Raw genomic sequence first — 60,948 nt, forward strand, 5'->3', positions numbered from 1 at the left:
TGATGAGTTATGTGATGAATTTAGAATTAGACATCAACTCTCGGCCAAGTACACTCCACAATTAAATGGCCTTGTTGAGAGGAAGAATAGAACACTCATTGATATGGCAAGGTCTATGCTTAGTGAGTACAATGTGAGTCAATCTTTTTGGGCCGAAGCTATCAACACAGCTTGCTATTGCAGCAACCGTCTCTATTGTCACCCATTGAAAGAGAAGACACCACATAAGCTCTTGAATGGTAGAAAGCCCAATATTGCATATTTTCGGGTCTTTGGTTGCAAATGTTATATCTTGAAAAAAGGCACTAGATTGGGCAAATTTGATAAGAAATATGATGAAGAATTCCTACTTGGATACTCAACTACTAGCAAAGCATATAGAGTTTGGAATTTGGATAGTGGTACTCTTGAGGAAGTTCATGATGTTGAATTTGATGAAACCAAGGGTTCCCAAGATGAGAATGAGAACTTGGAAGATGTTAGAGGCATTCAACTTTCAAATGCCATGAAGAACATGGATGTTGATGAATTGAGGCCTAGGCAAGTGAATGATGAAGAAGATGATCAAGTGCAAGTGCTATCTAACACAAATTTACAAGATGATACAAATCAAGCTCGTACAAATGGCTCTTATGACAATGAATAAAATCAAGTGGCTAGTACATCATCTCAACCCAGTGATCAAGCAAGTGCAAGCAATCAAGTTCCAATACTCCAACCAACCAATATTGCAAGGGATCATTCATTGGACACTATCATTGGTGATATTTCAAGAGGTGTGCAAACTAGATCAAGATTGGCTTCATTTTGTGAGCATTTCTCATTTGTGTCATCCATTGAACCAAAGAAGATAGATGAAGCATTGAAGGATGTTGATTGGGTGAATGATATGCATGAAGAATTGAATAACTTCACAAGAAATTAAGTATGTGAATTAGTAGAGAGACCAAAGGGACACAATGTGATTGGAACCAAATGGGTCTTTAGAAACAAGAAAGATCAAGGTGGGATAGTAGTAAGGAACAAAGCAAGATTGGTAGCACTAGGATATACATAAGTTGAAGGTCTTGACTTTGGAGAAACATATGCCCCGGTTGCTAGATTGTAAGCAATTAGAATCTTATTAGCCTATGCTTGTGCCCACAACATCAAGCTCTATCAAATAGATGTTAAGAGTGCATTTCTCAATGGTTACATCAATGAAGAAGTATATGTTGAGCAACCTCCTAGTTTTGAAGATGACAAGAAGCCCGACCATGTGTACAGGTTGAAGAAGGCATTGTATGGCTTGAAGCAAGCACTTAGAGCATGGTATGAGAGATTGAGGGACTTCCTACTCTCTAAAGGGTTCATGATGGGCAAGATTGACACCACTCTTTTCACCAAGAAGATTGGCAAAAACTTATTTGTGTTGCAAATCTATGTTGATGATATCATATTTGGATCAACCAATCAAGACTTTTGTGAAGAGTTTGAAAAGATGATGGCTAATGAGTTTGAAATGTCCATGATTGGAGAGCTAAGTTTCTTCCTTAGTCTTCAAATCAAACAATTGAAGAATGGTACATTTGTGAGTCAAGGCAAGTACATCAAAGACATGCTCAAGAAGTTTGGCATGAGTGATAGCAAAGCCATTAACACACCAATGAGGACAAATGGCAACTTGGATAGTGATGCAAGTGGCAATATGGTGGATTAAAAATTGTATTGGTCTATGATTGGAAGCCTACTCTATGTTACCGCATCAAGACTGGATGTCATGTTTAGTGTATGTATGTGTGCAAGATTTTAAGCCTTACCAAGAGAAAGTCATTTGAAAACTATAAAGAGAATATTGAGGTTCTTGAAGTATACACAAAATGTTGGTTTCTGGTGTCCCAAAAGAGCAAAGTTTGAGCTAGTTGGTTACTCTGACTCGGATTATGCGGGATGCAAGGTTGAAAGGAAGAGCACCTCAGGCACATGTCAATTGTTGGGAAGATCACTTATTTCATGGTCATCAAAGAAGCAAAATAGTGTTGCATTATCAATCGCTGAAGACGAATACATATCCACCAGTAGTTATTGTGCACAAATACTTTGGATGAAGGCCATCTTGAGTGACTTTGGAATCAAGTTCAAGAAAGTGCCATTGCTATGTGACAATGAGAGTGCAATCAAGTTAACCAACAATCTGGTTCAACATGCAAGAACAAAGCATATTGATATCCGCCACCATTTCATAAGAGATCATCAACAAAAAGAAGACATTTGCATTAAGAGTGTAGGCACCGAAGATCAACTTGCCGATATATTCACCAAGCCATTGGATGAGAAAAGGTTCTGCAAGCTAAGAAATGAGTTGAACATATTGGATTTCTCAAATATGTGTTGATGCACCCCCACTTATATGACATGCCTCTCCTTCAAGTAATCCAAGGTAAAAATTGATTGGCATGCATACATCCTTTGCTAAGGACATGTTTAGTGCATCTAGTCATTTTTCACATTAAATAGGCTCATTCATGAAAATCAAATGAATTTAATGATTGTATGGTACCATTATTGCTTCTATGCTTGACTTGATCTAGTGGTAGCATATGACATATTTGTGGGCTTGTAAACCTAGTGTTTGATCTAGAAAATGAGCTCTAAGTGTTTAACTCAACATGGTACAAGATAACTCTTATTTGGAGGTGTGAAGAAGCTTGTCCTTGGATCAAACCGAGTTAAATATCTTTGGCAAATGTTCTAGATTGAACCAAATTTGGGAAATGGTCCTCACCTCATTGATTGACATTGATAATCTTAACCTATCTAATACTTGAACCTTTGTGGTCATTGATGACAAAGGGGGAGAAATAGAGTGTACAAAGATAGGGAAAATTTGACATAGGGGGAGAGATATGACAAAGTAAGAAAATTTGACATAGGAGGAGAGATATGACAAAGTAAGGGGATCAGTTAAAATTTTGAGCACACAAGTAGAGGGAGCAAGCTCATGAACTTATATGGTGCATTTTAATGTGCATTTCATATATTTGCTTGTATGTCATAAGTTTTAAATTTCAATATCCATGCTTGTGTGGTGTATGCTAGTTGTAGGTTTCAATGATAAAATGAAAACTAGCATGCATAGGTTAAGTAACTAGACTCGTGCTCATATTATGAAAACTAGACTCTTACTTCTAATGTTGATCTCACGGGGTATTTTAGTTTTTTTGTGGATGTCTAGTTACTCATGGTGCTAAGGATGGTATATTGGTGCACTTTGATTGGTATCACGCTTCAAAGGTCCATCTCTTATACCTTAGCATCATTTGGTAGACATTGCCTCCTATATTTCCTATCTAAGCATATGTGCAAGCTATAATTCAAACTTTTAGCACATATGTAGGGGGAGCAATTGCTACCATTTGGGGTTCATGAAACTTGTTCATATCCTTTTATACATGGTAAATATGCTTGGGCAAGCAACATGGATTCAATTGAATTTCAATTTATATCTTTGTGAAAGGGTTGTCATCAATTACCAAAAAGGGTGAGATTGAAGGCCCTAGTTCGGTTTTGGTGAATTGATGAAACCCTATGTGCTAACCTAGTTTATCAAAGTGATTATGAGATAGGTGGCACATTCCAAGTGGTGAAGCAAATGAAGATCATGACATGATGATGGTGATGCCATGGTGATGATCAAGTGCTTGGACTTGGAAAAGAAGAAAGAGAAAAATAAAAAGCTCAAGGCAAAGGTGAAATTGATAGGAGCTTTTCGGTTTAGTGATCGAGACACTTAGCGAGTGTGATCACATTTAGGATCGATAGCCATACTATTAAGAGGGGTGAAACTCATATCGAAATGCGGTTATCAAAGTGCCACTAGATGCTCTAATGATCTAGTGGAAAGCTAACACCCTTGAAAATGTGTTGTGAAAATATGCTAACACACGTGCACAAGGTGATACACTTGGCGGTTGGCATATTTGAGCAAGGGTGAAGAAGTTGGTGAATTAAAGGAGGTGTTTTTCACTATCAAACAGTGACTGGACGCTGAGTTTGAAGTGACTAGACTCAGGGTTCCAGTGTCCAGTCAATTATAAAAGAAGGTGGTGCTCTCGGGTTCGATTTGCCCTGTGACCAGACTCGGAGAAGAAAAGTGACCAGACTCTGGCTAAAAATAGTTCAGCGTCTGGTCCTGCTAACATGGTGGCGCACAGAGAAGAGGAGGAGGAGTGGATGCACCGGTGTGTTCGGTCATGGTGGACCGGATGCATCTGGTCAAGAAAAACCGGCTCTAGTGCCTTACTGGAAACGACCGGACTCTAGTGGTGAAGCGACGGTCACTTTGAGCAGTGCGTCCGGTCACAATTTAACACGTGGCATGAAGCAGACTAGCTATTGAGATCGGGCGTTCGGCATTTGAAGCTAATAACATGTGGCAATCATCAGGCGACTGGATGCAGGGGTCCAGCGTCCGGTCAATCTGACCGGCGCGTCCGGTCAGCCTGAATTTTAGAAGACTGAGGAGCCAACGGGTCTATTTCGTTGGAGGCTCTATTGAAGGCATGTGGCCGGCTCTAGCTTACTCTTTTAGCCATTTGCATTGACATAGCAACCTTGTGAGCTTAGCCAAAGCCCTCCCACTCATCTCCAACATTGATTCTTCATCTTTATAAGATTGGGAGAGAATCCAAGTACATTGCTTGAGTGATTGCATCTAGAGGCACTTGGTGTTCGTATTTCGCTGTGGGATTCACTTGTTACTCTTGGTGGTTGCTGCCACCTAGACGGCTTGGAGCAGCGAGGATCGTCGAGGGAAGGTTGATGATTGTCTCCGGCTCCGATCGTGGTGATTGTGAGGAGTTCTTGACCTTTCCCCGGTGGAGAGCCAAAAGGTACTCTAGTGGATTGCTCGTGGCTTATGTGATCCTTATCTTGTGTTGGCTGTGTGGCACCCTATTGAGGGTTTGGCATGTGATGCCAATTAGCGCGTGAACCTTCAAGTGAGTGAATCGCCACAACGAGGACTAGCTTACCAGCAAGCAAGTGAACCTCGGTAAAAAATCATTGTGTCATCATTTGATTTCGAGGTGATTGGTCTTCATTGGTATTAATTCTTATGATTGATTGGTTCATTCCTTGACTCAGTGGAATAACCATCTTGCTCTCTCTCTCTCTCTCTTTACATTACCGCAAACTAGTTGTTAAGCTCTTTAGTGTAGCTAGTCGTGAGAGCTTATTAGTTTGGTTAGTGTGGCTCTTTAGTTAGCCTTTGAGAGCACACTAACTTAGTGTAGTGACATAGCCATTGTGTGGATAGAGACTATAGAAACTAGAATTGTGGTAGGTGGCTTGCATTTTTAGTAGGCTAGCGCAACACTCGCTTCGCCTCATATTTGTCTAACCAGTTTGCTAAGTGTTGTTGTAGAAATTTTTAATAGGCTATTCACCCCCCCTCTAGCCATTATGACCTTTCAGGGGTCACTCTACAGAACACGTGTATACCGGACGTGTCCGGTAGCACTACCGAACATGTCCGATATTTCCTGCAGCACCTGAGTTAACCGGACGTGTCTGGTAACTATATCAGACATGTCCGGTATTGGCCCCGGCACTATTTTTATCTATTCATTGAACTAATCTTTGTGTCATAGGTTTTAGGCTCCAAGATTCACTTGGTATCTTTTATATACTCGTTGGCTAACTTGTGAGGGGTTGCATTACTCTAAGTTGGAGTTTCCACTCGAAAACTCCCATTACTAATCGTTTATGCTTTTAAAGGTCTTTATTTTTAGAAACGCCTATTCACTCCCCCTCTAGGCGACATCCTAGGTCCTTTCATGTTCCAGCCAACTTCATAATTCTAGACAAGGGACCCAATGAAGAAATTCCTCTCATCCTTGGAAGACCATTTCTCAACACTACAAATGCTATCATTTATGTGAGATCGGGACAAATTCACTTCTAATTTCCAAGATGGAAGGTTTCAGTGGTTATCAAACTAACCAACAGGTAAAAAAGAATCATCCCAATAGATGACCTCGTTCTACACAACGCAAAAAGAAGAATCAGCCTAAGAAGGATGAACAGGTCAAGGAAATCAAACAAATCAAAGAGGACAAGGAGGAAGAACACGTTAAAAAGGATGAATCTATCAATATGAAATCAAATCCAAAACAAAAGCAAGTTTGCAGAAGAAGGTGGTACCATAATCTGAATCTTCATCTACACCACCGTCTGAATCTTCGTCAACACCACCAACTCAAGAACCAGCAGAGATAGAACAAGTACAAATGGTGTGGTGCAAGAAGGAAGAGCAACCATCTTAGTCCTCATCTCCAGGGCTGGATCATGCTCTTGAAAAGAATTAAATGTAAGGAGAAGTCCGGTTCAAAGGACTTTAAAACAACAAACCCTCGTCGAAAGGTAAATTGGTAGTTATCCATATTTAAATTTCTCAAATGCATCATCTTCTAATTTTAGCATACTCATTCTTGCATCTAAAAAATAAATAAATAAACATTAATAATCACTTTTCTGTAGAAGCATATAATAATTTAGATGCATAATTTGTTACTTTAGCATGTTTATTTTCTGCATTGCATTGAAAAACTTTTCTGCATATAAATAATAATATATAATAAATATCTTTCCTGCATAAGCATATATAAAAATATGAAAAGAAAATAAAAAGTTTGATTGTGCATAATAAATTTGTCTTAGCTTAATTCAAGTTTTGCATTAAATAAATCTTTAAGCCCCATATGAACAACCTTGTGGTATGTAACAACCCATACGCTTGTTCATTGTGGTGGCAATTTTTAAAAAAAAACTTGTAAAAACAAATATATCAAAAGCTAGCTTGGGGGAGACGCACCTCCATTATCCAGGTAAGTATCTCTCTACCTTATTTTACTTTCTAAAGCATTTCTGGCATATTAAAGGTATAATAGCTTGTTTCAATATACTTAGTATTAATAAAATAAAATTAAAAAGGATTTGTATGATAATTGCTTTAAGTTTTAAGAGTCATTAATAAATAAAAGGAGCTTTGATTTCTCTTCGATAACCTTTTGATGGACATGATGAATAGTTGCTTTGTTATAATTCCTTTCAAGTACCTAGTTTTCAGTTTAAAATTCTCCTGAGTTTTGGATAAATTTGATTTGATATAAGGACTTGCTCTGAACTTGAAACTTATGGGTATCATATGCTTGATCTAAAGTCTTAGGTAGTTGACGGATATGATATAAGATGGTCTGAGCTACTGTTTATCTTGTTCCAAAGTGAAACTAATTTTTGGAGTATTTATCTTTGAAAAAAATGAAAAATGATCATGATGAGTTTCTGTATGACAAAAGCTTAAATTCTTACCACAAGCCATATGTGTTGCTTGTATTTGCATTGAGTTTTGTCAAGCTTTGTGATCCTTATGAGGAAGTTATCATGCTTTTAAAATCAAGATCACATATACACCACCCAAATATGCACTACTCCTACAGTGGGGGTAGACACAGAAACATGCCTTCCATTCAGATCCACCCAAAAATATTCTACTCCTACACTAGGAGTAAACAAAAATATGCTCAATAGGTTTCCACTCAAAATAAATGCTCTAAGTTCTTGTTGTTATCTCTCTCAAAAGTTTTGTTGCAAAAAGAGATATGGGGCTATGCAAAAGTATGATAAACATGGACACAAAGAGGTCCTAAAGTATTGAAAAAGAGAAAAAGAGAAAGAAAGAAGTGAATAAAGATAGCCCATGTTCTCACAAAAATATTTCGAGTCCCAATAAAAGAGAGATATGTTTAAAGGAGCATAGTAGAATTAGGTTAGTCCACCTCAAATATCCACCAAATATCCACACACATGCACATCTTGATTTGATTGTATGACATTTTCCTCTTTGGATCCTGAGGTTTGACTTTACAATATATGCATTGCAAGTATGCTCATGCTTTTCTCCCTACCTATGAGCTCTACAAAAGCTTTAGTTACTAGTAAGAAAAAGAAAACAACAGACTATGCCTTGGTGATGATCCAAAAATACCATATAAAGAGAGACTTGAGAGTGTCATACAAAGGAATCTCTGAGTTTTATTCGAAAACATACAAAACCTCCGGAATAATGGATTGAGCAAAAGAACTAGAGACATAGTGCTTGACTTGATCATTCTATCTTTCAACTGCTCAAGGACCCAAGTGAAGGCTAAGAAGCCCTATGAAGTTGAAGGTAATATGGGTAAGTTTGAAAGTTATATCAAGTTTATTTAATCCGGAAGGAGAATTTTTTATTGAACGCTTGTGTATTTTTTAGGAGTGAGAGCATTGTAGCAACTCCTGATCTATTCTTTAAGTTTAACTTTGCTCAGAGAATGGCAAAGGGTAAGCATGGGGGTTCTTGTTGACTGTCGCTACAACAAAAATAAACCGTCAACTTTACCTGCTTTTGTTCTTAAAACCAAACATCAAGATAGGATTAGAGGCTTTTAAACTAACAAATTCCTACAAGACTTGGTTAATATTTACATGCAGGTGAATTTAGATATTCTATGGGCCAATTTGGGCCTTAATACGTCAAGTAATTTTGATGATCCGCGACGGAATCAACTCAAAAGGGCCTCAGGACCATAATTCAAGATATACCGCCAAAGATCAGGGCGAGGCGATGATAGGGGGTCGGCCGACCCCACCCCTAGGTTCGGCTGACCTATGGGTCCCACCTGCCTAGGTTCCCCTTCGACGTAGGAGTCTCCACCTGCCTTTAAGGATCAATCTCCACCGTGCTTCCATGTCGATTCGAATCAACGGACGAGGTGAAGTCATGACACAGATCGATGACATGGCACTGACTTGCCCTCTACTCCATCTCCCCTATAAAAGGACCCCAGACCCCCTCCGGGAAGGCATCCTCATTCATCCCAATTCATTCCACGGAGGATCCATTCAGAGAAGAGAAGAACTCCCACAAACCACTATAGAATTAGCATAGCTTAGTCAATTTAGATCAAAGCAGAGTCGGGCTCCTGCTCGAATTCTGGATTCACTCATCAGAGGCTCGGATATAGCCCTTGTATCCACAACATTCATCTTACATTATGACTCTGATCTTCATTTATATCATGTTCTTAGTTATTAAGTTTGTAGTTTACTTTGATTATATGCTTAGTATAGTTGGAGTTATTAATATGATTATGCATAGGATCACAGAGCGCTCAATTAAGTGTTTCAAACTGGTTGAGTAGCCGAACCTTGTGTAAGCGTGGTGCTTATACAATGTTTTGCCTGTGGATGCACCCTACATGCCAGAACAGTGTGGTTGATCAGCGAGGGTGACACCTCGTTGATCCTTTGTAATCCATCTCCCGTATGTAGGACTAGTAGGACCTGGTCATGACAGAGGAAGTATATTTAGCTATGTTCCTCTTTAGAGATGTCCCTTATGCGTGAAAGTAGAGATAATCTTTTGTTATTGCTAAGTATATAAAATGATGGTATGTTATGACTTGTAATTAAGAATAACTTATGAATTTAACTCACTTTGAACTAACATAGACTAGCTATTGCTATCTTTTGGAGTCTCTATCTGAATGTTATATTTATCATATATCTATCTATCTTTTGGTTTACCCCTGTTTAGAGTAAGTGGATGGTTACTTGATTCATCCCAAGTATAAGTTTATCAATCTCTTTAAATGCCATCGTTCCACTCTGTGGTAAAATATAAATAACGATACCTAAAATACTCCCAGTGAAATGCTACAATGGTAATCTGTGCGCTTGCAGAATCCTTAATATTATATTTGCACTCATAAACGCTAACAATCATGAGGGCCTAGAGCCGCATGTCAGCCGCTGCTATATAGCTCAAGGCTTTAGGGGAGAGAGTTTAGTGAAGCAACGACAAGGCTATTGATGTTTTTCTATTGTTTTTTTCTTTAGTTTTAATGTCAACAATCTTGCTCGGCCATTGAAATCTATCATGAGGATTTCCCATATTATGATTGTGTAGTCGTAAGGGGACAACTTGAGACACATATTCTTCATGTGAGGAGGCATATGCTACCTTTTCTACTTGCAAAGATACTGCAAGTTTGGCAAAAAATGGTTGAAACTAAAACATTAGGTTTTTCCATTGGTGTACAAGCTCATTGAATTGGCATTGTTAGCGCTGGTATCAACGACAATTGTTTAAAGAGCTTTCTCAGGTATGAAATTTATCAAGTATAAATCGTACAATAAGATTGCTGATGGTTGGTTCAGAACTATTCAATTTACTTGATGAAGCTACTATTCTTGGGTTTCAAAACTTGAAGTCACTGCTAGCATGGGGTATTGCTCTCTAAGATGGTAAGACCCCCTTTGACATGGTTTCAGCTCTAATTTCTTGCGGCTCGCAAGGAGCTCTAACAAATGACCATATACAAAACGCCTTCTTGTGAGAAGCTTGGAGGAGCCAGAGCCAAAAAAAGGTGTCTTCTCTCGACTCCTTCTCATAAATTTGACATAGATTATTATAAAACTTGCCACTGAAACTTCTTTTTGCCAAATATTTTCGTAAAATCGGTTTTAACTCCACTGAGAAGTCGGAGTCCTGCTAACTTTTACCTATAATTCATGACTACGCCACTGACCGTAAAGACCGTAACTACAACCGATGCACTGACGGTAAGGACCGTAACTACAACCGATATTGAGCGCATTAAATCACTGTGATATTAATCTCGCATAATGGTAGAGCATTTTTTGAGATAAATGGGTAGACCATCTGGAATTTATTCGATTTGTATGCGGCTGAAAAACCAGTGTGATAGCAGCCCATACGCGGACAGAGGGCCTAATAATGTACTAAGGCCCAAGACGCCCATCAAGAAAATTAGAATCCGTCTTGGTGGCCCACATAAAATCCTTCACCCTTGGTATATTCTCCACACGAGTTCCTCATCTTCTCCTCGCTTGCCCTAATTCCGCATCCCCGGTTGAGGCAGCGGCGGCGGCGGCGCCGGCTCACCAGCGGTAAGCCCCCTTCCTCTCCCCCCCGCGCTCTCTCTCCTCTCTTACAGTGCCACTCGCGCTTTTCGCAGTGAGAACGAACTCACGCACGCTTAGGAACAAGAACATAAAAAATCGCAACTTTAGCTAGGGTAGGGGCTCCCTGATTCGAATGCATCCGAACACCGTTCTTCATGTTAGCTTCCATTAATCCGTCCTAGTTCTCGAGCGGTCGCGTAGATCTATCCGTTTAGCATGACGAGCGCGGGGATTGGTTCGATTCCTGGTCAAAGGCGCGGGTCCTGTCTGTAAGGTGTAAGCTAATCCAAAGCCTAAAGTGTGCACGCGCGCTTCCATTCTTTGATTTCTTTGATCACACGGCGATGCGCACATGCGCGCCGTATTGGATTTGCTTGCCTGCCTCCACTAAGCACCGCAATGGACTCCCATGTGCAGGTACCGGGAGGAATGGGGAGGTACAGCCCCGCGTACAGCCCCCCGAGGAGAGGATACGGCGGCAGGGGAAGGAGCCCGCCTCCGAGGAGAGGCTACGGCGGTGGCCGTGGTGACCATGGCTCTGTCAGCCTCCTGGTCCGCAACATTCCATTGAGATGCAGGTATGCAAACTCTGACTTGGGCACCCTTCCCCATTGTTTCGCCGTGCTGGCGGTAAAATTGCTCACATTTACAACCAACTTTGCAGGCCTGAGGAACTCCGTGTCCCTTTTGAACGGTTCGGCCCTGTTCGGGATGTTTACCTGCCAAGAGACTATCAGACTGGGTAAGTGTTAATGTAGCAACTAGGCTAATAAATGCTTGTGTCCGTTGACATCCGTTTCTAGCCGTTATATTTGCATGGCATGATTGGATATATAAACATGTCCAACCATTGGTGGCTTTGGTTCAGACACGCTTGGTACTTAATTTCCGCTGCCTTTTAGGAGCAAAGCATGTGTCTGCATGAAACTGAGGACTTTGATTGGGTTGTAACGCTTCGCTGGAGTTTCCCTTTTGATATACCATTTCTAGCCGTTACATTTGCATTCCATGTTTTTTTTTACCTCACCATGGGGAGGGAACTCCCACCTGAATAAGGTGCAAGGCCAGGGATCGAACCCTGGCCGGCTGGCTCAACCACAGGGAGCACACGCCACTGCACTACAAGTGCGTTTGTGCATTCCATGTCTGGATATATATAAAAATGTCCAACCATTTGGGATTCTACAAAAATGCCTGGGTCCTTAGGAGCAAGCATTTTTGGATGTTATGTTTTGACCATGCTGTCGAAATTATGATTGCTAAATGTTTGCATGCGACTGAAAACTTTGCTTGGGCTCACGGTTCACACATATATACTACATGAGGCTCCATTCCAAAAATGCACTGATTGTCGTGGCTTAGCAAAAGTTGCATAAAAAGAACTCAACCATTCCCTTTCTCTTTCTTTTATGCACTTTCTGCATAATATAAAACATCATAGGATAACTTAAGGTGAAACATGTGGAACAAGACTAGTAATACAACCATCTGTTGAACTTCACTAATTAATTTCCTGTGTATAGGATATATATACATTATATGATGATGCTTTCTTCTGGTACGAATTACTCTCTTGAAATTATTCTCAGGACTGTATTTGTGGTTGAAGTAAATACAAGCCCTGAACAGTCCTAATTGTTCATTTGTTTGGTGAGATAGAGTATTGTGCGAATGAAGTTCTTTTATCAAGACAAGATTCGATTTGTTAATTTCCTGAAGAGAAGAGGGTTTTACCGTGTCTTCCATGGGAAGATATAATGAAGACAAGTTGGTCTCAAGCACTTTTCATGACTTTTCAAACTCGAAGAACTTGAAGCAAATCACTTTATGAAGGTGTATACAAGAAATTTTGGATCTAAGGGCTCCTAACCACTTTTTGAGGCTTGCTACCATTTGATGAACATGTTTGTAAGTTGTTAGCTGTGCTCTATGGAGAACTATAAATGATTCACCATAATATGAATCCCTGGTAGTAACTCGTGAGGCACATACTATTTATGATCGTTATGTGCCCTCTTCCTTGTTTACCAGTACCATACTTTGTGAATTTTACTTATGAAGGCTTTTGTGATCATTCAGGGAGCCAAGAGGGTTTGGATTCGTGGAGTTTGTTGATGCTTATGATGCTTCTGAGGCGCAGTACCACATGAACCGTCAGATGTTTGCTGGGCGTGAAATAACTGTTGTACTTGCTGCGGATACACGGAAAAGGCCTGAGGAAATGCGTAGACGACCTGGACCAAGGTATGCCAATAAGCATTGGTTTTCTGGAAGCGCTATCTGTGTTTCATTTGAAATGACTTAAGTTGTATCTCTGTAGAGGTTATTCTGGTCATGAAGGGCGTCGTCCTTATCGCCATGGTAATCTAAGTTTTTTGCTTTGTTTTGTCCTATTATTTGAGATGCATGGATGAATGCTTGTGTATGCATTGTAATTTCTTATAAAAAAATTACTCTGTTCATGTTCAACTGTTGCTGTTTGATTATCAGGAGGGGGCGGGGGGGGGGGGGGGGGGCGGGGGGGGATAAAAAAACTGATGTTTTGTTCATTTAAGTTTCGTGATTGGCATTCATGCGATTCTGTTGTATCACTGTCCTTGGATCTTTATTTGCCTGTTTGAAGGTTGCATCTGCTGGTAGCAAAATGTGGTGCTGAAAATTGATGGTTTCGGAAGTTGTTTGAGCACTGACAAGTTGCTATCTTTCCTTACGTGCAGGACGGTCTCGTTCTCGTTCATACTCGCGTTCCCGCTCACCACGCCCCCGTGGCCGTGGTAGATCACAGTATGTCTGCTGAGTCTTGAGTCTCTTTGAATAAGTAATGGACCAACCATGATGTACCAGAGCAGTAACCTTCATCGAAATGATGTTACCTTTATATACACTACAGGTCATACTCCCCTGCCCCGAAAAGGCATGATGACTACTCTGCTTCCCCACCCCGGGCAAAGGAAGAGCACCCGAGGTCATCAAAACAGCCTAAAGAAAATGACAGGGATAAGAAGAGGAGATCCTATACTCCCGATGATAGAAATGATCGCCGTGGTGCAGACAACGGTCATGATGAGTAAGTTTTGTTCCTTGACTGTTGGGTGCATGTCTATGGGTTAATCTAGTTATGTTCTGAAGTAGCAATGTTGTGCGTCCTATTGAGTGGTTATTTTGTTGAGCAATATTTTTCCCAATCTGTAACATGCAACATCATTAGGGTTATTACATTGAACATTTGTTTGAGCAAGAAATGAGAAGTGGTCCTTTGTGGAGGATATCAGGGAATGGGGCCTTCATTAAGTTTGTACTTCCTCTATTCCAAATTGTAATATGTTTTGGCTTTTCTAGATACATAGCTTTTACTATGCACTTACATATACACTATGTCTAATACATAGTAAAAGCAATGCATCTAGAAAAACTAAAATGTCTTATAATTTGGAACAGGGGGAGGTATATCTTTGAGCAATAGCGTCTTTATTTGTTTGAATGATTGTGTAAAGCTTACTTGACATGAAATGCCTTTCCTGAGCAATATTATGGTGGAAATCCCTTGTACACTTGCACATCTACATGTATATTCAGGCACATTCTTTGCATTGTCTTGAGAGTCAAACTGCATCATGGCAGGGAGAAGGCCCTCTTTGTTTCCCGGTTAGAATCTTAGGGGATACATAGAGTTGAAGCATAGTTTATCTCGAGTCACTTGCTGGCCCATACTGTATGGTTGCCGTTTGATACAAGTAGCTTCATCAGTATTCGATTCGGATGTTTCTTTTTATATGGTAATAGAATTCATTATACGTAGACAGCAGGAGTAGCTGCTTCAGATGGGTGTTTTTGTTGAATGGTAGTAACAGTGCTTGGTGTATGTTCATAACAGGAGGAAGAGGTCCCCAGCAGGCGAGGAGGACGAGGAGCCTCCGCGTGGTCGCCGCAGGTCGCCCCGGCCAGCATCCATGTCGCCTCCAGGGTCGCGGTCAAGGTCGGCGTCGCCTGCTATCAGCGGCTGATGAATGTGGCGATGGAACCGGTTCCCCCCTGTGGTGATTGGGGCAGTTTGCCAGACTCTTTGCTGCTAGGCTATGTTTTGTTGTTTCCTCCGTGGATTGTTTGTGTATGTGGGCTAAGTCCGGTGGTTGGTTGCTCGGAATGGATGGACGGATGGAAATGGATGGGCGTGTCGGTGGGTGGAGACGGTTTTGTATGGTTGTCTTTGTATGTGTCTGAGGGATTGAAGACTCTGGTTGTAAACCTGGTATGGTACTAGTGGTAATTGTTCTTGTTTTGTATGGTGTCTTTGTATGTGTCTGAGGGATTGAAGACTCTGGTTGTAAACCTGGTATGGTACCAGTGGTAACTGTTCTGGATGTACTGCTCCTGTTTTAGGTTAATGATGACTGGAATCGTTGGGTCATGTTATTAAGACTAAAGAGTTGAGAATGGATTTGATCTTTAAATGGATGGATATCTGTGTGTGGATGGGCTTGGCTGGGCCGAGCATAGCAGATGCCATTGATCTCCGTTCGGTCCATTGGCCGTTTGTCTCAGCACAGCAGAAACGCAGGATGATCAAATGGTCCGGTTCGGCGGTGCAAAGAGCAGTAAAATCCGGCTAAGCCCCACTCACTGACTCGACAATCCCTCTCTGATGTCACATGTTCTTTTTTACATGATTTTTATGTACACAAAAGGAAATGGTTCTTTTTTACATGATTTTTATGTACACAAAAGGAAACGGAGTAGTACATAGTAGTGCTACTACCATTGCTCCTCTCGAGGCGCATGCACAAAATTATTCAAGCTCGTACCAAACCAAACCCCAACAAAAGAGAGCAAATGTGCGCCAACAAGACGAATATGCTGCCACGCTGCCCTCGCAAACCTTTTCAGAGTAGTGAATCTTTTTCTTTTCTTTCCTTTCCTTCCCTTTCGGAAAGAAGAAAAAAAATACTCCTACATCAATTTGCACACAGGAATATAAGAGATCAAGATTAAAAAATAACACAACTTTGGTTAGTTATTACTTTGGGAGCTTTCGAATATTTATTTTTGCTCCCACGCCTGCACTAACTCAAGAAGACATGCAAACTTTCATGAAACCTTTTTCTTTTTTTTTGAATTTCCTAAACTTTTTGGCCCTCGCTCTCTATTTTCCTTTTTATTGGGCAGATATAGTTTGTGTAGTAAAAACTGAAACGTCCAAGGGCATGTTTGGATTTGCTTATCTAAGCTTTGGAGCTAAAATCTCCGAACAAATAGTCTAAAGTTAGTTCTAAACTTTAGCACACCTCACAGCTTTAAGGCGTCCTCAACGAGGAAATCTAAATCGTCTACCGAGTCGGAATAAAAATAATAAAAATGAAAAGAACATATGCGAGTGGGCCGTGGAGTTGAATTGAAATTTTCCACTTTCTCTCTCCTCCACCTCATCAAATAGCTAGCGCAAAGAGCCTTGCTAGGGACGTCCTTGGATCTCGAAACTGCGCTAAAGTACGGTAAAGTTTAGAGTATAGGCACTGTTCAGCTTATTTTTTTAGCCGGAGCAGTGTTTTTCTCTCACAACAAATCAGCCGGAACAGTATTTCGGTTTCTTTTTTCAGCGAAGCGAACGGGACCATAGATCCAGAGAGGCCCTAACGAGATATTATTACGAAGAATGAGACCACGAGTGATTTGTTAAGCACGCATTTCGTACCGTTTACAATGCTTTTATAATTAGTACTAGTATGGTACAGTACATACGTACTCCTACATCGCTGTAGCATTTTGTTTCCTCATTGGCCAGTGGTCGCCGCTTCAACGTGTCGGTAGCAGTAGCAGCCATAGATACATGAAGGAAAAAGACAAGAAAAGAAAGAGACGAGCAAAGAAAGAGACGGGTGGAATTATTATATTACTGCAGTGCTGTGACCGGGATTCACTGGATTTGTGAAGGAACTGCCGCTGGTCTCCGCCGGGCCTCCTGACTGGACTGCTTTGACGGGCTTGGCCGGGACGACGCGGCTGCCCTTTTTATTGCGAAAAAAAAAAGTCCGTGATAAAAAATTCAAAGTAAGCGGAAATACGAAATTGGGAACACGGCAGCTGGTCAGCTTTATTTTTTCTTTCAAAAGTCTCAACATACTGGTAGAATGTATTATTATTATGCCTACAATGTATGTATGGTAATATTTATTATACAACAAAAGGAAACACTCGCGGTAGCACAAAAAAATAAACAAAATCTAAAAAAAGAAACAAGAGGAAGCAAGAAGCGCACCAGGATTGGGCAGATCAGGACAGGAAAGGAAACTGCCGGGCTTTAGGCAAGCGTCATTAATTAATTAATTACTCCTATAAAAGAATGAGAATTAGCAGCAGCCTCGAGCCTGCGAGCGCAGGAGAGGTTTCAAAACCCACCCACAGGCCACAACGGGCATCACCGTCCATCCATTCCATCCCCTCTACACACGTCATTGCCCAGAGCAGAGCAGAGAGGCACCAGCAGCAGTGGCCACGCGCGCACGCCTCCCGATGCTCCCGCTCCTCCTCGCCTTCCTCCTCCATGGCGCGGGGCCAGCGGCGGCGCAGGGCGGCGGCCTCCCGTCGCTGCCAATCGGAGTCAACTACGGCGCGAACGCGGACAACCTCCCGCCTCCGGCCTCCGTAGCATCCTTCCTCGCCACCAAGACAACAATCGACCGCGTGAAGCTGTTCGACGCGAACCCGGCGTTCCTGGACGCGTTCGCCGCCAACGCGCCCTCCATCTCCCTCGCCGTCTCCATCCCCAACTCCGCGCTGCCCTCCTTCACCGACAGATCCACGGGGCTGGACGCGGCGCGCGGGTGGGTCCGCGACAACCTGTCCCCGCACGGCGCCAACGTCACGCTCCTGCTCGCCGGCAACGAGGTGCTCGGCCCCACCGTGGTCCCGGACCTCGTCGTGGCGCTCCTCCCAGCCATGCGCCGCCTCGCGCAAGCCCTCCAGCTCGAGAACCTCCCCGGCGTCCGCGTCACCACGCCGCACTACCTGGGGATCCTGGCGCCGTCCGACGGGATCCCGTCCAGCGCGCGGTTCCGCCCCGGGTTCGACACCAAGATCCTGGCCCCCATGCTCAGGTTCCACAACGACACGGGTTCCCCCTTCATGGTGAACGCGTACCGTACTTCAGCTACAACGCGGTGTTCCGGCCCAACGCCGGCGTGTACGACCTCGGGACGCGGCTCAACTACACGAGCATGTTCGACGCGCAGATGGACGCCGTCTACACGGCGATGAAGAAGCTCGGGTACGGCGATGGCGGCGTGCAGATCGCGGTCGGGAAGGCCGGGTGGCCCACCAAGGCGGATGCGGGGCAGGTGGGCGTTGGGCCGGAGGAGGCGAGGGATTTAACGCCGGGATGATCCGGGTGTGCACTGATTGCTGGGAGGAGGTTCGAGACGTACGTGTTCTCGCTGTTAGATGAGAACGAGAAGCCTGGCTCCGTTGCGGAGCGGAGTTTTGGCATCTTCAACACGGATTTCACGCCTAAGTACGACCTCAACTCCTCTAAGATGGCAACAGGATGTACCCGTCGGGTATCGTCGGAACATTATCTTCTCTACTACGAAGAATTCATCTCATCTCTATCCTCGTTAACTATCTCGAGTATAGATTATTGCACATCCCCGTACCCGTCGGATATCGGTCGGGTAACAGATACCCGACGGGTACTGCATACCCGATAAACAAGGACACTTGGGTCGTAGCTTTACAATCGGAGACGTTTCTTCTTCACCTGGGTATAAGTGTCGGAGTCTCGGAGATGTTGAGGAGAAAGAGCGAGGTTGCGAGGAGGACGAGCAAAGGTGGCAGAGAGACCAAATTGAAGAAGCGAGGGGCACGAGCGCTCGTGAGGCAGGCGTGCTTATGCTGCTGGCGGAGATGGTGAGGAAAAATTAAACTATGGTTTCTAGAACACACAAACTATATATATATATATATGATTGTTCAGATTTGGACCAAAATACTTATGTTGAGTTTTTTTTTTTTGTCTAATACTCGCATGACAGCTCAAATAGTCGGGTTCCTCAACGGATAACGGGGACAGATAAACAGGAAAATCCGCTATACCCGTCAGAAATAGATTCTTACCCATTTAGATACCTATGAATAAAGATATAATTTCATCCCATCTGTCGGATACCCGTCAGGTATATCGGGACCGTTGCCGTCTTTAGTCTCCTCCGCCAAGGATCGGTGAGTAGTACTGCTATACTACTCTGCGAGATTTGTCGAATTCGATATTGGCTCCCAGTATCGCTACGGAAAAGAAAGAAAGGGGGAGGCAGATGGGACGCGGTTTCAGCCGAGGCGGGGGTCAAAGCAGGACCTCGAAGATAGCAACCATTTTATTATTGTTTTCTTTTTTGGTATCAGCAAAAAACCAGTTGGAATTTTCTTTTTTCTTTTAGCCACCGCCCAGCGGCCGTGGGAAGCTCCTGATCCCCTGCCTGCTGCATCCATCCAGTGGGTTTTGTTTAATTAAGCACACCGCACACGTATGGTATGCATGCGAGATGCGACCGTTGGGAACAAATTAAAGTTATTAGCACGGAGGGAGATGGCATAAGCTGTGCTGTACTCTGTTGATAGACCACAGGTACGGGAGTAGTAGTATATCCTTTCCGTGTGTGCCTGTCACTCGAAGGAAGCATCCGGGTAGACAGAATCAATGCTGATGGAAGGAAGAATTGAAATGAAGAGTGTGTTTGGTTGTTTAGTCGCTCTTAAAATTTATGTCACATCGAATATTTACATATTAATAAGTAGCATTAAATATAGATTAATTACAAAATCAATTACATAGATGGAGGCTAATTTGCGAGACGATTTTTTAAGCCTAATTAATATGTCATTAGTATATGTTTACTGCAGCACCATGTTGTCAAATCATAGACTAATTAGACTTAAAAGATCCGTCTCGCAAATTAGTCGTAAGTTGTGCAATTAGTTTCGTAATTAGTCTATATTTAATACTCCATGCATGTGTCTAAATATTCGATGTGACAGGAATTTTAGGAGGCACTGCAGGAACCAAACAGGCACTTATCAGGAGACAGAGTACATACACACCACCGGAAATAGCATATTTGCCAAGTGCAAAAATATTTGTCGAGTGCATTATATCGGGTACTCGGCAAATAAGCTCTTTGCCGAGTGCTGCAAAAAATACACTCGGCAAAATAATGGCACTCGGCAAACAAACTCTTTGCCGAGTGCTGAAAAAAAACACTCGGTAAACTAAAAAACACTCGGTAAAATAGAGACACTCGGCAAAAAACCATAACGTGGACGTCCGTCAGTTAGTGTGCTAGCCATTAGGAGTTTGTCGAGTGTCCGTTAGTGGCACTCGGCGAAGAAATAAGTTTGTCGAGTGTTTTTTTCAGAACTCAATAAAGAAATAAGTTTGTCGAGTGTTTTTTTGTTGCACTCGGCAAATAAATAAGTTTTTTTCTCTTATGACCTTGAAACTTTTTCTACTCTCTACATACAACATGTGGTACTCCGTATTAAGATTCGGTATATTTCTGGATCTATTTGCTATATTTAATTAATTTATTGCATTTCAAGGATTTTTTGGTATAAGTCAAATTTGAACAGCAAGTGATTCAAACAATAGAATAAAATGAGTAGAAAAATGATATTCATGTTATTGAGTCCAGTGTGAGGTCTTACCCGAGAAATAAAAAGAAATTTCGAACATCTTGTTCAGGAAACACGACCACGAACATGTGGCCGAATGATTTTTAAATTCTAAAAAAGTAAATAAAGTCTGAAAATCATGAGATTTGTCAAGATCACATGATATCATACGTGGAGGCTGTGGTAAAAAATTGAGAAGATTTCGCATAATTTGTCATGTACGATGTTTTCAAACTAAAGCATCTCAGAAAGAAGAATCGTAGCGTTGAGAAGGATTCGGTAAGATTTAAAGTCAAAGTGACGATTGAATTGGGGTTTAACTTCAAAAAAATTTGTATAGACAATAGAGAACATAGATTGATTCATGTGTAATTTTGGTAATTTTTTGGATTTGTTTGATAATTTTAATTTATTAAGTGCAATTATAGAATTTTAATTGATATAAATTGAATTTGAGCTATAATTGCATAAAATAATAAGTTTTTTTCTCTTCTGACCTTGAAACTTTTTTTACTCTCTACATACAACATGTGGTACTCCATATTAAGATTTGGTATATTTCTGGATCTGTTTGCTATATTTAATTAATTAATTGCATTTCAAGGAATTTTTAGGTATAAGTCAAATTTGAACCGCAAGTGATTCAAATAATAGAATAAAATGAGTAGAAAAATGATATTCATGTTATTGAGTCTAGTGTGAGGCCTTACCCAAGAAACGAAAAGAAATTTTGAACATTTTGTTCAGGAAACACGACCACGAACGTGTGGCTAAATGGTTTTTAAATTCTAAAAAAAGCAATCGAAGTCTGAAAATCATTAGATTTATCAAGATCTCATGATATCATACGTGGAGGCTATGGTAAAAAATTGAGAAGGTTTCGCACAATCTGTCATGAGAAGAAGTATCGTAGCGTTGAGAAGGATTCAGTAAGATTTGGAGTCAAAGTGATGGTCAAATTGGGGTTTGACTTCAATTTTTTTTGCATAGGCACCATAGAACATAGATTGATTCATGTGTAATTTTGGTAAATTTTTAGATCTGTTTGTGAATTTTAATTTATTAAGTGTAATTATAGAATTTTAATTGATATAAATTGAATTTGAGCTATAACTACATAAAATAATAAGTTTTTTTATCTCTTCTGACCTTTTGCCGAGTGCTAGGGTAAAAATACTTGGCAAAGCAGACACGTGCCAAATTTCTGTGCATTGTAGGACTAAAATTGCTTCTTTGCCGAGTGTCTGCGCAGTGACACTCGGCAAAGAAGCCAACATTTGTACGTTATGGGCCAGTCTTTGTCGAGTGTCCAGTATTTGACACTCGGCAAAGAAGGTAGGTTTGTCGAGTGCCTAGGATTTGACACTTGACAAAGAAGGCAGGTTTGCCGAGTGTCAGGTCTAGGACACTTGGACACTCGGCAAATGCGCCGTGACCATCTCCGCACCGTCGCGTTACTTTTTTTCATCGAGCGTCGGTTTCAGCTCTCACACTATCGGAGACGGCTTCTTTACCGAGTGTCCCAGACTTTGCTGAGTGCTTTTTATTGGGCGTCGGCAAAGAGGCTATTTGCCGAGTGCCAGAGAGAAAGCACTCGGCAAACAACTAGCACTCGACAAATAGGTGGTTTGCCGAGTGCCGAGCACTCGGCAAATAATAACACTCGGCAAAGACCAGATTTGTCGAGTGTCGGGCATGCGGCAAAGGGTCGCCGCCGTTAACGGACGGCAGCCGCCGTTAACCATTTGCCAAGTGTCTTCTCTTGACACTCGGCAAAGTGGTGATTTGCTGAGTGTCATTTTTTGACACTCGATAAATCATATATTTTTTTCACTTTTGACCTCCAAATTTTTTCTACAGTCCTCATACAATACCTGGTACTCCATTTTCCAATGTGGCACATTTCTCAGACTTTTTCTATATTTCTTTAATTTATTTCATTTAATTGAATTTTCTTGGATAATTCAAATTATAACTGCTAGTCATTCGAATAATGAAAAAAATAAATGGAAAAATAATATTCATGTTATTTAGTATAATGTGAGGCCGTATCCAGGAACAGACCACTAATTTTAAACATCTTGTTCACGAAATATGACCACGAACTTACGATCGAGTTGTTTTTCAATTCTATAAAAAGCAAACAAAATCCAAAAATCATGAAACTTGTCAAGATGTCATGATATCATATGTGGAGGCTATGATAAAAAATTTGAGAAGGTTTCGCGTAAGTTGTCACGTACGATGCTTGCAAACCGAAGAATCTCCGAAGAAGTTTCATGATTTCGTGAAGAGGCCGACGAGATGGTAAGCATCGTACATGACAAACTTACGCAAAACCTTCTCAATTTTTTATCATAGCCTCCACATATGATATCATGACATCTCGACAAGTTTTAAGATTTTCGGTCTTCGTTTGCTTTTTATAGAATTTAAAAACATCTCGACCGTAAGTTCGTGGTCATGTTTTGTGAGCAAGATGTTCAAAATTGGTGGTATGTTCCTGGATACGGCCTCACATTATACTAAATAACATGAATATCATTTTCATATTCATTTTTTCATTATTTGAATGACTAGTAGTTATAATTTGAATTATCCAAGAAATTTCAATTAAATAAAATAAATTAAAGAAATATAGAAAAAGTTCGAGAAATGTGCCATATTGGAACATGGAGTACCAGGTATTGTATGAGGACTACAGAAAAAGTTTGGGGGCAGGAAGAAAAAAAATAAAAACGGTTTGCCGAGTGTCTGTGTTTGGCGCTCGGCAAAGGAGCCTCTTTACCGAGTGCTAGGACGTTTGACACTCGGTAAAGAATTTAAAAAAATATTAAAAGACCCCACTTTGCCGAGTGCCAAGCTGGGTGGCACTCAACAAAGAATTTTAAAAAATTTAAAAAGTACTTTGTCGAGTGCCAGATAGGGGGCACTCGGCACATAATTTTTTTTAAAAAAACCCTCTTTGTCGAGTGTTAGGCCATGTGGCACTCGACATAAAATTAAAAAAAATTAAAAAAATAGTTTGCCGAGTGCCAGATCGGGGGCACTCGGCAAAGGGGGGATTTGACCCCGCCGGCCCAGTCGGCTCACACACACCACACACACATACGTAGGCAGACTGCGCCAGCACCGTCGCGCGCGCCAGTGCCGCCGGAGGAGGAGGAGAAAGAGAGGAGGAGGAGGAGAAGAGGAGAGAAGGAAGAAGGAGGAAGAGAAGGAGGCCGCCGAAGCAACGGCGCCTTCGCCCTCGTGCGCTCCTGTAGCGGTGCCGCAGCAACGTCACCGAGGCGCGGTGCGGCCCCGCAGTAGCGGAGACCCGCATCCGGCCATCTCGGTCGTGGTGGCGCGGTCCTGCAGCAGCAGAACTCCCTCGTAGCGCTCTCTGAGCTGAATGGTCACCTTGCTCGTCATGCTATGCTTCGCGATTCTACAGTGGTGAGCCCCTATGCCATCTCCGCCTAATGGATGTGGATGCATGAATAGATTAAGATATCTTGGTTAGGTTTGTAATTTGGGATCTAGGGTTAGGGTTACTGTACATTCCTCTTTTTCCGTAAGCACCATCTTAGTCGTGGTGATCGCCTTCCAGCGATTGATATTGTGTTGTTTCAGTCCATCTGTGGTGACTTCTGGAGATGTCGTGCTGTTTTGCCTGTGCTGATGTGCTCACGTAGCTGTGATGTGTCTTCGTGGACGCTGATTATGGTGCATAGTTACAAACCTGAGGTTTAGCATGGATGGATTGTGGATGCATGGATTGATGTTTGTCATAAATTAATATAGCTTATGGAATATCTGGTTAGTAGTTAGCACCTGGCAATTTGGTTTAACTGAGCATTTTAACTTGAGCAAAATACTTTTCTGCTTGTCTTTTGGATAATAAAATGGCACCTAAATATTGTAGGCAGCACCCAGCTAGACTATTAATAAACTTTGTTAAGTTGTCTTTTCTTTTGATTGCTATTGTTTGTTTTCACATATCTATGATTAAATCAGTACTTTGTTATACATCATCATTCCTATGCATGTTTGTCTCCTAGAAATAAAGGATAAAAATTAGGGACTTTGATTTCCCTTGTGTATTGAACAATGTATAACTTCCCAAAGGTCACTAAACTAACTCATACATTCTTGCTTATATGTGTTGGAGAAATATTAGACACTACCTCACTCTTTTCAAGATTTTAGTAGCATTTGTTATATTGCTAGGTGTTCCTTCATGTACATATATTAGTAATGGGATACAAATCCTGAATTTGTAATCCCTGATCCTTGCTTATCCTGATTACATTGCTAGGTGTTCCTTACATAATCTTGTGCATGTCGGTCATCGTGCCGTTCATATATATGTGCATGTCGGCCATCGTGCCGTTGGTTTTCTTGCAGGTTTTGGAAACCTCACCGTGCAGGGAAGGTGCTGCTGAAATTTTATATTGACAGTTTTATGTTTCTTTTTTTGTAGAGAAGAGCCCATCGGAGCGGAGCCGGAGTACCTCGGCGACGCCGATCGCCTTCCTCGCCGCTGCGGGTCTGCCTGCACCGTGTTGCCTCGCCACTGCACCGACCCACCACGGCCCCACCAGCCTAACTCCACCGCCACCCTAGGTATAACCCCTCTTTCCGCATCATAGTCATAGATCACGTAACCTAGTTAGGCGTCTCCCGTTCGAAAGAGATACGGTTGGAAATATGCAGATATTTGCATATCTAAAACCGTATTTGTTTCGAATTATCCACGTTTTTTGGACAGCCCGCGGATGCTAGGTGGGGTTAGTTTCCATGGTCTGCTCTGATCCGAGACAGAGTTTTGGCATCATCTCCCTGTTGTTCTCCGGATACACACTCTCCCTGGCAGGACGTGTATTTGGAGAATAGCGGGGAGGTGCTGCCGAAATTCTATCTCGGATAGGAGTAGAGCATGGAAACTAACCTCATCTACGGATCCTCGCATGGGATTAGGACCTATCCTCACCTATTAGATAGTAGGAACATCGTGTAGATGCAATTAATGTTTATATTACTCGCCGCTATATATGTTAGTGGATGGAGGACCGTGAGTGGATGTACATAGGCCACGCAAGTCAGGGTCAAGTCACCAATGAATGGATCGACAAGACCGATACTTTCTTGGAACAGGCATTTGGCGTGGCTGCTAAAGGAGCGAGTAAACTTTGCTGTCCCTGCAGAGCTGCAGTGGCGTAGGGTGTGGACAGCGCAGGAAAGCGCTGTGGGCGGTGGCGCTGGAGGATGGCAACCGGCGGCACTGCGGTGGCGCGCGGTCGCTGGCATGAAGAACGGCAGCTAGGGCTTGCGGTGATTGTCGGCGCGGCGATGATGAGTTAGGTCGAGGTACGGCGTGCTGAGACTAAATAGGGTGGCCCCCGAGTCAGAGAAGGAAACGGGAAAAGCGATCTGATGCCGCACGTTTTCTACTGACCGGACGCTCCGGTGGTAGTGATCGGACGCTACCACCCAGCATCCGGTCGATTCCAGAGAGGTCCAAATCCTCTAGAATCGCGACCGGACGCGTCCGGTGGACACCAACCGGACATAGCTAGAGTTTGGTCACCTAGCCTTGACGTCTTCATCATCGACTGGACGCTGAAGCTCCTTCTGACCGGACGCTAGGAAAACACTGTTTCAGTGTCCGGTCACTCCTGCTCGGCAGCTGTTCACCTCGTGTGAACTGACCGGACGCTAGACATTAGAGTCCAGTGCAGCGTCTGGTCACTCCTTCAACAAATCTTCAAATTCCTTCATGATGCATGTTCCCAATCAAGTCCCAACTCAAATAAGATCCAAATAAACACCAATTGGGACTGATGTGAGTGACCTCTCTCAAACCCTCAAGTTTTTCAAAGTATTTTGCCTTAGGCTATAATTCTTTTTAAGAAATTAGGCAATAAGAGGGCAATTTGAAGACAAACGACAAACAACAATCATGCATATGCAATGCAATACTTGAAAGTAAATCTAGTTGCTTGTCAAGTTTGATCCACGGTTAAGCTTCTTCACACGCTTTTCGGCGGTTATCTTAACCTTGTTAGACAAGCCCTATATGCATTATAAAGCATTAAACATGTTGTATGTTACAATGCAATGCAAGGGATAACACAAGCTTATCTTTTAGTGAAGTTACTAAAATCAAGTACATTCAGCTCATTTCGCAATCTACAAAATGTTGCCTCATCTAGCGGTTTAGTAAAGATATCTGCTAATTGATCTTTGGTCCTTACATCTTCTAGTGATATATCATTTTTAGCAATATGATCTCTAAGAAAGTGATGGCGGATATCTATGTGCTTGGTGTGAGAGTGTTGAACCGGATTATTTACAAGTTTTACTGCACTTTCATTGTCGCACAAAAGAGGTACTTTTTCTAGAACTACACCATAGTCTAGCAAAGTTTGTTTCATGTAAAGTATTTGTGCACAACAAGCACCCGCGGTAATGTATTCCGCTTCGGCGGTGGACAAGGCCACACTATTTTGTTTCTTGGAGGACCAAGACACAAGTGATCTACCAAGCAAATGGCCCCCTTCGGATGTGATTTTTCTATCAACTTTGCAACCGGCATAATCTGAATCGGAATAGCCAACTAATTCAAATATAGCTCCTTTGGAATACCAAAGGCCAATGCTTGGTGTGTGCTTAAGATACCTAAGGATTCTTTTTACGGCAATTAAATATGATTCCTTAGGCTTAGCTTGAAATCTAGCACACATACACACACTAAACATGATGTTGGGCCTAGATGCGGTTAAATATAACAAGCTACGAATCATAGAGCGGTAGAGAGTTTGATCAACCGTGTTACCTCCCTCATCTAGGTCGAGATGTCCATTAGTTGGCATTGGTGTCTTGATTGGCTTACATTCATCCATCTTGAATCTCTTGAGAAGATCTTTTGTATATTTCTCTTGAGAGATGAAGATCCCTTCTCTCATTTGCTTGACTTGAAAACCAAGAAAGAATATAAGCTCACCAATCATAGACATCTCGAACTCTTTTGACATCAATTCACCAAATTCTTTGCATAAATCTTCATTTGATGATCCAAAGATGATATCATCAACATACACTTGACAAATAAAGATATGCCCATCAAGCTTCTTGGTGAATAGTGTGGTGTCGACCTTCCCAATTGTGAATCCCTTCTCAATGAGGAAGTCCCGAAGGCGCTCATATCAAGTTCTTGGGGCTTGCTTAAGCCCATATAGTGCCTTGGACAACCTATAAACATGATTAGGATATCTAGGGTCTTCAAACCTGGGAGGTTGATCAACATAGACTAGTTCATTTATAAAGCCATTTAAAAATGCATTTTCACATCCATTTGATATAATTTCATTTCATGATGTGATGCATATGCAAGGAGGATATGAATGGCTTCTAATCTTGCAACCGGTGCAAAGGTATCTCCAAAATCCAAACCTTCAACTTGAGAGAACCCCTTTATAACTAGTCTTACCTTGTTCCTCACAACAACACCTTGATCATCTTGCTTGTTTCGGAATACCCACTTTGTTCCAATGACTCTTGCACCTTTTGGCCGCTCTTCAAGAGTCCACACTTCATTACGTGTGAAGTTGTTCAACTCTTCATGCATAGCATTTATCCAATCCGGATCTTGAAGAACTTCTTCAACCTTAGTAGGCTCAAAGCAAGAGACAAAAGAGTGATGAGCAATAAATGAAGCAAGTTTTTGTGAGTGAGTCATTACACCCTTTGATGGACTCCCTATGATAAGATCTTGTGGATGATCTTGTAGTAGAGGCGTATTTCTTCTATTGACCACTTGAGGAGGAGGTTGTGGAGCATCAACATCTTGTGCTTGTACTACCATTTGCTCATGGGAGACATGAGTGTCTTCATTTTCTACTCTCCCATCTTTTTCACCATCTTATGGCACACTTGATGAAGAGGGTGAATTAATCACTTGTACATCATCTTTAGACTTGATGTCTCCAACCGGAATGTTCTTCATGGCCTCCCTCAATGGTTCATCACCTACATCATCAAGATTCTCATGTGCTCCTTGGGAACCATTAGATTCATCAAACTCCACATCATATATTTGTTCAACCAAGCCGGTGGCATGATTAAATACTCTATATGCTTTGGACTTTGATGAGTAACCAACAAGAAAGCCAATATCATAACGCCTTTGAAATTTCCCTAGGTGTTGCTGCTTCTTGTAGATGTAGCATTTGCAACCAAACACCCTAAAGGAGACATCCGGCTTCTTCCCATTGAGCAACTCATAAGTTGTCTTGCCAAGGAACTTTTGAAGGAATAGGCAGTTGGATGCATAGCATGCGGTGATGATTGCTTCCACCCATAGAGCTTCAGGGGTGTTGTACTCATCAAGCATTGTTCTTGCAAGAGTGATCAATGTCCAGTTCTTCCTCTCAACTACACCATTTTGTTGAGGAGTATATGTTGCAGAGACATTATGTTTGATTCCAACTTCATCACAATAGGCTTCTATGTTTGTGTTATCAAATTCTTTCCCATTGTCACTTCTAATCTTTTTGAGCTTTACTTCAAATTCATTTTGAGCTCTCTTGGCAAACTTCTTGAAGCAAGATGCAACTTCAGATTTGTCATGAAGGAAGAATACCCATGTGTACCTTGAATAGTCATCAACAATCACAAGACAATAAAGATTTCCTCCTAAACTCTTGTATGTTGTTGGTCCAAATAAATCCATGTGAAGGAGTTCTAGCACTCTTGTGGTTGACATGAAAGCTTTGGTTGGATGAGTATTTGCAACTTGCTTGCCGGTTTGACATGCACTACAAAGCTTATCCTTCTCAAACTTCACATCCTTCAACCCTCTCACCAAATCATTCTTTATTAGCTTCTTGAGTGAGCTCATCCTAATATGAGCAAGTCTTCTATGCCATAGCCACCCAAGTGTTGTTTTGGTGAATAGGCAAGTCTTCAAGTTTGCATCTTCGGAGGTGAAGTCCACTAGATATAGGTTGTTGTATCTAAATCCTTTGAATATCACTTGATCATCATCCTTCTTAGACACAACAACTTTCTTCTTGGTAAACAAGCATTGGAAGCCAAGATCACACAATTGTCCAATGGATAGCAAGTTGAAACTCAATGAAGCAACATATAGCATATTTGAGATGGAATGATTATTTGATATAGCCACTTTGCCCAATCCTTTAACCTTGCCCTTTGAATTATCTCCAAATGTGATTCTTTCTTGCCCATCTACTTCTTCATCTAGTGAGGTGAACATACGAGGATCACCGGTCATATGTTGTGTGCAACCACTATCGATAACCCAATGACTTTCACCGGTCTTGTAGTTCACCTACACACAAGAGATCAAGCTTTAGGAACCCAAACTTGTTGAGGGCCCTTCACCTTCTCAACGAGTGACTTTGCAACCCAAATTTTCTTAGGCCTATTCTTATTGGGAGGTCCTAAGAACATTACTTTTATCTTTCCACTAGAATCCTTTCTAAGCATATAGTGAGCATTGAAAGCAAATGGTCTAGCATGCTTGGGCAAGGGTTGTGGTGGGAGAGTTTAGCACTCATGAGCAAAGTGACCTTCTTGTCCACACTCAAAGCATCTCTTTGGCTTTGGCTTTGATTGTTGTTGTTGAGCTTGAGCCTTCTTCTTCTCTTGATTTGCCATGTACCTAATGCTACTTCTATCCATCTTCATGATGGTGTTCATTAGGAGCTCACTTTGAAGATACTTACCTCTAGTGAACTTGCTCAATCCAATCTTGAGATGCTCTTTTTCCAACTTGAGTTTCTTGTTCTCTTCCTTGAGTGCATCACTACTTTTATCTTTCTTGAGTACAACATTGTTTCTCTCTTCCTTGAGTTTCTTGTTTTCTTCTTTTAGCTTCTCATTCTCAAGAATCAAGTCACCATCATGATCAAGTGTTTCTAGCACAATGGTGTTGTTGATTTTGAACTCTTCAAACTCTTTCTTGAGCTTTTCATTGTCATGCTTGAGCTTGACATACTCATCATAATCATTGCACTCAACCACTTGCTTGCCTTTGCTACTAGATCCTTGCTCAATGCTCTCATCAATTAAGTTATCATATGATGTAGCTATATCAATCTTAACAACATGGTTAGTAGCATCATGTGGCTCATTGGTTAAAAATTCTTGGGCAATGACAAGACTATCATGATTAATCTTGAGAGTAGTATATTCTTCTTTTAGCTTGTTATGGCTAGTGATGAGCTCTTTGTGCACCCACTCAAGTTTATCATGTTTATCTTTAAGCTCTTTCTTAGAAGATTTGAGCTCCTTGAGTTTGGATAACATAGCATCATTTGTTTCTCTAAGCTCAACATTAGCCTTTTCCGCTATATCACACTTAGCTAAAAGAGAATAATTCTTTTCTTCTAGCTTGTCATTCTTAGCTCTACTCTTTCTAATGATTTTAGCATATTGATTTAGCAATTTAACAAGATCATCATAAGAAGGTGATTCATATTCATCCTCATCACTATCGCTATCACTATTATCATTTTTAGCATGATCATCATTACTACTATCATCATGTGATACCTTTCGATCACCCTTGGCCATAAGGCATAGGTGTGTAGAGGATGATGGCGGTGAAGATGACGAAGAGTCAATAACAATAGCGGCCACCTTCTCGTCGTCACTATCATCATCGGATGATCCACTAGATGAATCAATGTCCGTGAGCCAATCACCGATGATGTAGACCTTTCCACTCTTCTTCTTCTTGTGGAAGTCCTTCTTCTTGCCATCTCTCTTCTTGTATGGCTTGTTCTTTTTCTTCTCATCTTCATCTTCATTGCTTGAGTCATCTTTCTTGCCCTTGTTCTTGTTCTTGAACTTGTCTTTCTTGGGCTTTGTGCATTGGTGAGTTAGATGACCAAGTTCGCCACAATTGTAGCAATCCATCTTGGAGATTGGCTTTCTTCTTAAGCTTGTGAAGAACTTCTTCTTCTTGCCATCGAACTTGATGCCACTCTTGTTGAGCTTCTTTTGCATCTTGGCGGTTTTCTTCACCATGAGAGCAAGGCTTTCATCATCAACTTCATTATCACTTGAACTCTCATACTCAAGCCTTGCTTTGCCCTTCTCTTGGCTAGCTTTGAATGTTAAGTCTTTATCTTTATTCTTTGTAGAGGATGAGCCATCTTGAGGTGTAATGTGCATGTACATCTCATGAGCATTGATCTTTTCCAAGATTTGTGTCGATGTAGCGATAGAAAGATCATCTTGATGTAGCACGGTCACAATATGCCCATATTTGTCAATGGAGAGGACACTCAAGATCTTTCTTACAACATCGGATGGTTGCATTTGAGTGAGTCCAAGCCCATTGACTTCCTCTACAAGAACATTCAAATGTGAATACATTTCATTAGCACATTCTTTAGGAAGCATTTCAAAAGAGTTGAGCTTTTTCATGACAAGATGATAGCGTTCTACACGCTCTCTTTGTTCCCTCATGGAGCGCACAAACGTCTGACCATAGTGCATGGGTGTCTTTGTGGTTCCTCACCCGATTGAACACATCTTTACAAAGGCCTCTAAAGATGGTGTTGCGAGCCTTTGCATTCCATTTTTCGTGATTCACCTCATCGCCTTGTGGGTGTGCGGGATCCTTAGGTTTTGGGAAGCCTTGCGAGGTGGCTCTAAGTATTCCAACATCTGGAGCTTCTAAGTATGCCTCCATATGAATTTTCCAATAAGGAAAATCGTCCCCCTCAAAGATAGGAGGAGGTCCATCCCTGTGAGACATCTTTCTCTAAGCGGTTAAGCTTAAAAACGTGAGCACGAGGCTCCGATACCAATTGAAAGGATCAAGATGCCCAAGAGGGGGGTGAATTGGGCTAATTCTAAATTTCTTCGCAATTAACCCCTTGTGCCTAGAAAGTGTTTCTATTGAACTAACGCACAAAAGTTTAGCAACCTAAGGTCCAATCCTACTCTAGCATGGCAATTCTATGAATGTAAAAGACAAGAAATGAATTGCTCAAAGTAAAGAGAGGAGAGGAAACGCGGCGATGTTTTGCCGAGGTATCGAAGAGTCGCCACTCCCCACTAGTCCTCGTTGGAGCACCCGTGCAAGGGTGTAGCTCCCCCTTGATCCACGCAAGGATCAAGTGCTCTCTACGGGTTGATTCTTTGACACTCCGTCGCGGTGAATCACCCACAACCGCTCACAACTTGAGTTGGATCATCCACAAGCTCTCCGAATGATCACCAAGCTCCCAATCACTACCAAGTCATCTAGGTGATGGCGATCACTAAGAGTAACAAGCACGAACTCTCACTTGACCATGACAAGCCTAATAAGAACGGTAGATGCACACTTTGCTACTCTTGCTTCACTAATGAGGGCTCTCTTTGGGATTTTCAAATCTCAATCACCTCACTATGACCTTGCTCTTTTGGCACTCACAAACGTATTTCTCAGCTGTTGGAATGAGCAAAAGTACCCCCACACACGAGTGGAGGTTGTATTTATAACACCGGCTGAAAAACAAACCATTATGTGCCTCTGCGAGGTGACCGGATGCTCCGGTCATGTTGACCGGACGCTCCGGTCAGTTTAACCTACACACCAGTGATTAAGTGTTGACTGGACGCTGGGCAGGGTCCGGTCATCACCGACCGGACGCGTCCGGTCGCATTTTACCCTCACTGGAACCTTACTGTACTCGACCGGACGCTGAACCCCTAGGGTCCGGTCGCAGATTTTCTCTTCTGGAACCTTACTGGAGTCGACCGGACGCTGGCCCTCAGCGTCCGGTCACTCGACCACTCAGCGTCCGGTCGCGCCAGACGCAATCTCCTTGTTCAAATGAACTGACCGGACCCTGCGGCCAGCGTCCGGTCAGTATTTGACCCTCCATTCACTTCCAACTCTCGATCATATGTGAATGAAGTTTGCTCCATTGGATCTAAGGGCTATTTTGGAGCTACCTAGCGCTAGACTTAGTAAGTGTGCACCACACCTAACTCACTCGACTCACCTAGGTCAAGCTACGCGTCCATACCCCCTTAATAGTACGGCCGAAGGAAAAACAAAGTCCTAAACTACTCTAAGTGTCTCTCCAACTCCAATCAACACTTAGAACTAGTCATCATTAATCTTGTCGTCCATCCTTTGAAAACCGAAACGATTTCCATCGTAGGGGCATGGCATCTATGATTGCCCAATCGATCTTCATTACCATGACCTAACTTAATTACCTCTGCAAAACACACGTTAGTCATAGTAATCTTGTATTGTCATTAATCACCAAAACCCAACTAGAGGCCTAGATGCTTTCACATTGCACCTAGGCTAGATCACCCCTTGTGTTGATCTAGATCTAATAACTACTTCATGATTAGATTCACGATCAGCCAATAGCAAGAAAGAAACAGATCCTCCCCTATCAATCACTGTACACGCACAGGATTTGCAGCCTCCTGCTGCAAAGCCAATGGTTTGACTTGTTTCGGCTTTCCTAGTTTAATTTCTTCTTTCCCTAAAGAAAAAAGACCTTATCTAGTTCAATATATCTACTAGTACCTATGTGGCTATGTGATTGCAGCTTCTTGGTTAGTGTATTTAGTATTGCATTATTATGTGTTTTTTAGGTCAAGGGGCGGCACAGTGAGCCGCATATGTGTGTACGTACTGTAGACTGAACACAACGCTATCACAACTTCCGGCATATACCCTCTGTAGAGAGAATAATAATAATGGTTTAGTACTCTGATGGTGACAATCCAGTATAAGAATTTCCAGATCAGCATAAACTACCCTCTGTAGGCCATCCATTTCATCGGATAGTGATTGACAATGAAAGGAAAGTCCTGCTTTACATGATATGATGATGCAATGATATGTGGAGTTTTTGAATGGATATTTTTGACACCAATTAGATCACACATCAGCAAAGCCTAGTATGCCCGAGGCTGCACATGACCTATCATACAACAGAGATAGGTCTAGGTCGACCAATAGGACCGCCACACAAACCTGACACTTGTTTTTCGCTCGAAAAGCTCGCGAACTCCTCTCGGGAAGACCTGTCGGTGTTCAATCTTGATGGACAAGGAAGCCAATGGCCATGGAAACTTGTGGTTTGCCTGATGAAAATGAACGATGTTCCCAACAATTGTTTTCCAACATTGAGCTGCATATGGCCTTGCTAAGTGCTAAAGGGTTATTCTACAGAAAACTGCAATGAGAAAATAGATGCATCTCATATACACATTAGCTCAATCTTGAAAATAATAGGACTATTTGCACCTTAAATTCAAAGAAACTGTTGAGAGTATTGTGTTGTTGAACTACCTTATGAGATCTAAAGGAAGGTCCAGTTGAATCAGCGAAACCAGGTGACGGAATGCTGGCCGCTGCTTGAGCAGTAGATCAGATCATGCGGGGCAGCCAATGCTTTCATCTTCTCGTGCATCAGCTTGATCATACTCCCATACGTCACCTGCAAACTGCCCCACAGATCTTTACCACAATCACAACTAATAATCCCATAAAAAACCAAACTTTTGTGGCAGATCTTAATGCCCTGGTCCTGGATGCATGCCTCGGAGCCCTTCGCCTCCACGGGGACGTTGTGCCCCTATCGACGTCGTCGGAGGCAGTGGCGACCAAGGGTGCCATACCCATGGCAAGCTTTAGCAAGGACGCGGCCATCACATGTGTTTATAAAAAATATTATACACAATAGATAATTAATGATGATTTTTAACACCTCAATTCCTATCATATATATACAATTGTATATAGAAAAAATACATTGTCGTACAACAATCTATACAACCATACTTTGATGCATTCATTTTCAAATAGCAATGTATATCACATATCCTCCCCTCATGATCTAGCGCATACCAACCCGTGGCCATAAGCACGGCCATCCCCGCGACGAACAACAGCCTGTATGGCAGCCGCAGCATGGCTGGACCCTCATCAGCACCCCTTCCCCTCATCATCACCCCTTCCCTGAACCTGAAGAGAAGGAACTGAACACTCCATACATTGAACAGGTCATAAAGTGCAAGACAAAGCCAAACAGATTCACAAATGGTCAGTTGGCTTAATATACTAAACAGAGCTTACAACTGAAATAAAATATAACCACCATGCCCCATCCTTTATAGAAATATCATCAAGAGGTTATCTAACTAAGATTTGTTGCTTATAACATCTTTATGCAGGAATGAATGCTATTTAATTTGTTTTATTAGCTATGTTGGTGTTGTAAGGTGACAGAATTAGATTATGCACCGCACCATCATGTGTTTAATGTCTCATACTTATAGCATATCAGATATGCATCGAATAAATGTAACAGGCATGTTAAGCTCTTTAGAACTTCCTGTGGATTTTTTAGTTTGTAGTCTAAGTACACACAAACCAGTGACTTGCTATCATGACCTCAGGCAGATGCTTAGTAGTGCTTAAGCATGAGGTACAATATTTTAACATTGGAAAAAGTCTACTTACCCCCGCCCCCCCCCCCCCACCTATCAACCATGGTCTACTTCACCCCCCAAACTATAAAACCGTTTATTTTACCCCCTGAACTTTTCAAAACCGTCTATTTTACCCCCCCCGGGCGGTTTTCGACGGTGGTTTTGCTACAGTAACGGTGGTTTGCTACGCTACCCGTGGTTTCACCTTTTTCTTTTTTTATTTATTTTCGCTGAATCTTTGAAAAATCATAGTAAATCATAGAAAAATCATAAAATGGATAATCCAATTTTGTTGGACTCCACATGAGTAGATCTACATAGTTAACATATAATGTGGTATGCTTTAGTACAAAGGTTTTGCTGTACGTTTAGATTAATTGGAAAATCTAATTTTGTCTGTAATTAATTGGAATTTATCTATAACTAAGTTATACATGGTCCAATGAGTACGAAATTTTTACTATAGTTCAAGCATACAATAATTAGCCTACCATAAAAATTTCACCATAATTTGACCACAGAAGCTGCAGCTATGAATTGTTCCAATTAATTACAGACAAAATTGGATTTTCCAATTAATCTAAAACTACAATAAAAATTTTGTACTAAAGCATATCATATTATATGTTCATTGTGTAGATCTACTCATGTGGAGTCCAACAAAATTAGATTTTCTATTTTATAAATTTTCTGTGATTTACTATGATTTTTTAAAGATTCACCAGAAATAAATAAAAAAGAAAAAGACAAAACCACCATCACTATAGCAAAACCACTGTTACTGTAGCAAAACCACCGTCGAAAACCGCCAGGGGGGTAAAATAGACGGTTTTAAAAAGTTCAGGGGGTAAAATAGACGGTTTCATAGTTTGTGGTGTGAAGTAAACCATGGTTAATAGGTGAGGGGTTAAGTAGACTTTTTCCTTTTAACATTATAGTTTTGCAATTTTAAGATCTGGTGCAAAGGAGTCCATATTGTTGGAGTATGAGAGTATGAGTGTATTAGGCCCATGAGGCCCATGTATGACTAATATACATTGCTACCCTTCTAGGGTTAGCCCATCATGCATACACACAATTCTAGCATGGTATCAGACTAGCTTTTCCTCCCTCCCCTTCCCCAACCAGCCGCCAGGCGCCGCCGGCCGGCCTCTTGCCGCCGCCATGGCTGACCGTCCTCCCCCTCCCTCCCCAACCTACTTCCACGTTTTCCCCTCCCTTCCCTACCCGTCGTGGGCCCAGCGCGCGGGCGCCGGCCTCCTTCCCGCGGACGCGGATGGCCCGACCGCCGCCGCTGTCGCTGCGGGCGTGGGTGGCCCAGCCGCCGCTGCGGGCGCAGGCGGCCCCGCCGCCGGGGGCGCGGGCTCAGGCAGCCTGCCCACTGCCGCCGCCGCCGCTGCTGCAGGGGCGGGCGCGGGCGCAGGCAGCCACGCCGCTGCCGCTGGGGGCGCGGGGGAGACCCTGGAGCCTTTCTTCTTCCCCGCTCCCCCTCCTCTGCCGCCCCCTGCCCCTCTCCAGACGGCAGGGGCCAACTCCGCTCTCGCCGCCGCTCTCGTGACTGCACGGGCTGCTGCTGCGGACAGCCAGACCCGGGTGCGGGCGGCCGCCCTCGCTTTGGAGCGCGAGCGCGACGCGGCTGATGCCCTGGCCCGCCAGATCGCTGAGGCAGAGCAGCTCCTCGTCCTCCCTACATCCTACGACACCGCGGCCACCTCCTCAGGCTCGACGGGTCACCGCGCGTCTCGCACCACGGTCATCTGGCACGACCCGGCCGACCCGCACGTGGCTCAACTCCACTACCAGGCCGGGGGTGTCCAGAACATCCGACTCCTCGTCCCGGTCGTCCTCGAGCCTGAGTCGCCCTCTTACGCCCGCTGGAGGGACCTGGTTCTCCTCACCCTCCGCCGCTACGCCCTCGACGACCACGTCCTAGTCGACGCCTCGGTCGCGGTCCAGACCCCATCGTGGCTACGCCTTGACAGCGTCGTCCTCTCCTGGATCCTCGGGACGATCTCCCTGGACCTCCACGACCTCGTCCGCAACTCTACTGACGCTCGCCGGGCCTGGCTTGCGCTCGAGGGCCAGTTTCTGGGCAATGCCGAAGCCCGGGCCCTGCGTCTCGATGCGAGCTTCCGCACCTTCGTCCAGGGTGACCTCTCCGTTGGCGACTTCTGCCGGCGCATGAAGAGCATGGCGGACTCCCTCGGCGACCTTGGTTGGCCCGTGGAGGACCGCATTCTGGTCCTCAATGTCCTCCGCGGGCTCAGTGACCGCTACGCCCACCTCCGGACGTGGATCACCCGGCAGAGGCCCTTTCCCTCCTTCCTGCAGGTCCGTGACGACCTTGTCATGGAGGAGCTCACTCAGGGCGTCCAGCCAGGGTCCACCTCCGCGCCAGGGTCCTCGTCTTCCTCGACTGCCCTGGCCGCTACTCCTCCGGCGCGTTCGTTCGCTCCACCGCCGTCGTCGCTTCTTGGTTCTCCCCCCGGGCCGGGCGGGGGTGGGGGGGGGGGCCGTGGCGGCCGCCGTCGCCGCGGAGGGGGCCGTGGGGGCCGCGGGGGCCACCACACACCGGTGCCTCCAGGGAGCCACCAGTCGCCCGCGACTCCACGGGGTGCTGCCTGGCCCTCTTTTCACAACCCGTGGTTGGGGCGCATCTCCATGTGGCCCTTCCCGGCTCCAGGCGGAGAGCCTCGCCCACCAGTGGCCTTGCTCACTGGAGCTCCTCCGAGGTTTCACTCCCCGTCTGCGTGGGCTACACCTCCCGGCGCATCTTCGTGGGTGCCACCTCCCGACACCTTGCCCGGGCCTGTCGGTTGGAACCCGGCGGCCTTGGCCAGATCCTTCAGCACCATGGCCCTGACACCGCCTGCCGGTACCGACTGGATTGCCGACTCGGGTGCCACTTACCACACTACTCTAGACCCTGGTATACTCTCCTCTATTCACCCTCCTTCCTCTCATCCTTCGTCCATCATGGTCGCGAATGGTTCGTGTATTCCAGTTACGTCCGTGGGTGCCGCAGGCACTCATGGTTCCTTTCTTCTTCCTGACATTCTTGTTGCACCCTCTATGGTTCACAACCTTCTTTCTATTCGTCGTTTTACAGCTGACAATTCCTGTTCTGTTGAATTTGACTCTTCTGGTCTTACTGTAAAGGATTTGGCTTCCCGGCGTCCTCTTCTCCGATGTGACAGCACGGGACCCCTTTACACCCTTTGGTTTCCGACGTCTGCTTCCTCTTCGTCGCCGTCTACTTTGTCAGCTGCCTTCGCCGCCGCTCCTTCCACCACTTGGCACCGTCGCCTCGGCCATCCTGGACGTGATGCTCTGACGCAGCTTAGTCGCAGTTCCGACATTGGTTGTACTCGGGCTCACGATGAGCACTTGTGTCATGCGTGCCAGCTGGGCCGTCATGTTCGTCTCCCTTTTTGTTCTTCTTCTTCACATGCTACGCATGTGTTTGATCTTGTACACTGCGACCTATGGACATCTCCTGTCATCAGCATTTCTGGGTATAAATACTATCTTGTGGTGGTTGACGATTTCTCGCATTATTCGTGGACTTTCCCCTTGCGTGCTAAGTCGGATACCTTCACCACTCTTCTCCACTTTTTCGCCTGGGTGTCTACTCAGTTCGGCCTTACCATCAAGGCCGTCCAGTGTGACAATGGCCGTGAGTTCGATAACGGCACCTCCCGTGCCTTCTTCCTCTCTCACGGTGTCCAGTTGCGCATGTCTTGCCCGTATACCTCCTCCCAGAACGGCAAGGCCGAGCGCATGATTCGCACCACGAACGACACCATGCGCACCCTTCTGCTCCAGGCGTCGCTTCCTGCTCGCTTCTGGGCCGAGAGTCTGCACACCTCCACCTATCTCCTTAACCGCCTTCCTTCCGCTGCCTGCCCGGCTCCCACACCACACCACGCTCTCTTCGGTACCCCTCCTCGGTATGACCACCTTCGTGTCTTTGGGTGTGCGTGTTACCCTAACACCACTGCCACCGCTCCCCACAAGCTGGCTCCCCGTTCCGCTCTGTGTGTCTTCCTTGGGTACTCCCCGGATCACAAGGGGTACCGGTGCTTTGACCTCACCTCCCGTCGGGTCCTCATCTCTCGCCACGTGGTGTTTGATGAGTCTGTCTTCCCCTTCTCCACCACCACCACACCATCTCCCACCCCCGATCCTGACCCCTTCTCTCTGTTTCCCACTGACACGGTGGTCCAGCCGCTTTTACCGCTGTCTCCTACAGGTACTGCTTCCCCGTGCCCCTCGCCGGGCCCGTGCCCCCGCTCGCCGCCCACCAGTGACGCCCCTGGCCCTGCGCCCTGCCCGGGTCCGGAGGCGTCGCCCTCCGGAGCTGCCCCTGCCCCTCCGTCCGCAGCGGGTCCGGGGACGCCGCCTGTCGCACCTCCTGCGCGTTTCGCCCAGCCGGTGCACGTCTACCAGCGCCGTGTGCCGGCGGCAACGCTGCCTCCGGCAACACCGGGGTCCACCTCTCCACTGGTGACGCCTACACCACCGGTGGCTCCTTCTCCGTCGGCGACCCCTACACCGCCGCCGCCGCCTCAGGCTGCCCGTGTCGCGTCGCCGGTGTACCACCCGCAACTCCTTCACCGACACCCGCGGCATGTTCACCCTATGGTGACGCGTCACGCGGCTGGTACCCTGCGGCCCCGGGCTCTCGCGACGATGCCCGACGACCCGCAGATCTCTCCTGTACCCTCTTCCGTTCGCGACGCCTTGTCGGACCCTCATTGGTGCCGCGCGATGGAAGAGGAGTACGCGGCTCTCCTCGTCAACCAGACATGGGATCTGGTGCCCCGTCCACCCGGATCCAACGTCGTCACCGGCAAGTGGATCTGGACACACAAGCGGCGGGCTGATGGTACCCTTGAGAGGTACAAGGCTCGCTGGGTTCTTCGGGGTTTCACTCAGCGCCCTGGAGTCGATTATGATGAGACTTTCAGCCCCGTGGTGAAGCCGGCAACCGTACGCACAGTGCTCTCCCTGGCTCTCAGTCGCTCTTGGCCTGTGCATCAGCTGGACGTCAAGAATGCTTTTCTCCACGAGACTCTCACTGAGACAGTCTACTGCAGCCAGCCAGCGGGGTTTGTTGACTCTTCTCGTCCGGACATGGTCTGCCGGCTCAACAAGTCTCTCTACGGCCTCAAGCAGGCCCCCCGGGCGTGGTACTCTCGGTTTGCTGCTTTCCTGCTGACACTGGGGTTTGTGGAGGCCAAGTCGGATACGTCCCTGTTTATCTATCACCATGGAGCTGAGACTGCCTATCTGCTGCTCTACGTTGATGATATTGTCCTCACAGCCTCCAGCCCGTCCTTACTCAGCCGTGTCATCGCCTCTCTTCAGCAGGAGTTTGCTATGAAGGATCTTGGTGTGCTCCACCACTTCCTCGGGGTCACTGTTGAGCCTCGCCCCACCGGCCTTCTCCTTCACCAGCGGCAGTACACTCTTGATATCCTGGAGCATGCTGGGATGACTAACTGCAAGCCCTGCTCTACTCCAGTTGACACACAGGGCAAGCTGTCAGAGGCCGTGGGCACCACCGTGGCAGACCCCACTGCTTACCGGAGTCTTGCAGGTGCCCTTCAGTACCTCACCTTCACCAGGCCAGACATCACCCATGCAGTGCAGCAGATATGCCTTCACATGCATGATCCCCAAGAGCCTCACCTCACTACGCTCAAGCGCCTCCTCCGTTACCTCCGCGGCACTGTCGACTACGGCTTACTCCTTCAGCGGTCTTCCTCCACCGAGCTCGTCGTCTACACTGACACCGACTGGGCCGGGTGTCCGGACACTCGGCGCTCTACCTCCGGCTACGCTGTCTTTCTGGGCGGCAACCTGGTGTCCTGGTCGTCCAAGCGCCAGCCGGTGGTCTCCCGATCCAGTGCCGAGGCGGAGTACCGAGCTGTCGCTAACGGCGTGGCTGAGGCCTCCTGGCTCCGACAGCTCCTTGCCGAGCTCCACAGCCCTCTCTCCCGGAGCACGCTGGTCTACTGCGACAACGTCAGTGCGGTGTACCTCTCCACCGACCCCGTGCAGCACCAACGGACCAAGCATGTGGAGATCGACCTACACTTTGTCCGTGATCGGGTTGCCATCGGCGATGTTCGGGTCCTCCACGTCCCGACCACCTCCCAGTTTGCCGACATCTTCACCAAGGGCCTCCCGTCATCGACCTTCACCGAGTTTCGCTCCAGCCTCAACATCATTGGTGGCTAGTTGCGTCTGTGGGGGGGCTCGTGTGTGTGCTTCTTTTCATGTCCAGTCTGTAACTCCGCTGCGACGGTAGTTCAGACTGCGGGGGGGTGTTGGAGTATGAGAGTATGAGTGTATTAGGCCCATGAGGCCCATGTATGACTAATATACATTGCTACCCTTCTAGGGTTAGCCCATCATGCATACACACAATTCTAGCACATATTGTATTACAAAGGCTAAAGGAAACAAGAGACAAGTTACTGACTTGCTTTAGACATGCAGACTTGACTGGGTAGTGAGTTTAATGGACATGCAGATCTGACTGGGTAGTGAGTTTAATTTCAAAGTTTCAAGTTTGACAGTGATTAAAATCAGGTAAATGCTCTCGGCAACAAACAATACATGTTTCATGCTGAGATAGAGAGGGATTGTACTCATATGTATGATGGCTGGTTGTTCTGTAAGCTTGATCCAACTCTGGTATGGATAATTATATCATATAAATCACATACAAGACACATAAACCTGCAAACATACCGAACAAAGTACACCATTCTGTTGCTTTACTGTGGTGCAGTTTCAGGTTAAAATAAAAAAGGAATCATATATATATGTACTGTCTTATAGAATATCAACTTCTAAGAAACCGTTGATAATTATATTATAATAGCAAAACAACAGGGTGTAACATCAAAGAAGACAAATTCATAATTTGAACCCTTCTTTGTTCTCAACCAAGAGTCAATTCAAGAGTTGCATGCTAAAAGGTTCATACCAAAACATCTACTTTATCCCAGAATCATGTGGAATGAACAATCAAACTAACGGTTACCTTTGCAATCTTCACAAGTTGGTCATGGTTGTCATGGCCATAAAAGAATGGTTCCCTGCAAAATATCTGCAACCATCAGTCAGCAAACATATAGGTAAAAAAATGACTTCCAAACAACTGAGGAACTGACGATGCCAATGGCCATTGTGTACAATAGTATTGACATAAGGACAGCATTTTTACCAGCCAATACTCCGCATGTCTAAAGAATAATCATAGTCAGTTCAGGTCCCTTGAATGTGCCCAGGTCAGATGCCAAAAAGAATGTACGGAGTACGGACCAATATTGCGAATTAGATGTGATTTTTTAATTAATACAAATAAATTGCAGTGCTCAAGGATACCATGCTAGCATACAAGTATACAAATTAATAATTATCATGGGCTTTTACGCCATTCACTCAATTGGCTTAACACCCAAACTGTTAGAACTAAAATCATATACAAGTGAAGTCAAATCAATTGAATATCTCTGCTATGTTGCTTCCAGACTTAGAATAACAGAAGATCAACATAAAAAAAAATGAAAACTAAACCTGACCTACTTTAACTTGTGGCCGCATGTCCTCACATGGACATTAACTTTATTGCTTAACCGTTAACTAAAATCATATACAAGTGAAGTCAAATCAATTGAATCTCTCTGCTACGTTGCTTCCAGACTTAGAATAACAGAAGATCAACATAAAAAAAATGAAAACTAAACCTGACCTGCTCTTAACTTGCGGCCCCATGTCCTCATGGACGCCATGGACCGCATGGCTTGGGTGTGTCTCATCCCCTATATCTTCTCGTGATGAACTCGCCTGAGTCTGGCGACCAGACCACGGCGACCTCGACGCACACGCGGGCGCTCGGTGTTGAGGGATTCAGGGATGTGCCACTGGAAGCTGCCTTGTTTGTACCACCAGCGTTGTCTGCAGCCAAACACAGATCAAGCAGAATCAGAGAAAAGGAACTAACAAATAAGAAAAAAATAATAGCAGCAAATAAATCTATTTGAAGCCACCAGAATAAGAGATCGACTCTTCCTCAAAAAGAACGAAACCCTATTCATCGAATTCCATCAACCGAACAGCACATCCAGCTGGGCTGCAAAAGGGATGAAATAGAAACACCAAAGATAAAAGACCCCCCCAAATCGAGAGAGAGGAAAAAGTAGAAACCGACCGATCCCAGACATGCCTCTGTCACTGCGTGTGTGCTCGGCGAGGGCGCTGATTCCCCGCGTCATCCGTTGCTCGCGGGGCCTGGATCGGGGCGGCGGCGCGGATTGGGACGGAGTGACGACTGTTTGGGACGGGGACGGTTGGAGGGAGGGGCGGCGCGAAGAAAGAGCGACAGAAGGGGGATGCGGGTACAGGATCGTGGATGGAGAAAAAAAAAGGCGAAGGAGTCATCGACGTCAGGAAACGCACTGGGCCCACAGTTAACACTTACTCCGTAAATCAGATGCGTGAGATGTATATCAAGCAGGGGATCTTAGGTGGGTACGATGTTTTTTTTTAAGGTGCAAAGTATTTTTCAATTCCTTCGAGCAGCAGCATGTTCATGGTTCAAATATATTATTTACATCCGTAAACATATATGTTTGACCTCCAACTTCTTCACTTTTTCATATTGATGAATTGAAACCCAATAGTTTAGATCCAACCCAGTCTCTCCTTAGTCCATGACTAAAACATGGCTTAAATGACAAATAAAATCCTTGATATTTTCTCAAAGAGATATTTGGATATCTCAAATTTATTGTCTCCCCCCGTGGAACAATATTTTCTTGGACTAAGCGATAAAAACATGCCAAAATACCATCCCTCCCTTCTCTTCTCTATAAATATTATAATAACATTTGCGGTCAAGGCGTAAAAAGATTTGATGGTGATGGAAATACAAAGAAATCTTGGAGTGCAGTATACCAGATCAAACCTTTTTCTTAAATGACAATTGGCAAAGTGGCCATATTTTTTTCTTTCTAATAAAAAAGAAAAAGGGAGAATCTTTCGGAGTGGCGTCCCACATTTTCATGTTTAACAGGTAAGATGGGTTCGTTTAGCAAGACCCCACGCGTTAATGGTAGGGTATAAGCAGCATTCTGGCATGCAAGGCCATAGACATAAGTACTTCTTCCATTCCAAATTATAAGACGTTTTGTCATTCCTAGATACATAGATTTTGCTATATATCTATATATACATTTATGTCTAGATACATAATAAAATCAATAAATTTAGAAAAAAGCCAAAACGTCTTATAATTTGGAATGGAGGGAGTAGTATATATCACGAAAAGAACTGAGAAGCTATTCAATTCTCAACTCAATATCAAGCATGATACATACTAGTCACTACTGGAGGCGCCCTCTTTGCCGAGGGCCCAGGGCACTCGGCAAAGGCCCAAGAGCCCTCGGCAAAGGCTTTGCCGAGTACCGCCCTCGACAAAGAGCCCTCGGAAAAAAATTTAACGGCAAAGAGCCTCTTTGCCGAGAGCCATCTGTCGGGCACTCGGCAAATCCTTTTCCGAGTGCCAACGGCGGCACTCGGCAAAGAAAAGCAGCCGTCAACGGCGCTGCTCCGTTGACGGCGCCTTTCCGAGTGCCGACAGTTAGGGCACTCGGCAAAGACATTTTTTTTTTCAAAAACTCTTTGCCGAGTGCCGCGGCGGCCAGGCACTCGGCAAAGACATTTTTTATTTTTTTTTCAAAAACTCTTTGCCGAGTGCCGCGGCGGTAAGGCACTCGGCAAAGACATTTTTTATTTTTTTAAAAAAAAGCTCTTTGCCGAGTGCCTCCCCAGCTTGGCACTCGGTAAAGATTTTTTACTTTTTTTAAAAAAAAATCTTTGCCGAGTGCAATGTCCTGCCACTCGGCAAAGTTTCCCAGCTTTACCGAGTGCCATGACCATTGCACTTGGCAAATCAACCGAAATTGCAATTTTTTTTGTTTTTTGCATTCCACTGACACAAACAGTTCAAATATATATCACATGTCACATATATATCACAAACATCACAATAATCACATATATATATCACAACGAAACTATTTTCACACATTATATCACAACCACAACTCAAATAACAACATATCGCAACCACAACTCAAATATCACAACCACAAGTCACAAATTCACAACCACAGTCCATCAAGTCCAAGCACAAGTCACAACCACAAGTGAAGCTCAAGTCCAAGCACATGACGAAGCACAACTCCTCAAAAAGGCGGCCTATGACATGATGGTGAAGCGAAGGCTCCATCATTCGGTGACGCATGAGCGGGGTTATTCGAACCCGCCGACGGAGGCTACAAAAAGGATAAGAGGTTGCATGTGTGAGATTCATCTAGTAAGTTTCTATGTGAGGCATTGGTGTATGTCATAGCTAGTGCAAGCATCTAGTAAGTTTCTATGTCAAGCATCTAGTAAATTGAGAATGTCAAGCATGGTTGTATATCATAGCTAGTGCAAGCATGTAGTAAGTTTCTATGTCAAGCATCTAGTAAGTTTCTATGTCAAGCATCTAGTAAGTTTGTATGTCAACCATGGTTGTATGTCAAGGAAGCATCTAGTAAGAGTGAACTTTCATACTTACATGAGTGGCTGTAGAAGTAGGCGGTGGAGGAGCTACCAACGGCAAAGGTACACCCCCTTGCTGGACACTCCGCATGAAGGCCTCCATTTCTTGCATCCTCCTCTCCTGGGCCGCGAACGCTTCCCTCTAGGCCTGCAGCTGCGCGCTCTGAGCCTCGACCACGAGCTTCTGGGCCTGTAGCTCGACCTGCAATACAAACTTCAATGTTTCAGTAATGCAAATGTAACTTAGGTGTGCAAAGATGAACGTACGACGAGTAAAACAGGACGTACCTCGAGAGCGTCGACCCGCTGTAGTGATGGAGTAGGCCATGGGTGTATGGGCTGGCTGGAGCTCGTGCTCCGTGCTCGGAGCACGTCGAGAGAGGGAACAATGGTGGAGTCGATGGCGCCGTCTGCAATCCACAGCCGCCCATGCTTCTTGCCTCCTCCTAGCCTCATGATGGTCTCTGCATCAATGGGCTCAGTGCGCATATCGTAATCTTCCCCATGGACCTCCCTCACCTTTGAGGTGTACTCTTAGACCTTAGTGTGCACGGTCAGGTCGGAGTACACCTCGCGCGGGGCAGACGGGTCAAAGGAGACAGAGGAAGACGCCCTGCCCATGTGGGACATAGCCCACGCAGAGAACTCCGAGACCTCCACGCCCAGGTGTGCAGCCTCCTGCGAGTAAGACGGCAAGATGGTGAGAAATAAGGTAGAACTCAGCGTCAAATAAGATAAAAGAAACCACTTACATATGCTTGTTTGTAGGCGGGGAGGCTGCGGCTGCCTTGATGGTGAGTAGCACCTCGCCTCAGCAGACGCTGGTCCCGCTGCCTCACATGGTTCTGAGCGAAGTCGTTGGACAACCACCTGTCCACGATCATCTCCCAACATAGGGAGTGGGATCGGCACCACCAGGGAATCACCTACAAGTCATCGATTATTTGACATAGAAAAAGATAAAATTAAACCGACTTAATCTCAAAACGAATCATTATTAATGTTTTTCGTCTACCTCAAGGTACTGGGCCCGGGACAGCTCCACCTGTCTTGCATCAGGCTTGCTGATGGACTGCTTCAACACCACGGCGTAGTAGTCTCTGTGGGCCTGCACGTGCCCCTCGTGGTGCATGTCGGTGACATACTTCCTACAGGCGGCGGTAGCCGCCTGATCCGCCCGGGCCTCAAGTCCTTCTTCCGGCTTGAAATACCTCTGCATACAAAACCGATGTATCCATTCATTATTTCAATAAAAGACTTGCCCAATGAAAATGTTGTGCGAGAGAGACTTACCCAAAACTCCGCCAGTACCCGCTCCTGCTTGTTGCGGTACCTGTCGTCAGGGGCCAACTGGTACCTATCCCATGTGTAGGCCGACTCCCGCACGTCCTTAGACACGTTCACAAGGCCAGAGTACCATTTCTTGCACAAAACACCAAGGATGCTCGCGGAGGAGCGTGCAGGAGCACCCGACAAAACCAACCAGGCCCTGCACAAGTGATTAAGAAAATTTATCAGTTCCTCTTTTGATTTCCAACATTATCATATGAAGTAGTTGTGATAACATCTATAGTTACTTACCTCTTTGCCATAGGGCGAATCAGTGCCCGGTTGCGAGGAAGCGGAGGCTGAGGGAGGCTCGCAGGACCTCGCTGGTAGACAGTCGGGGTAGCGGAACTGTCGCCCTCTGCGGCCTCGTCCTCGGCCGCCTCATCCTTGGTCTGTCGAACGTCCTCGTCCTCGACCTCGTCCTCGGGCGTGGCCGTCACGTGCTCCTCCTCCATCACCTCGTCTGAAGGTGGCGGGGAAGGAGTCCGCTTCCTCCTCCTGACCCTGGTCCTCCTCCTCTGACCTCATGTGGACGCTACCCCTGACCCCGACCCCTCGTCTGAAACGGGAGGGCATGGTCTCTCGTAAAGGGAGGCCGTCTCACGTCGTGGACGGCTGCTCGCCATCACCTGCAATCACAAAGAATGAACAAGACTTATTAGTATATATATTAGAAATAGATTCAAAATAAATAAAGAAAACACAAACTAAAACAAACGTAGTATTACATGTATTAGGAATAATCTTCATGATTAGGATCATAGGTGTCGTCATCACTGTCAAAATTGTCCAAATGGGCAACACTATCTGAAGGTTCTATGTTGTCTTCGTCGTCATTGCCTAGCCTTAATCGGTCAAGCATTTCTATGTCCTTGGCATTTTGCACCACATCTCCATCAACCTCGTCATCCTCCGTTTCGTTGTCTACTTCCATTTCGATCGCTTCGGGTAAGACTATCTCAAACATGCCTGGTAGCCCATCTTCTTGATAGAACTGTCCATCGTATGTGTTTGCGTTGAAGTTGTAATCGTCATCGTTTGGGGCAGGTAGTTTACCGTGTGGAGGATAGTTTTGGAGGATATATATGCTTGGGTCTAGGGGCTTTAGCCCCAAATGGATTAGTTGGATTAGAAGTTTGGTTCAAGGTGGTTCAATTTGTATTAGAATGAATGATGAGAATAGCGTGTTTTTTAAACCTGGTAAAGGACTCAGACAAGGAGACCCTTTATCTCCTCTACTTTTCAATCTAGTAGCTGATGTCTTCTCTAGGATGCTTATGAAAGCCGCTAGACAAAATTTGATTTCTGGTCTTCTTCCCCAAGTAATGGGTGGTGGAGTGGTCAGCCTGCAATATGCCGATGACACACTTTTGTTTTTAGAAGATGATATAGAAAAGGCACAAACGTTGAAATGGTTATTGGTCTGTTTTGAAAAGATGTCAGGAATGAAAATCAATTATGATAAAAGTGATTTGCTTACCATTGGCTTAAGCCCAGATAGTGCTAATAACTATGCAAAAGTTTTCTGCTGCAAGCTAAGTGATTTCCCAATCAAGTATCTTGGTGTGCCTTTGCATTTTACCAAATTAAGAAGAGTTGATTTACAACCTGTGATAGATAAGATAATTAAAAGAATTGCTGGGTGGAGGGGAAGATTGCTGTCTTATGCTGGCAGGCTGATTCTAGCTATTAAGAGCATGCCTTGCAAGTATTCCTATATACCTTCTATCCATGATAAAATTCCCTAGATGGGCTATTGACATGATCATCAATTCTCAAATGGGACACTTTCTGTGGAATAATACCGAGGATAGGCATAGATACCATCTAGCAAATTGGCAATTGGTTGCTAAAAAAAAAGACTTTGGGGGCCTGGGGATTCCTGACTTAAGAAGCTTAAATTTGTCTTTGCTATGTGCCTGGATTTTCAGATACCATTTAAATTCTAATGCCATCTGGGTTAGGATTTTGGATTCTAAATATAGAACTAAAAATCCTAACATTCTCTGCTGTCCGGATGTGAGAGCTTCTCCTTTTTGGAAAGGGGTGCTCTGGGCTGCACAGGCTGCCCATATGGGTGTCAAATGGATTGTGGGCAACGGAAGGAAGGAAGATTTTGGGAAAATATTTGGTTAGGAAATACCAGCCTGGCCATTTTATATTGGCCGCTTTATGTAATTAATGAGCAGCAGGGTAAAACTGTTAGTGATGTTTGGGATGGTGTAAACCTTAGGTTGACGTTTCGAAGAGCTGTCTCAGAGAATATCATGAACCTTTGGTGGGAACTGCTTTCTCTGTTGGATGAGGTCTCTCTCTCTGAAGAAGAGGATCATATTGTATGGAACTATATACCTCATCTGGTAGATATGAAGTCCAATCTTTGTATGCGGTGATCTCCTTTAGAGGAGTAGCTCCAATCTATGTTAGTTCTGTTTGGAAGTTGAGTATACCTCCTAGGGTACAACTTTTCTTGTGGCTGGTTTCTAATAACAGAGTTTTGACTAGAGATAATCTAGCCAAAAGGCGGGAAGTAAGTGATCCTACATGTTTACTGTGTAATGAGATGGAATCTGTTACTCATCTCTTTTTCGAGTGTTGTGTGGCCAAGTTGTTTTGGTCTTCGATTTCAGATCTGCTGGGTGTGAACCTGGGGGAAAGTTTTGAATCTGCAGCTCGTCTATGGCTGGCCAATAAAAGACATGAACTAACTAATGTGTTTTCTTCGTCTGTGATTTGGTCAATTTGGAAACTAAGGAATGAAATCTGCTTTCAGGGAGTGCCGTGGACTGGGATCAGACGTTTGTTGTTGATGGTGGTCAAGATGACAAGAAGATGGGTGCCGATGTTAAAGCAGGAGCTAGGAAGGCAAGTGGAAGAGCTGACAGATCGCCTGGAGAAAGAAGCATTACTGCCGCGGCGGATCGAGTGGAACACGCAGGGGGAGTCGTCATCACAGTTGGGACAATTGGCTGCTCTGCATTCGGACCCCAGCGCTGTGAGTTTGGAGGGCCAAAATGATCATGTCTGTAATGACGAGTTGAGGGTTAACTCTATATCCTGCCGTGAGGCTTTCATGTAGGACGGGCGCGCCGAAAAACGCTGAACTACATACATATGTTCGGATGTGGACTACTAAGTACCATGCTCAAACTGGTATTCTTGTGTTTTTTTTCATACATCCAACATATTTCCAGGCTACTTAAAAAAACAAACTCTAAGATGTTTGTTGGGCCACAACATAGCAATACTGATCCAAGTGTAATTCCATTTGACAATCGATATAATACTGTAAGTAGGATTCAAAGGTTTCATGCACAAGTAGTCTAAATACACATATGACAATATAAGTTTATTTTTTTCACCACTGGGGCGACACCACCAGCAGTTCAGCAACTATAGATTGATGGGCAGCGGCGGCGTACCTCGTCGACCGGGAGCGGATCGGCGCGCTGGCTCTCGGTCTTGGTGTGGGCAGGCGCGCGGCGGCTCTCTTGGCCTTGGCCACGGGGTGCTTCGGCGGCACACTGCTCCTCGCTCAGGACTTGCTCCGGCCACGCAGCTTCCCAAGTCTGGCTGTGCCGGGTGCGGGACGCTGGGGGCACGCAGTGAGGGACGCCGGGGGAGCCCAGTGAGGGACGCTAGGGGCGGGCAGTGCGGGACGCCGGGGGCGGGCGCCGGGCGGACGGGCGCAGCTACAGGAGGCCGCCGGCGGTGGTGGCTGGGGTGGAAGAGGGGGGCCGGCGTGGGGCGCGGGGCGGCCGCCGATGGGAGCTGAGGTCGGGGGAGGGGCGGCCAGGCGCGGGGCGGCCAGCGGCGTGGCGGGCGGGCGGCGAGGTGAGTGGCGGCGGGGGTAAAGAACCGAGCGCGGGCGCGGGCCGGAGGGAAGAAGAGGGATTTTGGGGATTTTGGGCCGACGTCGGTTTTTTAGGTTTTGGGTCTTTGCCGAAGGCCCAGATCCAGGGCCTTCGGTAAAGATGTTTTTATTTTTTAAAAAAAAATTCTTTGCCGAGTGCCCCTGGCCCAGCACTCGGCAAAGACAGTCTTTGCTGAGTGCCAAGCTGGCACTTGGCAAATTTTCAGTTTTTTTTGTTTTTTTGACCCCAAATTTTTTGTTGGGCCCGCCTACATTGTTTACAACTTCATGTTCAAATTTGGTGTTTTTTCTAGTTTTTTTGTTATATTTGGTTGATTAATTTGATTATGTTGAATTTTTATATATAATTCAAATTTGAACTGCAAGTGCATGGAATATTGTAATCTAGTGCTTCGAAAAATGTTATTCATGGTATTTGGTGTATGTTGAGTCTCTATCCACGAACTCGCATCAAATTTCGCGCATCTTCTTCATGTAACATGACGAGCCACTTGCCGGAAAAGTGTTTTAAAATTATATAAAGTCCATACGAAGTTCGAAAATCACGAAACTTGTTGAGGTGTCATGTTATCGCATGTGTAGGCTGTGGTAAAAAATTGAGAATGTTTCGAGCAAGTTGCGACGTCAGATGCATAAAACCCAGATATCTCCATAAGTTTCGAGCAAGTTGCGACGTGGAGATGTCTGGGTTTTATGCATCTGACGTCGCAACTTGCTCGAAACATTCTCAATTTTTTACCACAGCCTACACATGCGATAACATGACACCTCGACAAGTTTCGTGATTTTGGACTTCGTATGGACTTTATATAATTTTAAAACACTTTTCCTGGCAAGTGGCTCGTCATGTTACGTGAAGAAGATGCGCGAAATTTGATGCGAGTTCGTGGATAGAGACTCAACATACACCAAATACCATAAATAACAATTTATAAGCACTAGATTACAATATTCCATGCACTTGCAGTTCAAATTTGAATTATATATAAAAATTCAACATAATCAAATTAATCAATCAAATATAACAAAAAAAACTAGAAAAAGCACCAAATTTAAACATGAAGTTGTAAACAATGTAGGCAGGCCCAACAAAAAATTTGGGGTAAAAAAACTGAAAATTTGCCGAGTGCTAGCTTGGCACTCGATAAATACTGTCTTTGTCGAGTGCTGGGCCACTGGCACTCGGCAAAGAATTTTTAAAAAGAAAAAATTCAAAAACGGTTAAAAAGTCTTTATCGATGGCCTAATGGTGATACCCTCGGCAAAGATTGACGGCAGGGGATGGAAGTCGTGTCAAGCGGTGTTGCCGAGGGCCGGCCCTAAGCCGTTAGCCCTCGGCAAAGAATTATTGTTGCCGTGTGCTTGTCTTTCTCGGCAAAGAGTCTTTGCCGAGGGCTGTTCTTTGCCAGATGCTCTGTCCGGTAGTGAGTTCAGCTGCATTTTTAGCGTGGTAGCAGAATTCAAGCACGGCACTCCAAGGTTCGACCTACACCGTGGACATTATTAACAAAATACTAAGTAGGTAGGCAGTCTGTCTGTCACAGAATAAGGTTAGGCACCATCATTTCTAACATAATTACCAGGCGCAAAACGATAATCATGCACCAGCAATGCAAACTTGAAGAAAACAGTGATCGATAGGACAACTTGCTCGGCACCTTTTCATTCATGCTTGTTAATTTCAAGACCTTGAAGAACGCCAATGCAGCAGCACTACCAAATAGAAATAGCCTTTTTGGTTGATAATTATTTATTAATACAGCCGCAGTACCAAATTGCGTCTTGGATTGATAATTGCTTGTGGGTTGCCGCATGCTTGCCAAAAGGTCAACATTATGACTTGGAGCTGTCGAAAATCCTTTGCCCCCCGATTCTCTCTGAAACATGAATGGTCTCAGTCATCATACGACCAGGACGGATAGACCTTCACAGGGAACCCGTAAGTTAACGCCGAGCGCCAAAATGGGAAGAACAAGAAACTTCTCCTTTTGCATTGGAGATCCAGATGCCTAGGTAGTTTCTTCTTTCTCACGGCCTTTCCAGCACGCAGATTATTAGTATCATCCTTGCTAGCAACAGAAACAGTATTTTCAGGGACGGATCCAGAAAAATATCTAGGTCTTCAACCTCTAGAAATTTCATCCTCTCCTCAAAGTGCATCTATGGCAGAAATTTCAAGGGGGGGGGGGGGGGGGGGGGGGGGGGGGGGGGGCTACAGCTCCTGCCGCCCCACCGCTGAATCCATCCCTGAGTGTTCCCAAGTTCATCAGGTATGACTCCACTGGACAATGGGCAGTTATAGCGGGAGAGGTCTAGGCTTTCAGTGCTGATGACGACTTCTCCGGTAGTAGGACAAATTTTGTAAAACTTGAGAATCGACGAAATGCGTTCAAGGACCACCATACGTGGCGGTGGCGCCTTTGAATGTATTGACTGAGAGCTTTACCAGCACTGGACATTGCTTGAACAATCCACAATGTCGATGAAATATAGTTCTCCTTGAGATGTGCCTCGTCCTCCTTTCCATTAGCATTCAGTTTAATGGCGCCGCTGTGCTTGGCGATGAATTTAATGATATCACCAAACCCATCTTGTTTACTGGTGATACTATTCTTTTTGCAGGAACAGGAACAACCACCCTGGAGATGCTCTTGAGCTGCCTGGAGCAAGACTGCAGTCTGGAGAAGTTTGCCATGCTTTATGTAATTGCAGATCTCACCAACCAGATCATTTGTGTGCTCCGCAATCAGCCTAGTCGTATCCATGAAGATCTTCTGATAGAACTGAAAGCACTTCTAGGCGTAGATCAGTGGGTAATGCTTAGCTTAGATGGGCTTGGTGATGTACCTCGTCCTAGGGCAGTTGCGGCCATGGCGCCGCAGCGACGTGGCCACCGGTGTCGTAGCAGTGCAGGCGCGGTGCAGTGACGGCGGTCGAAGGCGATGGCGCTTCCCGTCGCTTACAGCGCTCCTTTAGATCGGACTAGGGTTAGAAACGGTGGGGAACTGGCGGCTACTGCTAACCTCGTAACTTGTGCCCTAGCCCTCACCGTCCTTTTATGGTGCTACGCGACGGGGGCCCATCAACCAGTAGAAAGGCTGAGCGCCCCCGATCAGAGCGCGGATCAAGGGCCAATTGGTGGAGATCAACCTAACACTTCATCTCCGGTAGGCACAGGAGATGGATGAGTTTGTAGACATCGTTGATGCCAGCCTTAATGTAATCTGGATTAAACTTGTCAGGAAACATATTGTCATCAAGATACTTGTGCATGCAGGTGTTCTCAACAGCGAGATGGAGTGGGAGCAGGCCCTTGATGACCTCACCACCGATCGTGTGTAGATTCACCAACGCGCCATGGCGGATGAGCAGCCGGATCATGTCGACAAAGAATATCTCGGCAACCTGGTGGATCAGGAAGAAGCCATACAGGGTGACACAGTTGGGGTAGGCACGGAGCCCTGCTAGCTTCAGGGGCTCCGCCCTTGTGGGGGGTACGACCCCGGATACCCACGGCAGGTCACATGGGCTATGCCTCCAGGGGCGGCCCAGCCTGCAAGGAGACTTGCGGGGCACGATTCTGCTCGGCGGCCCCCGCAAGGCACGGAGAGGATATCCTGAGGATGTTACGAGATCTGATAGGATATGTACGATCCCATGTTTCTTGTAATCTGTTATTACTTTCCGGTTATCTCTCAGATCTAACCGACTTGTAACCTTGCCCCCCAGACTATATAAGGCGGGCAGGGACCCCCTACGAATTCACGGCAAATCATACGATAGCTAATGCAAACCAACAGACCACAGGAGTAAGGTATTACGTCGTACCGACGGCCTGAACCTGTATAACTCGTGTGTCTCTGTTGCCTTCTTGTTCTCGATTACACGCTCCTCTACCGATCAATCTACCATCGCGGGGTGCCCCTCGGTGGACTGCCGATGATATTCTGTCGACAGTTGGCGCGCCAGATAGGGGTGTGCGTGCTGTTTCCATGTCGAACAAGATGGTTTTTTCCGCAGGCTCTTCGTCCCTCCCGCAGCCCGGCCAGATCTTCACGGTCGAATCCATCACGTGGGTCATCAACGTCGACGGAGTTGGAGAGCTTCTCGAGCCGGTGCAGATCTGCTCTGCACCGACCACCCTCGCATCTGCAACTGCAGATCCAATCTCGGAACCACTTTCGGGGTCGGCTCCATCAGCCACCCACCGCTCGCTTCCTTGCTACCAGAGGAGGCATGTCAACAACGACGATCTGATCGAATCTATCGATTAGGTCGGCCTGAAACTCGCCGATTGCCTCTCCATTGCTGAGTCGGCTTTGGACACCCTTGTTCAGCACCGAGCACCCTCCGATCCCGATCTGTCAACGTTCAATGCTCGGCAGACTCCAGGGCCCGCCGCCCTGCCTTTCGGGCTCACCAACACCGCAACTACATATCAGGACGCCCTGAGGGGCAAATTCGCCGACCATCTCGCCGACCAATCCACCAACCGTCAACATGCTGCACGCCGGCCGGGGTCTCGGAGCATCTCTCCAAACTATCCTTGAGGAAAATCCAGACTCCGAATCTCAAGGATCTACCGATCCCCTCGCCGAGACCTTCACCAAGCAACCTTCTCTCCTGCCCTTCCGGGGTGGCGCGATTTTCAACGTCAGTATCGACAGCCCCCCCGGAACGGCGAAACAGACGAGGAATGCGCCGCCCGTGAAAACAGGAACGCCAACCGCACGCAACGGCGTGATAACAAACGTGCCATCGCGATGGCCGAGGCCGCTCGTGATAACCAGTTCGATTCACAAGGAAGGCCCCTTCATCGCAACCTCAACGAATAATTCCTCCACGTTGACGGTCACGACGTTTTCAAGACTCTGAGCGCTAATTTGGCTGTGGCCGCCAACGAACTTGCCAACCTCCCGCAGATGCCCGAGCTCGCCAAGGTCGCCGCTATGCTTAAAGCGGCACACTGTCAAGTTAACGAGATCCGAGAAGTTCAGAGACCTTCGTGCTCCACAAGCGTGATCCGCCGATCAGTTGATCCTAGATCCAATCGCCGCCCCAGTCAAAGCCGCTTCGCCGACCAGTCACCACCTCCCTAGGGGGGAGTTGGAGGCCACCGCGCCGAGCATCATCGCCAGCACGACCAAGAGGTCGAACAGGACGCCCGAGTGCACCTCAGCAATCTTTGGGACGCACGACGGTGTATCGACCAACGATGTTTCGGGCGCCATGAAGATGAAGTATGACGTCGCCAGGAGTACGAGCAGGAATACGGCAACCCGGACTCAGCTCTGGAGCCGATCGTCACCGGCAACACTGCCGATGTTGGTCCCGGCAGCCCGGAAGGGCCCCCTGCAATCACCAGGGCACTCCGAACGCTCCAGTGGCCCCGTGGTTTCAAAATCACCGGAGTCGAGCCCTATGAAGGAAGGATGAACCCAACCCAATGGCTGCAGGCTTACACCACCGTCGTCCGCGCCGCTGGAGGAGACACCAACGTCATGGCAAACTATCTCCCTGTTATGCTCACGCTAGCTGCCATGAGCTGGTTCACAAGCCTTGCCCCGGACTCCATCGGCTCTTGGGAAGATCTGAAGAGAGTTTTCACCGACAACTACATGGCCACTTGTCGGCGGCCGGGCACCAAGCACGATCTCAACCGCATCAACCAAAAGCCATCTGAACTACTCCACAGCTACATCAGACGCTTCTCCGAGATGAGGAATTCTATTCCCAACATCACGGAAGCCGAAGTCATCACCGCCTTCGTCTGAGGACTCCATCATTGAGAACTCCGTTCTAAGTTCAATAGAAAGCCACCTACCGGCATCGGCGAGATGATCACAACCGCAAACCAGTATGCCGATGCTGAGGAAGCGGAGGTGCATTTTAACGAAGATACGGGCACTAATCGCCCGCCTCGCCGCCACGACGACCGGAACGACGACCGATAGCACAACGTTCGCCGCCACGACGACCGCAACGACAACCAACAGTACAATGATCGCCGCTACGACGACCGTAGTTTCCACCGGGACAGCGGACGTGATCGGCCAGACGGATTCAAACCTGGTCAGAATCGCCGCTGCCGACCAGATCACTTTGTTGCCAACTACGATGAGCAGTACAAGAAGATCCTCGACGGCCCGTGCCCCCTGCACAAAAACGCCAAACACAAGATGAAAGATTGCCTTGGTTTGGCTAAGGAGTTCCAGGAGAAAAAGTACAACGACGACAATGGTGGGAACGGAGGACGCCGACCACCAGGGGATAATAATAACGCCTTCCAGGACCACGACAAGGTGGTCGCCACCATCTTCGGGGGTTTCGCCTCCAACGAAAGATGAAGGGAACGGAAGCTCGCCGCCCGACGAGTGCTCGCCGTAGTAGCAGAAGAAACTACCGCCAACCCCAGCTATCGTCCATGGTCCGAAATCTCCATCACCTTCAGCAGAGCCGACCAGTGGGCAGACATACCCTACACGGGGCGTTTTCCCCTCGTCCTTGAAGCGACTGTCCAGAAGGTGCTATTCAGAAAAGTCCTCGTCGATGGTGGGAGCGCTTTGAATCTACTCTTCGCCGGGGCTTTAAGGGAGCTCGGACTCAGGACAACAGACCTCACGCCCTCAGACTCCTCCTTCTGGGGCGTGGTACCTGGCAGGGCATCTAGACCACTTGGGGAAATTACCCTACCAGTACAATTCGGCACGGCAACCAACTACAGAGTGGAGCATATCAACTTTTATGTCGCCGACTTCGACACCGCCTACCACGCCATACTAGGGCGACCGGCTCTGACCAAGTTCATGGCAGTTCCGCACTATGCGTATCTGGTGTTGAAGATGCGTTTGCCTACAGGAGTCCTGTCTCTGCGGGCCAACCTCTCCGTCGCCTATGCCTGCGAGACGGAAAGTCTCACCCTCGCCAAAGCCACCGACCTCTCCATCCAGATGGCCAACGTGGTCGCCGAAGCCAAGATCGCATCTGCTGATGACATGGAGATCCCAGAGCCTCCCCGGGCCTCCGCCAAGTCCAAGGAAGTCAAGGAGATCGGCCTCGGCCTCGACGACCCTTCAAAGACGGTGAAAATCGGGGCTCACCTTGACCCCAAATAGGAAAGCGCGCTCGTCTCCTTCCTACATGCCAACGCCGATGTGTTTGCTTGGAAACCTGCAGACATGCCAGGGGTACCACGGGAGAAGATTGAGCACTCCTTGAATGTCTCGCCGACCGCTAAGCCGATCAAGCAGAAACTTTGCTGATTCGCACCGGACAAAAAGGAGGCTATTAGGGTAGAAATAAAACGGCTTTTAGCTACCGGATTTATAAAAGAAGTGTATCATCCAGATTGGTTAGCTAATCCTGTTCTTGTTAAGAAAAAGAATAAAGAATGGAGAATGTGTGTTGATTATACTGATCTTGACAAACACTGCCCTAAAGACCCCTTCGGTTTGCCTCGGATAGACGAGGTTGTAGACTCCACCGCCGGCTACGAGTTGCTCTCCTTTCTCGACTGTTACTCAGGCTACCATCAGATCTCCCTCAAGGAGGAAGATCAGGTTAAAACATCGTTCATCATGCCTTTCGGTGCATACTGCTACACCACTATGTCCTTCGGACTAAAGAACGCCGGCGCGACCTACCAAAGGGCTATCCAGACATGCCTCGACCAACAGATCGGCCGCAACGTCGAAGCCTACATCGACGACGTGGTCATCAAGACTAGAACCGCCGACAATCTTATCACCGACCATGAAGAAACTTTCTCCAACCTAAGCAAATACCGATGGAAGTTGAACCCTTCAAAGTGCATCTTCGGAGTTCCATCCGGTATCCTGCTCGGCTACATCGTCAGCGCTCGGGGTATCGAACCAAACCCTGATAAAGTCTCCGCCATCACCAACATGAAACGGCTGACGTGTGTCAAGGATATACAGAAGCTTACAGGCTGCATGGCTGCGTTAAGCCGATTTATATCTTGCCTCGATGAAAAAGGGCTGCCTTTCTTCAAGCTCCTCAAGGCCTCCGAGCTTTTTTCTTGGTCGGAGGAGGCAGACACAGCTTTCGAGCAGCTCAAATTATTTTTAACAAAACCTCCAATCATGACAGCGCCACGACCAGATGAAACTCTGCTGGTTTACATCGCCGCCACTTCTCGAGTTGTCAGTACGGCTATTGTCGTCGAACGCGAGGAAACTGGACACGTCTACAAGGTACAGCGTCCGGTCTATTTCATCAGCGAGGTACTTAATGAGCCCAAAACTCGTTATCCTCAGGTGCAAAAGCTGTTATATGCAATCTTAATCACCTCACGCAAGCTCCGACATTACTTCGAATACTACAAGATTGCCATAGTCACCGAGTTCCCTCTGGGAGACATTCTCTGAAATAAAGAGGCCAACGGTCGTATCATCAAGTGGGCTGTTGAGCTCGGCACCTACTCCATTGACTTCAGAAGCAGGACGACCGTAAAGTCGCAGGCGCACGCCGATTTCATCGCTGAGTGGACCGAAATCCAAGAACCCGTCGCCGCCACTTGCCCCGAGCACTGGGTGATGTACTTCGACGGCGCCCTTAATATTAATGGGGCTGGTGCGGGCATTCTGTTCATCACACCGACGAAGGATAAACTCCGATACGTTCTTCGCATACACTTCCCGGTCTCTAACAACGCCGCGGAATACGAAGCATGTCTCCACGGCCTCCATATAGCCGTCGAGCTCGGCGTCAAACGCCTTATGGTATACGGGGATTCCGCGCTGGTTATTAATCAACTCAATAAAGATTGGTCCTGTTCCAGTGAGAAGATGGACGCTTACTGTGCCGAAATCAGGAAGCTTGAAGGAAAATTCTACGGCATCGAGTACCACCACGTGGTACGGGATCAAAACCAAATAGCCGACCAACTATCGAAGATAGGATCTTCTCGTACCACGGCTCCGGTGGGGATCTTCGTTCAGGACCTCTTGACACCATCCATTAAG

At 45.6% G+C, this 60,948-nt stretch overlaps 1 protein-coding gene, 1 long non-coding RNA gene and 1 pseudogene across 5 annotated transcripts; 2 read left to right on the top strand and 1 right to left on the bottom strand.

The window, feature by feature from the left end:
* The first annotated feature begins 10,870 nt into the window (after nt 1–10,870).
* On the top strand, nt 10,871–15,462 carry LOC136484350 (serine/arginine-rich SC35-like splicing factor SCL30). Its single transcript, XM_066481599.1, has 8 exons — nt 10,871–10,992; nt 11,425–11,585; nt 11,672–11,749; nt 13,087–13,251; nt 13,328–13,368; nt 13,725–13,791; nt 13,898–14,074; nt 14,882–15,462. Exons 2-8 carry the CDS (start codon nt 11,437–11,439, stop codon nt 15,009–15,011), a joined length of 807 nt encoding a protein of 268 aa, XP_066337696.1. The 5' UTR covers nt 10,871–10,992; nt 11,425–11,436; the 3' UTR covers nt 15,012–15,462.
* Nucleotides 15,463–17,285: 1,823 nt separating this feature from the next.
* Nucleotides 17,286–18,927, top strand: LOC136484348 (glucan endo-1,3-beta-glucosidase-like; annotated as a pseudogene).
* Nucleotides 18,928–34,421: 15,494 nt separating this feature from the next.
* LOC136484351 (uncharacterized) lies at nt 34,422–44,543 on the bottom strand. 4 transcript variants are annotated; one of them, XR_010765909.1, is made up of 5 exons: nt 44,363–44,543; nt 43,904–44,109; nt 43,193–43,247; nt 34,994–35,668; nt 34,422–34,877 (listed from the first exon to the last, which is right to left on the bottom strand). It is a non-coding gene; the product is annotated as an uncharacterized lncRNA (long non-coding RNA). The 4 variants fall into 4 exon arrangements; XR_010765911.1 differs by having other exon boundaries at nt 34,994–35,682; XR_010765910.1 differs by having other exon boundaries at nt 43,193–43,258.
* Between the last annotated feature and the right edge of the window lie 16,405 nt (nt 44,544–60,948).

This window comes from Miscanthus floridulus, chromosome 9 (genome assembly GCF_019320115.1).
Source record: "Miscanthus floridulus cultivar M001 chromosome 9, ASM1932011v1, whole genome shotgun sequence".
Classification (NCBI taxonomy): domain Eukaryota; kingdom Viridiplantae; phylum Streptophyta; class Magnoliopsida; order Poales; family Poaceae; genus Miscanthus; species Miscanthus floridulus.

Bases quoted from the DNA above. Each gene is read 5' to 3' on its own strand.
- LOC136484350 (XM_066481599.1), top strand. From the start codon at position 11,437: ATGGGGAGGTACAGCCCCGCGTACAGCCCCCCGAGGAGAGGATACGGC. The intron at 13,252-13,327 runs GTATGCCAATAA...GTATCTCTGTAG, and splicing joins CGTAGACGACCTGGACCAAG to AGGTTATTCTGGTCATGAAG. The intron at 13,792-13,897 runs GTATGTCTGCTG...TATACACTACAG, and splicing joins CGTGGCCGTGGTAGATCACA to GTCATACTCCCCTGCCCCGA.